At 40.3% G+C, this 72,089-nt stretch overlaps 1 protein-coding gene across 2 annotated transcripts; it reads left to right on the forward strand.

The window, feature by feature from the left end:
* The first annotated feature begins 2,725 nt into the window (after positions 1-2,725).
* On the forward strand, positions 2,726-27,006 carry LOC141758429 (signal transducer and activator of transcription 5B-like). Of its 2 annotated transcripts, XM_074619848.1 has the most exons (19): positions 2,726-2,883; positions 5,989-6,123; positions 8,878-9,034; positions 9,826-9,915; positions 10,108-10,285; positions 10,842-10,972; positions 11,298-11,449; positions 11,694-11,849; positions 14,537-14,716; positions 14,908-14,995; positions 15,633-15,755; positions 16,623-16,715; positions 17,189-17,395; positions 17,543-17,637; positions 19,023-19,165; positions 19,452-19,607; positions 20,424-20,475; positions 21,311-21,418; positions 22,072-27,006. In XM_074619848.1, exons 2-19 carry the CDS (start codon positions 5,996-5,998, stop codon positions 22,193-22,195), a joined length of 2,361 nt encoding a protein of 786 aa, XP_074475949.1. In that variant the 5' UTR covers positions 2,726-2,883; positions 5,989-5,995; the 3' UTR covers positions 22,196-27,006. The 2 variants fall into 2 exon arrangements, with proteins under 2 accessions (XP_074475949.1, XP_074475950.1); XM_074619849.1 differs by lacking the exon at positions 15,633-15,755.
* The last annotated feature ends 45,083 nt before the right edge of the window (positions 27,007-72,089 follow it).

Here is a 72,089-nt window from a genome sequence, read left to right on the forward strand (position 1 = left end):
ACCCTGTTGATTACAAAACCTGTTCACAGTTGCCCTGTATGATTTATGCCAGGGGTCAGCAGCCTGCGGCTCTATAGCTCCTCCCCAGTGGCTCCCTGTGGCTCCCTGTGGATTTTTAAAAATGGAAATGAATAACTGTTTTTTTGTTTACATTTTCATTTTTATTTATCATTGTTGTAGGTCTATGGTACGACGGTACGACGGAGTATTAGGGCCACATTGAGGGAAAAAAATAAATCTGAGATTACGAGAATAAAGTCATAATATTACGAAAAAACAAGTCGTAGTATTGAGAATAAAGTCATGAAATTATAAAGTAATACATTTACGTGTTATTTTTTTTCCCTCGTAAAGTTATGAATTTATTCTTGTAATATTATGACTTTTTTTCCCGTAAAGTTATGACTTTATTCTCGTAAAGTTACGACTTTTTTTCTCATAAAGTTATGACTTTATTCTCGTAAAGTTATGACTTTATTCTCGTAATATTAAGAATTTTTCACGTAAAGTTACGACTTTATTCTCGTAAAATTACGACTTTTTTTCTCGTGAAGTTATGACTTTATTCTCGTGATATTATGACTTTATTCTGGAAATCTCAGATGTTTTTTCCCTCAATGTGGCCCTAATACTCCGTAGTACATTTGCTCTCTAGTTTGGTCATTGTTCTATTCTAATGTTTTCTATTTGACCATAGTTGTCATTTGTCATGGGAAATTATAGTTGTAGCTCATGTTAAAGTCTAACAAGCTCATTGTCACCAGATGCACATAGAAACATTCTTACAATGTTGGAGAGGTGGAACGAAAAAAGGCAAAAAAATGTAGAATCCGCTCACTTTTCTTTGCTCCCACAGTAGTTTTTTTTTTTTATTGTCACTGTGAAATCACAGGTCTTTATTTCCACAAGGACCATATTATATACATATCTCATGATATCAATAAGCAACGGTGTCCAGTCTTAGAAGTAATTGTCTACAACCCAAGGCAACTGTGTATTCATCATATTCAAAGGACAATGGAATTATCATCAGCCACAGGTCTCAACAACTGAAAAGCAGAGCAATACATCATTTCATATATCCAGAGGTGGCTGGTGATTCAAAAAGTTGTGGAGGACAGGAGGAAAACCAACCCACGACGTCATGTTATTTTACACTAGTTGGCTACTTATCGCTACTTTCTTTCTTTAGTAAACAAATGAACATTCAGTATAACAATAAGAAAAGAACCAGGGGTATATCACACTAAATAAATATATTAAAACCTACATATAGGCCTACTGAGGGTCTTAATAGCCTTTTCTTTCTAAGTCAAATTTGAAAGTGGTTTCACATATTGCTCAACTTCCTGCAAGAAAACAACAAAATAAGGTATTTATTGTTAAACTCCTATTAATGAATACAAGATTAAAAGAATACAAATTTATTATAAGAAAATATGTTTTGGGGTTTTTGAAGAAACCAAACACCACATTTTCCCATAATAATGTCTTTAAAGATATGATCAATGACAAATTTGTCTTTATAGGTCTATTATTTTTTTTCATTTCTGCATGTAGTGATTGACAAGGTAATATTTATTAATAATTCTGAAGGACACTTCCATAACCTTATTATTGGGTATTTATGAGGAAGAATCCAGACCTTCTTCCAATAGCCTATATAAAATGTACAAATCAATTTCAATATGCCATGATGACATATCAACATCTCTTTGAAAGATGGCAGGTATGACTCTCTTGTTATTATTTTGGGGATGTAGTGAGAAACTAGTATTGATAAACTAATATTCTTCCTACTGGGGAGTCAGCTGGGCTAGGGTTAGGTTTTTCTCTACATTCTTATTAAGCAGTAAAACAACGACTTACGAGATTTCTAATAAACAATCACTGCAGGTTCTGCACGGGGATGAACCTCGCGTTATAAAATAGAGGAGGGGCAACCCCCTCTGCCTCCATGGAACAGCCTCTACTGCATATATCCTATATTATATGTAGAGTCAGACAAAACCCAAAATTAATAAAAGAAAAAAGAAAAAAAGAAGAAGAAAAGGTAAAAGAAAACTATTTACAGATAGATATAAAATATACAATTATAACAATAATATGAATCATTCGAGATGGATGGATGGATGAATCATTCGAAAAAATAATTAAAAATATTGTATAATTATATACATTTATATATATATTATTTATTTATATTTATATATATATATAATTTATTTATATACATAATTTATTTATATTTATATATATATATATAATTTATTTATATTTATATATACATATATTGTTTATTTATATATACATATATATTATTTATTTATATTTATATATACATATATATATTATGTATTTATATTTTTATATATTATTTATTTATATATATATATATTTCACAACTCTTCATTTAACCTGTTGCCTTCTTTCAGTGTGATCCTCCCACCACCACAGAGGTTGGGCTGTTAGCGGAAATAGGACAGCTGACAGGACTGTAACAACAAGCTAAGCTAGCTAAAATTAGCATGAACACGACCGGAAACTGAAGAGTTTCTGTACGTTACCTAAATTAAAAACGTAAAAATAATTAATGTTACAATTTTTTGTTCGAAAACACCAGCTAATATGCACATTTTATTAATGTTTCATATTATATACAGAGTAAACAACTACACAAATATACGGTAATCATTTCTTTTATTCTGAAATGTTAAAGCGGAAGCTGTCCCTGGTCTTCCTTGTTGACTTGACGCTGGTCAACAACAGCTGCTCTGCCAGAGACGGTAGTTGGCGATGTGACATGAACGTCAGCCCACCTGTGTGAGCTTTAACAGTAGAGTCCATGGTGTCGCTGTGAGCTGAGCTGCAGTCTCTCAACAGGTGAGTTAAAGACGGGACTAGCTGCTAACTTGTGGTGACGCACGAAGGTGGTGTTTAGGTGGAGGACTGTAACGTTAACGAGACTTCATCACTGAGCTGTCTACACTACTGGATGCTAGCTAGTAGCTTAGCTTACCATGCTAGCATGCTAACGCTGTCCACCAAAGTAACACACGGAACGTAAACTCACCAGCTTCCCACTCAGCAGGTGAACATGTGTTCAGTAATGCTCACACATCGCTGTTAACAAGTTTGCTGCTTGTGATAATGGCTGCCAACGAGCCAACCTCAGAGTAGAGTCATGTTAGCAAGCTAAGCTAGCTCTTCAACTTGTTGAGAGAGAGCTTCCCTGCTCCTCTAGTGGAGCCTGATGAAAAGCTAGTTCAACTTTTAAATGCACTACTGTGTTACTCTTCACCTTTTAATAGAACTTTTCTCGGGTAAATGATGTGCTTTGTAAAAAAACAAGTTTTTTAATCATTTGTTGGCCAAATGTAGCAAATCATTTCACACATCACTTATACAGTCTATAGAAAATACTTCTACTTTTAGGTCTGACAGTTGCCAAAACATTGCTAGTGTTAAGGTGGACCAAGATGGTGCTCCTTTTGCACATTTAATTACTGCACTTGAGTTCATGGACAGATCATGTCTGAGTCTGGGTGAGTTTGTTTTTGTTTTAGTCTTCTTTAGGGGGGTCCAGGTGGTGTTTAGGGGAGATAGCAGGTCAGCAGTAGATGTCACATAGAAGTGGTGTACATCATCTGAAAGCTGGGAACCTGAAGATTAGCACTGTATGTCAAGTTTTTCTAGTCATAAATAAGAAATAAACATGAATTAATTAATTCATTATTTAAAATAAATTTGAAAAGTGTATAAGGGTTTAAAACATTATGATATAAGTATATGATGGTCATCCCCATGCTCATTTAGGTCTCACAAGTTGTTGCAGCAATTTTTTGGTTGATACCATTCGTTACACAGATTTGATGCTAAATTTAACAATTTTTTATCCATCAAGAATTGATAAAAATTACCAATATTCCCTCCAAAATACCACATTAAGACACCAAGACCGGAGGAACACCATAGAAAAGACCATGCTGTGATTTGGGATCAAAAACTTTTGAAATTTGGAGATTTCTGCAAGAATTGTATTTTTCGGCGATTGGATGACGAGCACTTCTTTTGTGTAAACTGCTCAGAAACCCCCTTAATGTCAATCTAGCTATTCTTAGTTAAATAGTTAAACTTTTAAATGCACTTCTAGCGTTACTGTTCTCCTTTTAATAGGACTGTTCTCGGGTAAATGAGGGGCTTTTTCAAAAAATAAGTTTTTTAATCATTTGTTGGCCAAATGTAGCAGATCATTTCACACATCACCAAGCAATTCTTTAATTAGTCTTATACAGTCTATAGAAAATACTTCTACTTTTAGGTCTGACAGTTGCCAAAACATTGCTAGTGCTAAGGTGGACCAAGGTGGTGCTCCTTTTGCACATTTAATTGCTGCACTCATGTGTTCATGGAGCGATAATGTCTGGGTAAGTTTGGTTTTGTTATTGTATCAAATGGAAGAGGAGGTTTCTAACAAATGATCTGAAGCTGAATTGTAGGAAGTGTACACTGTCTTTGCCATGGTGATTCAGGTGCAGTTTTTAACCTTCTGAGACCCACAATAGAACTGCTTTAGTCTTCTTTAGGGGGGTCCAGGGGGTCTTTTGGGGGGAGATAGCAGGTCAACAGTAGAGGTAACATAGAAGTGGTGTACATCATCTGAAAGCTGGAACCTGAAGATTAATTTGAGATGCAGCTCAGCACTGTATGTCAAGTTTTTTTTTTTAGTCATAAATCAGAAATAAACCTGAAGTAATTAATTCATTATTTAAAAACAATTTTAAAAGTGTATAAGGGTTTAGAACATTATGATTGAAGTATATGATTGCCATCCCCATGCTCATTTAGGTCTCAAGAGTTGTTGCAGCAATTTTTTGGTTGATACCATTTGTTACTCAGATTTGATGCTGTGATTTGAGATCAAAATCTTTTGAAATTTGGAGATTTCTGCAAGAATTTAATTTTTCTGCGATTGCATGGCGAGCACTTATGTTGTGTAAACTGCTCAGAAACCCCCTTATTGTCAGTCTAGCTAGGAAAGCCATCCATCCTCTGAATGCTCTAGGTCTCTAGTTTGGTCCATCCATCCTCTGAATGCTCTATGGTCTCTAGTTTGGTCCATCCATCCTCTGAATGCTCTAGGTCTCTAGTTTGGTCCATCCATCCTCTGAATGCTCTAGGTCTCTAGTTTGGTCCATCCATCCTCTGAATGCTCTAGGTCTCTAGTTTGGTCCATCCATCCTCTGAATGCTCTAGGTCTCTAGTTTGTGGCTGTAAAGTTTCATGAGGCTGTGATTATCCTAGAGGTCACCACAGGTCATTTTAAACAGTGAGGTTAAGTTTTTAAAAAATGGTCTCACTAACATCACAACATCGTCATACATGAATACAGTTGGGCTCACTGGATCCACAAGAATCTCAGCTTTACAGTGATACCCAATTTATGGAATTCAAGACTGTTCAGGGAGCCCAGTATGCAGAAATATTCAAACACACCATTTTAGAATAGGAGAAAATAACACATTTATACTGCATGCAAAAAACTGCATGTGACTATCATAAAGTGGGCATGTCTGTAAAGGGGAGACTCGTGGGTACCCATAGAACCCATTTTCATTCACATATCTTGAGGTCAGAGGTCAATGGAACCCCTTTGAAAATGGCCATGACAGTTTTTCCTGTCTAAAATTTGGCCCAACGTTGGAGCGTTATTTAGCCTCTTTCCTGACAAACTAGTATGACATGGTTGGTACCAATGGATTCCTTAGGTTTTCTAGTTTCATATGATAACATATGATATCTTTAAAACATTGTGATAACTCTTTCCTACGCTCCATCTCCTTCCCCTTCCCCATCCTCTTCTCTTTACTCTCCTTTACACTTCTGTGCTAAATCTCCCTCTGGTCATCTTCCTTATTACTACTCTTGCTTGCTGTTCCTTCCCGTCTCCCTCATCCTTTCCCTGGCTTCTTCTCCTGCTTCCAACAGGAGCACCATGGCAATGTGGATCCAGGCCCAACAGCTGCAGGGTGAGGCATTGCACCAGATGCAGGCGTTGTACGGCCAGCACTTCCCCATCGAGGTGCGACACTACCTGGCCCAGTGGATTGAATGCCAGCTCTGGTACGCAATAGACTTTGGTCTTTATTTTTATTCTGACTAGTGCAGTGGACGGGCTGAATGCTTGACCTGTGATGTTGCTGCTTCCAGCTTTCTCAAGAATTGCTCATACAAACAAGTTCACGCTCGACACTGCGCTTCCTTGGGTTCCTGAGAAATACCCTGCCATGACATAGTTGCATCACACACTCAAGTTGCAGCTACTCGCGGTCGGAAACACCGGTGAAATACACCGGTGAAATACACTCTGGTTCATAGGGGCAGACTTTACCGTCTTCACCTGTCTGGGGCCCCAACTAAAAGGGCCCCAAACAGCTATAGATTTATTATGATGTTTAGATAGATATGAAAAATGTTGAATCATGTTACTACTCTAACTCACTGTACCCCATAATAACTTACAAAGGCCCCAAAAGCACTTAAAAAATATGCAACTCAACTGTATACTACTTACTGTGTACTTCTACTTCAGAGGAAAACATGAAGTAGTACATTTATCTGACAGAGTAATGTTACTGTTAACGTTGCAGATTTAGATTTGACTCTCAAAATATAACCATTCAAATATGATGCATTATTATTCATTAAACTATCCAACATCGTATTGGAATTGAAAACTCCACCTTGAACAGACATTACAAGACAAGTACATTTAAGTACATGGTGTTGATAATGCCTCTCTTTCAATCTTCACTTTAAGTAAACATTTGAATGCAGGTGCTGGGTGCTGGTTTAATCACTGTTCTAAATCAGTGCTCAAGATACAGTACATTAAACTGCGGGCATAATAGCACACAGGGTCTGAAATTAACTTTTTTCACCTCCTGCCACTGTGGCGCGCAAGTCTTTTTTTTGTCTGCCACTCAGAAATTTGATCTGCCACTTTTGTCATTCAATGTTTGATATATTTTACATAAAAAACACAATATACACGATAAATTACAGTGTTCAAATTACACCGTAGCGTCCGGGAGAGCCCTGTTTTTCTGGGGAGGGAGGGTACTGTACACAGTACTGTACTGTACTGTACTTTGTTACTGTCATCTATAGTGGTTACACAATTCAAATGATTGATTATATATATATATATATTTGCTTTGATTAAAAAAAAAAGATTTTTTTTTCTATTGATGTGAAAACATCTCCTTCAAACAACTGGATTAGTTTGGATTAGTTCAAGTTTCTCGCCAAAAACTCAATTTTACGAGATTACATTTGAACACATCATGATAACGTTGTAATTTGCCTTCACCCAATAGTCCTTTTTCCTGAGCCGACAGTGAACGTCTCATAATAATAACTGAATGGCACCTCCGTTAACTTTAGTAGCTCCGGTATTTATCCAGTCAGGACTGTGCTGCTAACGGCTGCTAACAGCTAACGTTACTAACTCTCCTGCTGCTGATTTCAACACAGGTTTGTTGTTCACAGTGTCGCATTACCAGGGAAAAATAGGGTGCACCCCCTCAGGTTTAGCAGCGGCATAATTTCAAATGCTATTTTATCCTATCCACGTGTCTCCAGTCCAAAACAAACTGAAACATGATACAGCGTGCGTATGCGTCATTGTGCAGCGTAACTGCATCACATAATCGGAGCATCAATAAGAGGAATCGATAGTCACGAAGGCATGACATGCCGAGGAATCAGACAACTAGGAACCGGTTCTCTATTCCATCTCTAGCATTTTAACCGCCTGCCAAAGTGACAGATGTCCTGATGATTTCACCCACCACTGCCAACAATTTACCCGCATTTGGCGGGTGCTAATTTCAGACCCTGATAGCACATCAGCAGTACTTACATGACTGGGACTCACAAGAGAAACTAATGCATTAAACCGAACAAAATTAGAAAAAAAATAATAATGATTTGAATGTGGCCTAAGTTACGTCCACTGGTGCATGTAGAGCTAAGAATTACGTGCACAACTAAAATTTTATGTACGCTACCGTGCATATGCACGTGGTATTTTGAGCCCTGACGCGTCTATATAGATGCTTAACAAATACCAGGCGGTGAGCTTCAGTGTGCTCGTGCCTCCACCAGTCCAAACTCGCTGTGCAGCAAAGCGTTTAAGACATCCACCGTACATGTCTGACCACTGTTTCATTTTGGGAATTGTCAAGTTTGTTGAACCAACAGCTGCTGTAGCCATTCAGCCTCTCATACTTTTTCATTTGTTACAACACTATCCTTTTCCACAAGAAAATGTAAATGGATATCAATATTAATGTGTTTTTTTGTGGTTAATTGTGGGAGTGTAGTGCGCACATTTCGAAGTTGATTGTGATTTATAATGGAAATTTGTGTGTAGGTGTGCATGTTTTATAAATCTGATTATGTTTTTTTGCGTATGCCTTTTTGTCTTTTGTGCGCACATAAACTTTCAGAATGGATCCAAGGTACAGTTTTATAATTGAGGCTCCATCACATTTCACCTCCCTAGACTGGCTTCTAGAAATGATTTAAAAAATGTCATTGATATTTCTTGGAGCTGTTAACCCCTTATACCCCACTTCGGTACTTGCTTAACTTATCTTACTTTACATGATTATGAGTGCTACATACATAAGTAAAGTTTATTATCATAACATTGTTTCATTTCATGTTTGATAGTCAAAGTTGATGAGAGATTTATGTAAATGATTTAGTCCTGTGAGCCAAAGTGGCCATCAACAGCTGGTCTTAGTGAAGCAACATTGAGCTTGGTATTGGCTTTGGATTGGTTAAAAATGTAAAAATGTGATCTCACAGGGATTCAGTGGAGTTGGACAACCCATCGGAAGAAGCCAAAGCCAAGCGTCTGCTGGACAACCTGGTGGCCGAGCTGCAGAGGAAAGCCCAGCTACAGGGAGGAGAGGACGGCTTTCTGCTCAAGATCAAGCTGGGCCACTACGCCAGCCAACTCAAGGTACCAGTCAGCTACTGTAAGATGAGGGAAAACAAGCCTGCCCTGAAACCTTGTTTTTACCAGGCAGTCACTAGAACATTCTGAAACTTTGTTGCATTAAGCGTGAAGCAGGTCTTATTTCACAGCTGTAGTCATACTCTGTCAGCTCAAACAAACCTTTCTTGTGCTTTTATCCTGTGGGATTCCTCTGTTACCTTCACTCATGTATTTTCGGAGCATCACAAACATCCTGAAATGAGTCAGTGTAATATTATTATTATTCTTGCAAACAATTTAAAAAGGCACAAAGAGCTATACCGGTAAATAATTGAGTGGCATTCATGTGTGTGAGATGAATTAGTGTGAGGTGAAAGGTTAGTGTCCTCACATAGAGGCATGCCATGTACTGCTAAATGATGAAAGGTGCTGATGATGGCTGACTGGTTCCCTCACGTACTGGTGACTTAGTCTGATGACAGACTGGGACAATTTCAAGGTATTTAATAGCCTGTAATAGTAATATAAATAAATAGTAATATAAAGTTAAATGATTATTATCCAGCTTTTACTGTCAAATATTGGCTCTTCTATACTGGTCCACGGCTCGGGCTTTGGGAACCTCTGCTTTAGGTCATTTATGGGTACTAAGGAGTTACCACTATGAAAGTTATTTTCACTCTGTCTCGCTTTAAAAAAAGAGTAGAGCCATGAAAGTCAGCTGGACAGAAAGAGCTCTGACTATACTACTATACCAAATTGGTATAGTAATGGACTAATCAATCTTATTAATCATTGGTGTGATGTATCTGCAGAGCACTTATGACCGCTGTCCTTTGGAGCTGGTGCGCTGCATTAAACACATCCTGCACTCGGAGCAGAGACTGGTTCAAGAAGCAACAAATGTAAGTGTACATTCCCCAGGTTGTGGCTGAGTTGAGATGTTGCATGTCTGGAAGAGGATTGAAAAATGCTGTTGGTCATTACCACAAACATTAAATTACATAAAGAGTCATGATATTAGTAGAATCAAACTGAAGGGATAAAAACTGAAATTAAAATATGGACCTTTTTAAATGCTCTGTGTGTGTGTGTAGGCCAGCTGCGGGAGTGGAGGGCAGGCCATGGACAGCCTGTCACAGCGCCACCAGCAGATCAACCAGGCCTTTGAGGAGCTCCGCCTGGCCACACAGGAGACTGAGAATGAACTGAGAAAGCTGCAGCACAGCCAGGAGTACTTCATCATCCAGTACCAGGAGAACCTGCGCATCCAGGGTGAGGACGAGGGACGTGCTAAGATGTAGAAAGTCACGTACAGATCTGATTTTGCTGACAAATACACACACACAGTTGCACTCATAATCTTTCTGTTTAGGATTTTTTTTCCACTGCTCCTGGTGATTTAAACAAGCAGTCCCGATCCAAAAATGAGTTTCTGCCCATCATAATACTCAAGATACACAGCAGTCGGTAACTTTGAGCAAATGTGCTAAGTTATTTTATAAAACCGTCACTATATTTTAGTGCATGAGACAGGTAATATGAAAAAAAAAAAGAAAAGTTTCCTCTGCCTCCTATTAGAGCTCCTGACGGCATTTGCAAGATTCTACTGTAACCGTGTTTTGTTTCTCTGCCCTGCACGCAAGCAGGATGGATTTTAAACATCACCAACCGGTGTGACTCCCTATCTTTTGTAGAAAAAAATGACCTGCAGCCAGCGGCTGGGTAAAGAAGGTAACTTTGGTAACTTCTTTACCCAGAGGTGGACAGTGTTTTTGTGGTAGCTGGTGTTTGTAATGTCCTGCCTGTCTCCTGCTTCCTGCTTTGTTAGCCCAGTTGAGCAGCCTGTCTTCAGTGCCTCAAGCTGAGCGCACCCAGCGGGAGACCACCCTACAGAGCAAGAGGGCCACTGTGGAGGCCTGGCTCACCAGAGAGGCCACCACACTACAGAAATACAGGCTTGTATGAAGACACGACACACATTTCTCTCTCTCTCACACACTCACACACTCTCACACACACACACACACACACACACACACACACACTTTGCAAAACCACAGGTTGGCGTCTTGAAGTCTTTGAACAATCTTAATGTATTATTAAGATTTTTGTGGAGAGATTAATTTATATATAAACCACAATATACATCTGTGAATCCTTCAGTGTGCGTTCATTAATACTGAGACTGATCTGACTCCATAGCAATCCATTGTTTTTGTGAATTTGCCCTTAAGAGTCACACATGCAAATGTTTCTCAGCATGCGGCTGGTGGTGTGTTTGCAGGACCTGTCAGAACAACACCAGAAGACCCTGGCCCTGCTGAGGAAGCAGCAGACTCTGATCCTGGATGAGGAGCTCATCCAGTGGAAGAGGAGGCAGCAGCTGGCTGGCAACGGGGGTCCTCATGAGGGGGGACTGGATGTCCTCCAGTCTTGGTATATAACTGGATTGTTCCAATTATTTGAATCATTATTATAGGTTTAATGAAATGGTTTTACCTACCTCAAGCACATGCACGAGTTCTTTTGTGATGTAGAGGGAAGTTTGAATTTGAAGTTGATAAAACTTTATATATCACATAAATCTAAACAGGATGTACATGCACTCACATAGAGGAACCCAGCCTCATTCTCTCCTCTTCCCCTTTTACTTCTCCACCTCCTCCTTCCTTTCCACCAGGTGTGAGAAGCTGGCCGACCTGATCTGGCAGAACCGGCAGCAGATCAGACGCTGTGAACATCTAACCCAGCAGCTTCCTCTGCCGGGCCCCATGGAAGAGCTGCTGAGCAAACTCAACGCCGACATCACCGATATCATCTCCGCCCTGGTTACCAGGTGAGAACTAGACGTCCCCCGTCTTCGGTGTTGCGCGGAGGTCGTGGGCCATCCCTCGTATACCTGGAGTGATAACTGTGTTCTCAGTAGGTGGAGGGCTCCTCCTGGCTTGTGCCTGTTCACCGATTCTGATATTTATGGACACTGGTCATAGCCAAACTGAGGTGAGTGTCTGATATGGTGACCCTCTGGATAGCATCTTTACTTTTTGTAGATGATGTAGTTTGGCTGGCTTTTGTCAGATTGTGACCTCCGGTGCACACCGGAGTGGTTTTGCAGCGAAGGATATCAAAGTGTGCCACTCCTATTACTCCTATTAGATCGTGTGATCCATCACTTACTTCTCAAGCACCCAACATGGTCAGATGTTGTTTCACTGGTCCATTTATTTGACCTTTTTTTTACCCCACACGGTTAGAGCTGAAGAGTTTGTGTTCAACCTCCCTAATCTCTTGTTGTCACCTTATCAGACACTCAGTCTGCATTGTAGTTCCATATTTACACTGCTGCTCAACCACACAATTACATTTCAAAATTACTGAATAAAGTTTCAGTTTCACTTCTCTCTTTTATGTTCATTCTGTCTCTGTCTTGCTCGCCCAAAACATGCTCACTTTATTCCCTGGTCCACAAATAAGTCCTATTCAACCTCAACCTTTCACCATCAGCTGGCAGCACACCACAAAAGGCCTGCCTTCATTTTTCTTGTTATTAAATGTATTTGATAGGGACCATGTTCCATAACCGTTATCTCAAGCAAGGAGACGTTTTGTTGTTATTCCATATATAAATTTAGCTTCTAGCTGCTTTCCATCTGCAATCCCTCGTCTCTGCATACCAGAGGTGTAACAGTGTCACTGTGCTGTTTTGTTGTTGCCGTTGTTCTATCGGCTGTTATACCGGTGGTACCACATTGCTCAACCTCCATGAGAATGTTTTTGCAAAGGGTGCCGGAAAGGAAACTGACCAAATGTTGAGCCTCAGATTAAAGAAGAGAAATGCAGATTCTGTCCTTCCCATTGAGCAATGGGGCAGTCTTTTTACTCTTGCAAGGACGCTGTAGAGGTAACGGGTGTTTCCCATCTAGTCTACATTTGCTTTGTCAACATTTAGTCCGTTTTAATTGAACCGTGGTGCGGTTCATTTGGGCGGTTGTGAATGCAGTAATCAAACTCTGGTGCAGCCCAAAACAAACGGTGCGAGACCGCTTACAAGAGGTGGTCTCGGACCGTTTCCAAGTGAACCAAAATGCAGGCCGCCACTGTGCGCTGGGACCACTACGGTGAGCATAAACCTGGCTTAAGCGGGTTGTGGTGACGTCTCGCAGTCTGCAACAAGTGTGTGTTGCGAGTAGGGATGTCACGGTACAAGAAATCTAGCAGTCAATACCAATACCAGTGAATTTCCACGATTCTCGATACCAAATTTGATACCATGGTAAAAACAAAAGAAATCAACAATAAATCCCATGTAATTCAACACATACTCTTTTATTAAAAACATTTGAACATTACAAAAAGCGCTCTGCACATGTTGACCGTCATCTGACTGGTGTTGTCAAAAGTTTATTAACCGGTGGGAACATTTTCCTCACTGTCACATCCCTACCAATGACCGTTACAGGCATCGTATGGTACCTTCACTTTTTAAACATTTTGGCATCGACTTGGTACGGAAGTGTCGGTTCTCGTAACATCCCTAGTTGCGAGCGAGACTTAACTCGTGTTTGTGCAGGAGACCAGAGAGAAAGATGTTTTTAAAAGTCTCTGTCTGTTCAGCTCTGGCTGTGGTTTGAAGTTTAGTTTCTCTCCTGCGTCCCCGTTTGTACTTTCAGATATCTGCTTTATTTTACGGTTTCACATTCGCTTTCAGCTGTTTAAGATTCGTATTAAGCATGATAAAAGCTTTTAAATAACAAAAGAACAGGGGACTTTTATTGTGAAGAATTTATAGGAAATTAAATTAGTTCATCACCGAATTAGCGGAGCTTTGTTAGCGGCTATACTTCAATAAGTATAGCTGCTAACACCCCTCAGCGGTGGCCCCATCCCAAAGCAGTCAACCTAGGGCAGGGGTCGGCAACCTTTACTATCAAAAGAGCCATTTTAGGCAACAAAAAAAAATCTGTCTGGAGCCGCAAAACATTTGAGCATTGTGATGAAGGTAACACAGTTTATAGTCTAATTAAATAGTATATAAGTCTAATGCAGGGAGGGACAAAGTGCAAATATACTACAGAGTATTAAGGCCACATTGAGGGAAAAAAAATCTGAGATTTCCACAATAGTCATAACTTTATGAGAATAAAGTCATAACTTTACGAGAAAAAAGAAAATAACACGTAAAATTACTACTTCATAATATTATGACTTTATTCTCGAAATCTCAGATTTATTTTTTTTCCTCAATGTGGCCTTTATACTCCGTCGTACCATAGACCTACAACAATGATAAATAAAAATGAAAATGTAAACAAAAAACAGTTATTCATTTCCATTTTTAAAGATCCATAGGGAGCCACTGGAGAGGAGCTAAAGAGCCGCATATGGTTCTGGAGCTGCAGGTTGCTGACCCCTGACCTAGGGGAAACACTGATTCTAAACGTCACTGCATCAACATCACTTCCTTTTGATGACTCAGATCATTTTGACCAACCCATCATGTCTTTGTCCCCCGCTTCTCTTCAGCACCTTCATCATTGAAAAGCAGCCGCCCCAAGTGTTAAAGACCCAGACCAAGTTTGCAGCCACAGTGCGCCTTCTGGTGGGCGGGAAGCTCAACGTCCACATGAATCCACCTCAGGTCAAGGCCGTCATTGTTAGCGAGCAGCAGGCCAAAGCTCTGCTGAAGAACGAGAGCACACACAGGTGAGGGACACATGCCGGCACGCAGTAAAATAACGGCTGATTTCAGCAGGTACTTGTTAGATATTAAAAGACAATGAATTGTCAGTTACCAAACAAATAGAAATGGTTTCATGGTGAGATTAACATGTTTCCAGCTACAGTCACTAAGAATGTATTAATCCTTTCTAACTGCTTTTCTTTTGCCTTGGTAGTGAAAGCAGCGGAGAAATCCTCAACAACAACTGTGTAATGGAGTATCACCAGGCCACTGGCACCCTCAGTGCACACTTCAGAAACATGGTAAGTTCTGCTGGTGAAGTGTAACAGTGATACATTACTGTTATTTTTTAAAAAACTCACAACCATCATAACATCATTGTATATAGTAAATGTAGAATTGTTTCAAATACAACAGTATTTATTGATTATAAAAAGCAGACTCAAGAAGTTTTTCAATTCTGGGTCCCATTTTATTTTCCTTAGATGTATATATTTTTTTTTAATCTTATTTCTAATCTAATCTAATTAATCTAATTTAATTTTTATGATATTTTTAATATTTGAATCACGCATGTATGCATCTGTATATGCATCATGCATGCAGATTATAATTTTTTTCCAATATGAATGCAGTACATACTCAAAAACACAAAATAAGAGAATGAAGGAAGAAGCTGGTGTTCTTGTGTGTTTTTATTACCAACAATGACCTGATCCCTCTAACAAGTATTGTGTGTGTGTGTATCTAAAGCCTGATATTCCACTCAGCTTGTCAAATAAGCAAATTGGAGCATCTTCAGCTGTGAATCAGGCGTCTGCCTGATTCACAGCTACTCCTCAGAGATTGAGAACACAGTTGTTTCAGAATGCACTACATTGGCTGTGTTTATTGTAATGAAGGAATGTGTCTCTAATCTCCTCTCGTGTCTTCATACAGTCACTGAAGCGGATCAAGCGTTCGGACCGTCGCGGTGCTGAGTCGGTGACGGAGGAAAAGTTCACAGTTCTGTTTGAATCGCAGTTCAGCGTCGGGGGCAACGAGCTGGTCTTCCATGTCAAAGTAATCAGATAGGAAATTTGACCTTTTCATACTAGTGAATAGAAGCTGAGCAGCACTGGGTGTCTTGCTCGGTTATCGAATGGTTAGCTCTACTTTTCGGCAATCTGCTACTGATTTCTTCACCGTCTTGGTTTCGTTTGTAAGGTTTAAACATGCGGCTCTTTAGCCCCTCTCTAGTGGCTCCCTGTGGATTTTTAAAAATGGAAATGAATAACTGTTTTTTGTTTACATTTTCATTTTTATTTATCATTGTTGTAGGTCTACGGTACGACGGGGTATTAGGGCCACATTGAGGAAAAAAAAATAATTGGAGATTTCAAGAATAAAGTCATATTACGCGAATAAAGTCATAGGTTTACGAGAAAAAAAGTCGTAATATTATGAGACAAGTCAGAATATTATAAAGTAGTAGTTTTACGTGTTACTTTCTTTTTTTCTCGTAAAGGTATGACTTTATTCTCGTAATATTAAAAAAAAAAAAAAATTCTTGAGGGTATGACTTTATTCTCGTAATATTTCGACTTTTTTTCTCGTAAAGTTATGACTTTATTCTGGAAATCTCAGATTTTATTTCCCTCAATGTGGCCCTAATACTCCATAATACATTTGCACTTTGGCCCTCACTGCATTAGACTTATATACTTAGACTATAAACTGTGTGTAAGCTGTATAATGTTTTGGCTCCAAACAGATTTATTTTTTTTATTTTTTTTGCCTAAAATGTCTCTTTTGATAGTAAAGGTTGCTGACCCCTGGTCTAAGACTTCCCCATGCCTGATGCCTACATGTTAAACATGTAGTAATAATTGATAAATTTGAATGAATCTTTCTTTAATCTGTTACTCTTGTTGTGTCTGTAACCTGCAGACCTTATCGCTGCCTGTGGTTGTGATCGTCCACGGCAGCCAGGACAACAACGCCACAGCCACGGTCCTCTGGGACAACGCCTTTGCTGAGCCGGTGAGTTGGCTGCTCATGGATGGTCTCTGTTTTTATACTTCACCCTGTCAGGTGGAGATTGTACCAAGTAATAGTTCCCCATAACCTCATACACAGTGTCAAGTCTTGTTATATTCTATATTTTCAACAGATCCCACATACAGACCCAAACTAACAATGAATGCATCTACTAACAAGTATTGTGTGTGTATCAAAAGCCGGATTTCCACCTAGAATTGTCTGTCTCCTCTGCAGGGGAATCGATTCACCTATGTATCGCATATTAGAATCAATATATTTACTTCATTTGAGTCTATGCAGAGGTAAAAGGAAGTTACCGCTTTTATTGTCGTAGTCAGAGTAACGTGACGTCAACAATGGTGAATATGGTGAGAGACGACTGAACAGATGAACTCACAGAGTCCAGATCTGAACTCATCCACTGCCCTGCTTTTTTCCCCTCCATGTTTTCCCACCTTTCCCCGTCTCCTCAGGGCAGGGTGCCGTTCATCGTACCAGACAAGGTCCTGTGGCCCCAGCTGTGCGACGCCCTCGATATGAAGTACAAGGCAGAGATGCACAGCGGGCGTGGCCTGTCGGAGGATAACATGGTCTTCCTGGCACAGAAAGCTTTTACAAGCAGCAGCAACAACCCCGAGGACTCCTGCAACATGACCATATCGTGGGCTCAGTTCAACCGGGTGAGGCCAGCTCCTTTCCACAGCTCAACAGCTCACATCAGTCACACACACATAAACACAGAAAAAGCCCAAGTTATCAACCAGAGTAACCTGGCTCCTTGTCTGCCTGTAAACCTACTGATGATGGAGTATGTTTCATTTGTACAGGAAAGCTTACCTGGACGTAACTTCACCTTCTGGCAGTGGTTTGATGGGGTAGTGGAGCTCATGAAGAAACATCTCAAGCCTCACTGGAATGATGGGTAATGACTTTTTGTTTTGCAAGAAACTGTTTTATGTTGACAGCTAAGACCTCAAGATAGACCGATAGTTTAGGCTCATGGATCGTACCGGATTATACGTTTTTCTTTCCCTTCAGATATCCAATCCAGTGATTTTGGCACGTCCCTAATAAATACATACTGTAAGCTATTTTGTTGAGTTGCCTCTTTGCTAAATGCTCTGAGTAAATTTAAGTTCCCCCCTGGTAAGCAGCGATGCAGCGTATATGTTTACGGATTTTATTGTGAAAGGTAAGAACGGAAGCGGTGATTCGCTGCCGTCTGCCGTTGTGGCAATAATAAGGCTGTGTGTCAGCAAGAATCCGGCGATACGATCCGTATCACGATACGGTTTAGAATGAGTCGTTTATATCTACGTAGGGAGCGGGTCGTCTTCACGTAGTCCGTCATGTTGCACCGCCATGTTTCTACAGTAGTCCAGAACGGTCAAACCAATCCTGTTAACTTTTCCTGCTTGGACTGGAGTCGATAACGTTACTCTCTCCCGCCGCTCTCTCTCTCTCACGCGTCACCACTTACTTCCCATGTACACACACACACACACACACACACACACACACACACACTCTACATACTGGCTCTGCTCCAGATGACCTACGCTACTCTTTCAACAACCGGCTCCAGAGAGGAACATTTTGACGTCGGCCACCGTAGCTCTCCAACACGCTTGTCCCACTGGAGAGGCTTCAGTTGGTTGCAATCTCCTCACCTCCCCTCTAGATACCGCCACATCCCACACACTGGACCTTTTAATAGCCCTTTATACATGTGTGAAATAAATATACTACCAGTATTTAAATGATATGCTTTTCTGAACAATTCTATCAAACCTGACCGTGGCTCTGTTATCTTTTTCACCATTTTGATCCTTTTCCTAATCTTTAGACCACAGCCAACGCTGACTCAAGTGACATCACTTGAGGACATTTCTCACACTTCACACAGCTCCCTCTGGAGACACTAAAGACTTTTTCATATATGCAGTAGTACTCCCAAAGACCTGTAAACACAACTCTGATGGGTGAAATTGGTGCAGTCCCCTTTTAGATCAAATAATTCAAATCAAATAAACAATAAATGCTGAAAGGAAGTAAATGTTACTATAAAGTAATAGTTGGAACTATTCTCAGCTCTTTAATGTGTCTGATTAAAACAAACAGTTCTGAGGCGTATTAGTGAAGTTGTATTTGATTCATTTATTGAACAGGAAGTCTCATGGTTTTATCAGCTGTGAAGAGTGGGTTCTTAACATAAAGAAGCATACCTTGACCTGTCTCCACCTGCTACAACAGTAGAAGGTGTACCGGCTTTTGTTTGCAAGTGTGTACGTATGTGTGTGTTTCTAGGGCCATCCTGGGCTTTGTGAACAAGCAGCAGGCGCAGGACATGCTGATGTCCAAACCCAACGGCACCTTCCTGCTGCGATTCAGCGACTCCGAGATCGGAGGCATCACCATCGCCTGGGTGGCTGAGAACCCCAACAAACAAGGTAACAAACTGGAGTGTGATTCATTCTAATTAATTCATTCATTAAAATAACATAAGTGAATGAAAAGGCTTACAAACTATTGTTGCTCTGCTGAAATACAGCGTTCATTTTGTTCGCTTCAAGTTTGATTTTTATTTTTTATTTTTTTCCTGTCAATAATAATTCCACTCGTGTGCTTATGTATTCATACATGCGTGGCAAAGATTTTATATCTTAATCTCTGCAACAGTATTATGTTACGCCTCGGTAAATACAGTGATTCATGGTTGTTTCTGTTTTTGGCTAGGTGAGAGGCTGGTCTGGAATCTGTTGCCTTATACAACCAAGGACTTCTCTATTCGTTCCCTGGCTGACCGCATCAGTGACCTGAACCACCTGCTGTTTCTCTACCCCGACCGGCCCAAAGACGAGGTCTTCGCCAAATACTACACCCCTCCACTCTGTATGTATCAGCACAATGCTTGTTTGTTTTCACATCAACACATCACTGCTATGAGCCGAATACACATACGACAAATATTGTAAAGAAGCCCATATTTAGCATAATAAAATATTCTCAAATCATAACATGGCAAAACTGCAGCCCAACAGGCAACATCATTGGAAATCAATTAACAACACAAAACAATGACAGATATTGTCCAGAAACCCTCACAGGTACTGCATTTAGCATAAAACAATATGCTCAAATCATAACATGGCAAACTGCAGCCCAACAGGCAACAACAGCTGTCAGTGTGTCAGTGTGCTGACTGGACTATGACCGGCCTCCAAACTGCATGTGATTATCATAAAGTGGGCATATCTGTAAAGGGGAGACTCGTGGGTACCCATAGAACCCATTTTCCAGGTCAAGGAAGCCCTTTGAAAATGGCCATGACAGTTTTACCTCGCCAAAATTAGTTTTAGAGCATTATTTAACCTCCTTCACGACAAGCTAGTATGATATGGTTGCTACCAATGGATTCACATGACACCAGTATCTTCACTCTAGCTTTAAAACTGAGCCTACTACAACCCAAAAATCACAAGTTGAGTTAATGTGTTAAAGAAATTAGTGGCGTTAAAACAAATTTGCGTTAAAGCGTTATTATTGCGTTGACTTTGACAGCCCTACAAATAACATAAACTGAAACGAAGAATGCCTTCTTGACATAAACTTATTTACATATAACTCTGTGGTGTCATAGCAGGCTTTAAAAACCTAAGCTGGTGGAATAAGCAGTGTATTAACTAAGACAGTGTGTCTCTCTTGCAGCAAAAGCAGTGGATGGATATGTAAAACCACAGATCAAACAAGTCGTGCCAGAGTAAGTTGTTTTTCTTCTCTTTCTTTCTCTCTTTTTGTCGCAGCGGATCACCCTCCGAGTTTGCCTTTTAATGGCCATTTCATTTCATTATAAATATCATTTCTATTTATTTTAGACCGAGAAAGGTTAAGAAATGTTAAGAAATGTTAACAAAAGAAAGAATTCTGTCCACAGAAAAAACGTTTGAGGGCTTTTATTTTGAAATGAAAGCAGGAAGTGTTGATTTAAAAATAAGTCTTTACTTTTTTTTTCATCTCCGTGACATATTCTACAGATAGACATGGAAACTGTAGTAATCTTGCTGGTATGATGTCAATATACAGTCAATAGATCACTTTCACTGTCTGTTGCTGCTGTGAGACGCGCGCGGCACACCTCAAAAATAGTTGAGACCTCTATTCTCTAGAAGAGACGCAGCTGAGACGCGCATGTGAAGCACGTGAGACGTGCGTCTCACGCGGGCAGTGTGGCTGCTCTAACCCGTTAACACGCTAGCAGCCGGCTGCTAGGCTGTATGGGTTGTAGCTGCTGCGGTAGTGGGCCAATCACACTTTGCATTAAATCAAAAAACACTTGCAGTGATTGGCGGCAAGCAAAACCATACAAATAGTTTTGTTTTTTTCTAAATTTGGGCACAAAAAAAGATGCGTTGACTGGAGAAGTTTCGATACTACGGGGTTGGTTTTTGACCAACACCTGCCTGCCAATCAGAAATGAGTATTTTTTCTTAGGATAATATGTCATTGTTATAAGATGTGGTCAGTCAGTAGGGCTAGACATGTGATCATAGACATATTCATTGCTGAAATAAAGTGTGTGCACATGTCTCTGGTAGATTCACCACCCCGAACCCTGAACCCAGTGGAGGAACTCCTACGTTCATGGACCAAACAGCTTCTCCCTCTGTGAGCCACCCCAACAGCTTCGGTGTCTACCCTTCTATGTAAGCACACTCCTTTTATATTCATTAAAATAAGACCCTGTGAACACGACACTGAAAGGGGGAAATGTTTCCTTCATAAAGAGTACTTTTGATACTCACTGTAAAGTACATTTTGATGATAATACTTGCTTTTGCTGAAGTCAAATTCTCAGGGCGTTTACTTGTAGGGAGTTTGTTTTGTATTGTATTGCTGCTGCTACTTAAAGTGGCTATAATCTATATTTTTAGATATAGATATCATGTTTTCTCATAATATCTTGGGAAAACTTTGAGCGAATTTCTTGAAATTGGGAACAAACGTCGTCTTGTTATCAAGTACGAACTGATTAGATTTTGATGGTCAAAAACAAGTAAATGTTGGTTGCACCAGTGCAACCAATGTGATAATGATAATGTTGGATGTGTAACTAAGCAACTAATGTACATTCACCATATCAAATTAAAAGCTGATGATATGTCATGATGTTTCATGGGCAGCTTACATATCTTAGTTTCAAGTGTTATTTTGAATGTACTTTGACCAACTACATACGATATGTCCTAGCTGATATTAGTGAAGTCAGTTATAGCACATCCAATAAAAAAACAAAACCTGTAATTTTCCAATGAACCTCCTTCATGAAAGGCCTCTGTCTCCGCTGTCGTCCTGTCAGGAGTGACACCATGTTGGATGCAGATGGAGACTTCGACCTGGAGGACACGATGGACGTGGCCCGCCATGTGGAGGAGCTACTCCGCAGGCCTATGGCCAACCAGTGGAGCAGTCAGCAGTCCTGAATATGAAACCTGCTGAACCCGCTGCACACCTTCAGGTCTTCTCCATCTTATCTAACAGAAACGCCCACAACTGCAACCTAAATGCTGAAAAAACATGTAATCTCTTCTCTATCACAGGGAGTATTTGTCACTCGTTTTTATTTGTAAATCCATAAAATTCTTTACAAGACTTAAAGCAAGACTATGTAACTTTTGCTCTCAGCCTCTGTGAACACATGTAGCATTTACAGGATGATGGCAATGTCGAATTTTCCTTAATTTTCCAAGATTCTCTCAAGTCAGCTGCTTCAGAGACATCCTCATTGGAGGACTGAGAGTGAGTGGAATGGGACAACAAATGTGTCTCCCAGTGAGGTCCATCGGAGCTGTTGCTCTGTCATTAGTTTAGCTGTGGCTTAAACCTGTTGTGGAGTTCAACCCATCAGCTGTATCCTATAGAAACCACCCAACCACCACTAGATCTCAGAACCTGGGGCTTAACTTAATCCTGCTGCACACCTGGTTTAACTGAAGTTTCACTTAAAGAACCAATATGTATTAGATTTACTGTAATACATCATAAAATCACCAATGTTAGATTCTACCCGACCTGAAAAGCCTCGGCACATCTCTCTGTGGTCCGTGTGCTGCTGGGTTATCAAGGCAGTGAGTATTTGAGACACACAGCCGGTGAAGTGATTCAGACTGCTGCTGCTGGTCAGAGGCTAACGCCGTGATGCTAACACACGCTAACTGCTATCAGTCAGACCGGAGGAGCGGACGGGCCACGACTCCAATGTTTTGAATTTGGACCACAGTACCCATTTTAATACGCTAGCTGTCAGGGCTACATACATATTGTAGGGATGTCCATAATTAACTGTTTAACCGTTAACCGACATTAATCATTTTAACTGATAACGCTATCGGTTAAAACGGTTAAAAGAAATGTTAATAATTAACTCAAAAGCTGAGCGGCTCAGAGGAGCGGCTCGTCTCTTTAAGGAGAAAAGCTGGTCCACCTTAACAGCCCACCTTAAGAGGCGGAGCCGGAGTTGCAGGATACAGGAAGTCTTCCGGTCTCTGGCTCTCCTGAGTGGAGTGGAGGAGTTGTAGTTTCATAGCATTTATTCACCGACAAACTGTACACACACTGCTACACCTACGTTCACAGCTAGAACACCACCAACAACCTCACACTCACCACCAACACACACACACACACACACACACACAGTCTGTTGGAAACTCACTAAAGTTATGCAGACTACGTGCGGCGGCGGCGAACACGAAGCCTCCGGCAATGCTAGAGCTGCTAACGTAGCACAAATACACACACTGTTTGTTGACCACAAGCTAAAGTTAATCCGGGCAGACACACAGCTGACAACCTGCTAAACTACACTAGATGTGCGGTGGAGACTTTGTCCGCGACACTACACGCAGCATCGTAGCTGCTAAGTTAACGCTCCCGGACGGTGAACTGGAGACTCCCGTCAACCAATATCTGTTGTGCTCCTGCAGCTTGTGCACCGCTGCACGCGAGGCACAAATCTTGTCGGTTAACGGTTAATAATCGGTTAACGAGGGTCGGTTATCGGTTAAGAAAGTTTTTTCAAAATGAGCATCCCTAATCTTGAGGACACACTGTGTTTTGGTGAGTAACAGTGAATATAAAGAGAAACTTTGTTTACATTTCTATTAAGTACACCGTGGTACATTATTTTGTGACAATCAAAACTGCGAGTAGACTGATAAAATACCGCGTACCGTTTCATTGGTACTTCTCTACAACTTCTCCTCAGCAGTTAGAGAGACAAACTGCACAATCACAAATCTAAAATCTTTAATCACCATTCCCCTTAGAATAATAAAGGTCCAGCGGTGGTATGCTGAGTTTCTCTTAATCATCATCATTTTGACACAGCAGTCGGGTTTAACTGAGCACACAGCTGTGTTTTAAAACCCATTCTAAACCACAGCTAAGCTAGTCAGATGCTAAGCGACACAGCAGCAGCAGCATTGGTGTATTAACTTTGAGTTTTACTTTTGCGGTAAAACCAACAAAATGTTTTCTGTGTAAGACATAGTGCAACGAGAAGAGTCGACTGTTAACCTCCTGAATCGATAACGTCAGGTACACATCAGTATTTTTCTAAACATTAGCCACCCTAAGCTAAAAACCATTGACTAAACAAGGTTGAGTTTATTACTTCCTGTAAGAGAATGAGTTGTTTTATTCTTCACAAAGGTTACATAGTCTGGTTTCAAATACTGAAATGGAATTTGAATTCTGTCACCGCTATTGTTTGGTGCTTTTTTTTTTTTTTTTTAATATTTTATATTACAGCCATTTTCCTGACGTTCTTGTACTACTCTGCCTTAAAGCACCATGTTCAAATGGTCATACGCCATCATTTGGTCTCATGGAGTCAATAACTGCTTATTGATTTTAACACTTCTACAAGTCAGATTTATGTTTTGTCAGATTGAGTTTTAAATATAAATGTTGGTATAATATAATCATCTTAAGTGACGTATTGTCATTGTTTTTACCTTACATAATAATATCCATGAGAACATGAAAAGCATCCTTAGGGTTTACCAACCAACTGTACATCATAAGTTATAAATCATGATGTAACCGAATGAGTGACCGTCCTGATCACTCCTCTAATGCACTGTATTAGCTGCCTGGCACATTTCATTCTGCCCTAAAGCTGGACGTACACTGCACCACTTTAGTCCGTTCCTGGCCCCAATTTTGAGCCGCACGACTCATTTTAGAATCGGACCGAATTTCAGCTTTGACGGCCGTCGTTTGCCGTGTAAAGGAGGGTCCGATTAACTCCGTCCGCACGTTCTCGCGCAGTTAAATCCGACAGGCCGTGTTTATTTGTATTTTACGCATACAGTGTGATCGCTCAGGTTACAGCTGACGATCGGACCACACAGTGTTATTGCTCAGGTCATGGCTGACGATCGGATCGTACAGTGTGATCGCTCAGGTCGCGGCTGATGATTGGACCGTACAGTGTGATCGCTCAGGTCGCGGCTGACGATCAGACCCTACAGTGTGATCGCTCAGGTCGCACAATGTGAGCACTGAAATCGTAAGCTTTGGCTTTACGTCGCAAACGATCTACTCGTACAGTAGGAGTAGGAAGTACACAACAACACTTTTAATAACGTACAGTGTACCACCAGCTTTAGTGAGCTTGACATTTAACCTTCGTAAGCTTAAACTTGATCAAAAACCTAAAACGGTTAATCATTTTCAACAATAGACTAATAGGATATTGGAACCCAAACCCAGTGGATACACTGAGGTGCTAACAGGCCTCACCAGAAATGACAAACTGCCATTCATGTTGACGTCTTTCCAAGAATCAACTCCAACATCTAATATTGCTTCGTGGAAGTCGGACTGTTGACAGTTACAGTGAGTGACTATGATGTGTTCATAGAGAATCTTAAACATATTCCATGTATGAATATATGTTGTCAAAATGGAACCTTCAGTCCTTTGGCTTCGTCCGAAATCTCATACTATGCACTACATACCCAATATGTGTACTATCGATCAACATGCTTAGTTTGTATCTTTTCGGAGCAGTAGTTTACGTCGTCACTCAGAGCCTCCTTGCCGGTTGGAGACGTGTAACCATGGTAACCCGTGCCAACCTCATGTGATCAAAACAACCGTTTATGAGAATCAAATTCTGAATTAATTTAAAATATATATTACGCCTAACAAAGTGAAATGTTATACTGTACTTACAGTTAAATTGAAGCGTTATTGATGTTACAGAGTTGTCCATCAACGTCCGCTATGAACGTTGTCGTCACTGTTGTTCATGCCGCCGTAGTGTCCAGCGTTGCATACTGTAATATTTTCACCGGAAATAGCATGTAATTGGCATACTATTGGTTTCATACTAAGGTTTTGGACATACTGAAATATCTCACATACTGTTTTAGCGTACTAAATAGCATGTTAGTGTGGAATTCGGACGCAACCAATGTGTACTTCACTTTAGGTTATCTGTCAGTGGATTTCTTTGGGAGAATGCTCAGACCTCATACTTTATAATACTTCTTTCAGACAGAAGTGTTTGTTGAGTGTGTGTTGAGTTGTGTTCGATCATTGCCTGAATCCTGCTCTGCGTATAAAGCTTTTTCTATAGATCTCAGTAATGATCTTCAGTAAATGTTTCTTCTCTGTGGAGCCTTTGTGTGGAGAGACGAGGGCTCTGTAGATCTGTCTGTGCCTTGTGGATTGTTAAGGGACATTTTAAAGCCATTGCCATTAACGCTGCACTATTACCAGCCTCAACCAAGGAATGTCTAATTCCTTTTTTTAGAAAACAACTCACCCCAGAATGAAAGTTAACGCAGTAAACCTCAAGAAAACTCACTGTGAAAATAAATGTAGACGAGTCAAAACCAAATAATACCCGACAACTCGAGTTGAGGCGGGATACCTTTCTTAACTCTCATGCTGCTTTTGCCTCTTAGATTGTTAAATAAAAGCTGAAACTTTGATAGTGTACTAACTCAGCAAACGCGAACAAGCACTTTGATGCTCACACCAGCAGTTTTTTTGGATGTTTACGCTAATGCAGTACTCCTCCTCGTCTTTGAATCAACTTAATGTACGTTTGTCTTCGGTGTAATTCACTTCTCTAGCTCACTGCCGCCGCGTGTTTGCTGGCTTCTGTGCAGCCTGTGGCCGCTTTGGGAACTTTGTATTTACTTCCACGTTGTGCCACATTTTGCTGGAAGTTTTATGTTGGGATTGGGGACTTGGAAATAAAAGTTTTTGTAATGAATCATAGCCCACTGTGGTTTATTTCATATGTATTTGTTCTCCTCTTCCAAGCTACATAACAGCTGACCACCACTTTGCAGGTATATTTTGCACCTGCGTGAGAAGAAGTCATCTGCAGTGGTGGAACTAAGATTAAGTCATTACATAAATATGTTTTAATTTATTTGTAGTTTATTTGGTATGTATCATAATGTTTATAGCGAGTGCTAATATTTTATAATTATAATTTCAAGCTAAATTTACTTAAAATAGCTTCATTTTCCTGCTTTCACCTTATTGTCCATCTTATTTTTACTTGAAATGATGAGATGAATGAATGTTAAGCTGAGTTCACTCACCTCATTAAATGAAATGAAATCAAACATGATTTGCATATTCACAGACGTCTCAGCATGCTTTCTTTGAGAGTTAAAACTCTTTTTAGGAAGATTCAAGATTAAAGCCCTTTATTGTCATTGTGATATATCTGTCGTGATATATCTGTGAATATCAGGAAAAAAAGTCATAGTCAATAATGACTCGATATGATAGATTGTCCATAATAATACTATACTATGACTTTTTTTCATGAGCTTTTTCGACATCCTATACTATGACTTTTTTTCTTTTCTCTCGATATAGTATACTTAACTTTTTTCGACATAATATACTTTGGCTTTTTTTGACATACTATAGTATGGCTTTTTTATTTTTTCGACACCATACTATGACCTTTTTTCGTTATACTATACAATAACCTTTTTTGACATACTATTCTACGACTTATTTTATTTTTTCGACATACTATACTTTGGCATTTTTACAACATACTATACTATTACTTTTTTTGACATACTTTGACTTTTTGATTTTTTTCTACATATACCATGACCTTTTTTTGACATACTATACTATGACTTTATTTTTTCGACATAATATATTATGACTTTTTTGCGACACACTATACTATAACCTTTTCTGACATACTATTCTGACTTTTTTATTTTTGCAACATACTATACTATGACTTTTTTTGACATACTATAGCACGACTTTTTTTTCTTTTTTTGACATACTATACTTTGGCATTTTTACAACATACTATACCATGACCTTTTTTCGACCTACTATACTATGACTTTATTTTTTCAACATAATACACTATGACTTTTTTGACATAATATAGCATGACTTTGTTATTTCTTCGACATACTATACTATGACTTTTTTTTTTTTCGACATAGTATACTTAACTTTTTTTGACATAATATACTTTGGCTTTTTTTGACATACTATAGCATAGCTTTTTTATTTTATCAACATACTATATACTGAGTTTTTTTCAACATACTATACTATGACTTTTTTTTTCATTTTTAATTGCATACCATACTATGATTTTTCATGAGTAACTATATTACTTTTTTTATGGCATACTATACTCTTGACCTTTTTTATGGAATATTTTATGACATATTTTTTTATAGCATACTATACTATGACTTCTTATGACATACAATATTATATTTTTTAATGACATGCCATACTATGACATTTTTTATCTACTTTTTTGAATGGCATACTATACTATGTCCTTTTTATGGCATACTATGTCAATTTGTATGACTTTTTATAGCATATCATGTTGACATTTTCTTAACACTTGTAGATGGCATACTATAGTATGACACTGCTTATGATTTTATGATATTTTTACTATACTATGACATTTTTATGGTGTTTTTATGGCATTCTCATTTCTTTGAGAAAAAATATCCTACCTCAGAGCTCCAGCTCATAGAAGATGTTCTGATGTTCAGTTGGTCTGTATAACGTTCCTCTTCTTCCCAGATTGAGGCTGCAAATCTACAGTGTGTGAAAAATAAAAGCATCTGTCTTAACATGCAACACAACTGAGAGTTTAAGTAAAAATCATATAACAATAATACACTTTTATAGAATGTATAGTTATGTATTATACCTAGCATTAATACTGGAAAGTGTATTACAGACAAATGTAAACTAGATCCTGTTCTACATACGGTACGGTAGGTGGCGGTTTACGCTGAAAAGTTGTCACTGCAATCCGTCATGAAAGACTGTGTGAAAATTACCCTTTGACAACTTTGTATTTAATAACTTAACTCTATGTGATCTTACCTTCAACCTCATTCTAATATGCTATTTCTACAGAAGTTATCTCTCAACAAGAAACTAAACCCTGCAATTGGGTCTGTCAGGATGCCCCAGACTCCACAAATAAGAACAAGAAGGCAGAAATAACAAGAGTGAATGAAATCTCTCTAGCTTCCAGGGATCATAATGACCAACTGACGCAGTAAACCGTCAGCTCCACTAGAGGGGAGCACAGCCTCACGTAATGTGTCTCACATCCATCGTGACACAGGACTGAGTGCTTTGCAACATCCTCTCACTTCACATCACTATCTGTTAATGTATTTTCTCATAAAGTCATGAAGCGTTTAAACTACTTCAGAGCCCAATGGTCCGTTATCAGAACCTTATTACCCGCAATGCAGGAACACGTTCAGGAAAAGTAGTTCTGGTGCCCGCTCGAGTTTTACTATCCTCTGGTGGAAAAGTGCTGTTATGTAAGGACCAGATAATTGACCATGTAATGAAGACACTAAAGGGAGCCATTGAAATGGACTGCAGGCTTCTGTCTCCCTTCCAGCTGCTAGATTATGCTTTTTACAACCTCACACTGTAAACCAGTTACTGAGCCCGCGGTCACGTCCGTTCCACTGCTGCTTATGTAATAAAACGGCTGGGACAACATATAACCGCACACTCAGCGAGGTTCACCGCTCAGAGCAAAACAGTGAGTGACTGGTGGAGAACAAGGGGAGAAGGTGCATCCTGTCTTCATGTCATGCGGTGTCGAGATAACCGAGTGACACTTTCAGAAGTAGTTTACTGGCCTTGATTGACTGCTCCTGAATATGTCATCGGTGCCATTAGTTATTTCCATGCATAATGAGATCCCATGCTGACTGTGTGGTATGGAAATAATTACTGGAGGTGTAAGGAGATTTGTGTGGGGGGGCGGTGTATGTGTTACACAGGTGATGTAAACAGAGAAAGACGTGTATGTGTAGAGATGTCTGTGGTCAAGGTATAAGTAGTATATTAGTGCTTCATCACAGGGTAGACCAGGGAGCAGCAACCTTTACAATCTAAAGAGACATTTTAGGCAAAAAAATAAAATGAAAAATCTGTCTGGAGCTGCAAAACATTTGAGCATTGTGATGAAGGTAACACAGTTTATAGTCTAAGTATATAAGTCTAATGCAGTGAGGGCCAAAGAGACAATGTACTACGGAGTATCAGGGCCACATTGAGGGGAAAAAAATCTGAGATTTCCAGATTAAAGTCATATTATTACGAGAAAGAGAGTCATAATATACGAGAATAAAGTCATAATATTACGAGAAAAAAGTCATATTCCGGAGAGTGTCTTTTCATTCAGTATTGGAGCTGGAGTCAGGTTGTGTTTTGCCTAGCTTACTAATAAAGACTGCAAGGATGAGGAAACGAGCTTAACTCTGTCCAAAGTGTAGAAATATGACTACCAGCCCCCTGTTGGCTGGCTACAGTATAGGTCATAAATCCCGCCCCCTCCATGTCAGAAGATGGGACATGGGCCAAACTAAAATACAATCATTTTTTCCCAAAGATGGTTTCTGACATTTTAGGTAGTTCTATACCTACGCTATAATAACACGTTAACGTAAATTTGTTTTAACGCCACTAATTTCTTTAATGCATTAACGCAACTTGTGATTTTTATGTTGTAGCGGGCTCAGTTTTAAAGCTAGAGTGAAAATACTGATATCATATGAAACTAGAAAAACCTAAAGAATCCATCAGTACCAACCATGTCATACTAACTTGTCGGAGGTTAAATAACGCTCCAGATTTAGCAAAATTTTGGTGAGGAAAAACTGTCATGGTCATTTTCAAAGGGGTCCCTTGACCTCTGACCTCCAGATCAGTGAATGTAAATGGGTTCTATGGGTACCCACGAGTCTCCCCTTTACAGACATGACCACTTTATGATAATCACATGACGTGTGGGGCAAGTCATAGTCAAGTCAGCACACTGACACTCTGACAGCTGTTGTTGCCTGTTGGGCTGCAGTTTGACATGTTATGATTTGAACATATTTGTTATGGTAAATGCAGTACCTGTGAGGGTTTCTGGACAATTGAACATATTTTGTGTTGTTAATTGATTTCCAATAATAAATATATATAAATACATTTGCATAAAGCAGCATATCTGCCCAATCCCATGTATTAAATACTTGACAAATCTCCCTTTAAGGTACATTTTGATTAATTTGCAATTAATTATGGAAAATCACGCGATAAATCGTGATTGAATATTTTAATTGATTGACAGCCCAAATATGAATATATAAGACTATATATAATATATAAGACTCCAAAATCTCTTTACAGCTGGACCAGGTCTTGTGCATCATTTTATAAACATTTCCTCATAGGGACGCACCGATCCGACTTTTTCAGTTCCGATACCGATATCGATATCTGGGCTTTGGTTATCATCCGATACCGAGTACCGATCTGATACCAGTGTTTAATTAATAAGCTGTATGCCTCACTGTGTGGAAGTGACTGGAATCATTCTGTTATGTGAAAGGACATATCAGGCATGAATTAAACATTGCTCTCCTAACTTTGTAAAACAAACTGTAACTAATAAATACACAGATTTAAATTTACTGAATTGATATTTGTTAATATCGTACACCGGCAACTTGGTAAAAAATCTTTAAAATTAACAGGAATTACGATTCAAGTGTAAACCTTTTTAATGCAGCAACAAATTGTCAAAACTTAAATAGGAATTAAAATGCCAGTATATAATGCATATAGTATACTGTATAAAAATAGAATAGCATTGAATAGATAACCGATCCAGCTGTTTGAGTCGGTTATCGGCTATTTGCCCGATTAGCTGATCTGGTATTGGTATCGGTGCATCCCTATTTCCTCCAAATTCTGTCTAATTTTACATTCGTATCTTTGAACAATCTCAACAACAATTCAGAATACATTTTTGGTGGGCTTTTTGGTCTAATTGCACAAGTTTGTAATGACTCACCGTCCGTTGAATCGGTGAAATTGAAAAACAATATCAGTGTTGCTGGACGGTACATACTGTAGGAGAATATACTTCAACTACAAGTCCATTGTTTGAATTTCAATATATAAAACATCCAACATAAAACCAAAGCAATCTAAAAGAGACAATTCATAAACAGCAAAAGGTGAGCCAATTTAACCATCACTATCATTATACCAACAACTCCACAAGAATACAAGTAGAATATGTGAAAAGTGACACAAATGTGGGGAAACTGAACCTCTGAGGAGAAACCTGAAGTTGTTGTGCCTGCAGAAACTATTTTTAATGAGCTCTTTTTGCACTTTTTCCTAACAAATATCTCTTAGATGAACATTTGTTAGTTTCTTTGTTATTATTTTCTATCTTAACACCTGAGAAATGGCTACCTGAGTGACACAATTAATACAAGACGCCGTTTGCTCGTTCTGATGTGAGTAGTGAGCGTGCATATGTGTGCATTTAAAGGGGAGGAGGGGGGAGCTGCGAGCGTGTGCGAGCGCTCGCCCACTCCTTCATGGTGTTTTATTTTTGGAACAGCACACAGGCTGGTCAGGAATAGAACAGCAGTCAAGTGGAATGGGTTGACAGCCTGGGAGGCCGGTCTCTGTCTGTCTCTCCTTCACTTCGCCTGCGTTCCTCCTCTCCAGACACGGAGCGAGCTGCAGTTGCCTGAGTGTGTCTGGTCTAATCACTCACACTGGCTCCCAGAGCCACCATGACCTGAATCCATCCCCCTCTCCTTCCTTATGCAATCCCTTCATCAGAGGGAGGGGGAGAGAGAGAGAGAGAGAGAGAGAGAGAGAGAGAGAGAGAGAGAGAGAGAGAGAGAGAGAGAGAGAGAGAGAGAGAGAGAGAGAGAGAGAGAGAGAGAGAGAGAGAGAGAGAGAGAGAGAGAGAGAGGGGGAGGGGCTGCTGTTCTAAATCTCCACTGCCCCGCTTCTGTTGCATGTATTATGCAATCTGCTTTAGATGTTTAATCAGGGTGCTGGCAGACCAGAAAGGCACATTGTGTGTGTGTGTGAGAGAGAGAGAGATCGATACATGATCTATCAGTGACGTTACACCCTCCTCGTTACCAGCAGACTTGATCATCATAACTTGATAAGTGAGCCTGATTCAGCCTCCGATTAGAGCCGTATGGACGACACACTCCACTAAACTCTAACAAACCATCTATTCTCGGCACAGCGGAGTTGATCCACCTTGATCGAAATCCGTGTGACATAATTTCTGATGTAAGTTGGTGTTAATTGCATAAAATAAAGGTTGCATCAGGACAGCAAGATCCTAATTAAGACTCATTTAAAGCTAAAAAAGGGTTGTTTATACTGGTTGTCAGTGGTGGGAAGTACATTTAACTACTTGTACTGTAGAATTTTGAGGCACTTGTACTTAACTTAAAGTATTTCCATTTTACGCAGAATTAGATTTCTAGTGTATTCCTCTACATTTCACATTTCAGAGGAATATATTGCTCTTTTTCTACATTTCTGTTTTTAAATATAATATTTTTGTACCAGTACATTTATTTAACGCTGTACAGATACAACACACGCCAGCTCGTAAAATAGTCACGAAATGTAATCTATTTGATTCGTGTTCGTAGACACAAATTTACCATTTGTTTCGTGGCGCTCGGCACGACTTTGAACGGCGTATTTTTAGTAGGGCTGTCAAAGTTTAACGCGATAACAACACGTGAACGCAAATTCACTTTTAACGCCACTAATTTTCTTAACCCAGTTTAAATTACACAGTCATTTGATGCATCGTTGATATAAAAGTATGGATGAGTGCAGCTTTAATGCACGACTTTAACTTTCGACTTTTAAAGGGGTCCCCTTGACCTCTGACCTCCAGATATGTGAATGTAAATGGGTTCTATGGGTACCCACGAGTCTCCCCTTTACAGACATGCCCACTTTATGATAATCACATGCAGTTTGGGGCAAGTCATAGTCAAGTCAGCACACTGACACACTGACAGCTGTTGTTGCTTGAGTTTGCCATGTTTTGATTTTGAGCATATTGTTTTATGCTAAATGCAGTACCTGTGAGGGTTTCTGGACAATATCTGTCATTGTTTTGTGTTGTTAATTAATTTCCAATAATAAATATATACATACATTTGCATAAAGCAGCATATTTGTCAACTGCCATGTTGATAAGAGGATTAAATACTTGACAAATCTCCCTTTAAGGTACATTTTGAACAGATAATAAAAATAAAATAAAAACAAATGTCGTTGCATAAAAATGAGAAACCTCCAGCACACTGTCTCGCTTACTGCTGGAATATTTATGAAGAACGTTTCTGTCTGTTCGACGTTCATCAGGTACAGTGTTCATTGCAAAATCTAATAGTCATTCAGTACATGTTGGTGTAAATGAGGGTCTCTGCAAACAAAAGTGTTTACTCAACTTTTGTTAATTGTATGACAAATCGCCAAAACAGACAAACATCCTCCTGTCTTAATCAGTGCAGCAGTTATAATTGGAAAATGAAGTATGAGACATTTGTGTTTTATCAAAACACAATGTGGAGAGTGTCTCCAGCCTCCAGGCTGTAAAATCCCTCTGCTGTGTGTCGGCGCTAGAACTTCATTAATTCCAGCGTGGTGTTGATCTCAGCTGAGTCCTCTTCCTCTCTTGGCTCCATTGTTTGCAGGCTCTGAATAATTTGCTCGTGTTAACGCGTAGCAAAGCTCTTAAACCCAGATTTCCCTTGCTCATCCCGTCGTTTCCCTCATTCCCTCCTTCATCTCCCTCTCTCGCTCGATCCACCCATCCCTCTTTCTGTATCGCTGTTTCTCTATCTTGTCGGACCCGCCTCCCTCCTCCCCTGATCAGGGAGAGTGTTATCCCGCAGATCCTCCACTGCGAAAAATCCATCTTAACAAGGAATTTAATCTTGTATTGATGCTTCAAATCTCCTGCCAGTTTAACTTGAAACCATTGAACTTCTTTTGTCTCCAACACAATCCCTCTTTCTTGATGCTAGAATTTTCTTTCATCAACTTTCTTGATACATGATCTGCCTTAATCTGACATAGACCCCTTCTACAGCCGACGTCATCAAAAATGTGCCGGCGCATGTTGGCAACGGAAGTGCTGTTTTGCCCCGAGCCATCTAGACGAGTTTGCAAGCTTTAAAGGGACTGTTTGTAAGAATCAGAAATGTCTTGTTAACAGCGACACCTGTGGCTGTTAAGTCAACGAAAGTCAGCGTCCTGTTGCTCGCGCTTGTGCTCGCTCTACATAGACATGAACGAGCATCACTCAAAACAGTGAGGCGACACACGTCAGCTAAAAGCACAATATCACTCTATATTTCAGCTGCTTGGCAGTAATGTTAGCTGACCAGACGAAGGTCTCTCCATGAATCAATGCTGATCCTAGTGTTGGCTTTTCCTGTCTCGGCCTCCCGACCGCGGCCGGAGGGAACGGGGGAGACACCGGAGTTTTGGTCGGAGACGATAACGTTTCTCTCTGCAGAGCCCCGTCACTTCACAAGACACGGGAAACCTCTGTTGGTCTGGAGGAGCTGCAGCAGTTGTTTCTGCACAAACCTCCACTGTACATTCACTAGATATTCTCAGAGCTAAACTAACTCTTCTGCAGTGTGGAGTGTGCGCGCATGCACGTGAGAGTGGAGCGAAAGAGTGAGAACTAGCGCGGTGTGTGAGTGAAGGCAGGCAGAGGAGCAGAGTACAGCAGAGACTCCGGTCCTGGAGACCAAAGCTACGGTCTCCCCCGTGTCCTTCAACCACGGCCAACACTGTTTAACAGACGGGCTTCACTAGATACAACCAAGAGGTTTTGGTGCTTCAGTGTAGTTTGTGTTGAAGTCTGAGTCTGAACAGCGTAGCCACACGCGAGCTCGCATGGGACACCGACCCGCAATGATTTATACCGGGAGCAGGGAGCCCCGTCATGGTGTAGCGAGGTCCGGGCGGGGAGGGCTGTAAAGCTGCGGCCGCGAGCCACCTTCGCCCCGCTATTAATACTACGTCATTTGCTCCGACAGTTGAATAACGGTGGCAGTTTAATATTGGAGTTAGTCGAAGGCCCGGTTCGTCACATACTGTTGCTAAAGGGTGCCTCAGTGCGTCGGTTTCCGATGCCGAAGGACACTTACCAAAAGGCGGTATTTGACGGGTTGGGAGTGAGAATGGGTTGGGATATCCGCAGGCTACACCGGAACCCCAGACATATAGCCCCTCGCCCCCCAGAGGCTTATCCGTCCTCAGACCGATAGCCGAAGGATTCTGAGATTGCCCTTTGAGGGTTTGGTGGATTTTTTGTTGTGGCACCTTATTTCAACACTGGGACAAATTGATAACAAGGCTGACACTGCCACAACATCCCCACTGGTCCTTCCTGGTGAGGAATACTCTGGGGCAAAGAAGAGTGTTTTTTTTGTTTTGAATGAGTAGAAGAAGAACTGTAGCTAGAAACAGAAAGGTCCGGGTCAGAGAGCCTAAACACCACCGTGATGACCGCTTAGCTCCAGACGTGTTGCCAAAATACAAACAAGAGGATCTCAAGGATTACCACTTTAAATTCTCAGTGCACGTGTTAGTGTAGCGCTTAAGAGTGTGTGTGCATGTGTGTCGGTGTGTATTTTAGGGGCTCTGTGCTGTCTTTATGCCGCTGGCGCCAGCCTGCAGGGCTTGGCACAGGAGACGGTGTTCACCTCACATGACAAAATCCTCTACTCCACTAAGCTTCCAAAGGACAAGTGAAAGGTAGGGAGGGACGAAAGATGAGGAGAGAGAGATAGAGGAGCCTGTATGGGTGGAGGAGAGGTGGGGGGTGGGGGGGGGGGGGGGGGGGGTTGCAGAAACCATTAAGCTGAAAACCATGAAAGGACCCAGGTCAGGTTTAGAGTACACGAGGGCTGGAGGAGGAGAGGGAAGAAGAAGCAAGCAGATAGAAGTCAAGGGCGTCGGAGGGGTATCAGTGGCAGTATGTGTTGGGGGGGTTTGTGGGGGGGGGGGTAAAGAAAGGTCGCAGGGGTAGATCAGGTTAGGTCGAGGCCAGAGAATAGGGGAGGGGACGAGATGGGAGGTGTCCACAAAGTACATCGCTGCAAGCAGACTCTGACACTTGGACACGGCCCAGGAAAACTGTGCCTGGGTACATCGTGTTCACTCTCCCATTACTCTCTCACTGCCACACACACACACACACACACACACACACACACACACACACACACGGGCACACACACACGGGCACACACACACACACACGGGCACACACACACACACACACACACACGGGCACACACACACACGGGCACACACACACACACGGGCACACACACACACACACACGGGCACACACACACACACACACACACACACACACGGGCACACACACACACACACGGGCACACCAACACTCCCACGCTCAAATTTGTTCGGAATTGCTGAGACATATTGACACAAATAACAGCCTAAACACAGAAAACAATAGACAGTGTGACTGTTTGCCTCCTGTAAACTGTAATCAGGAACTAAATCCAGAGGCAGATTCTAAATTGATTTGACGGTGATGCAGCGGATTACAGTTTTAGCACTGTGGGAACTGTTCCTTTAATCGTGCCTGTTAAAGGAGCCACCTGCAGTGTGTGTGTGGCATACGGAATATTGTTCCCTTAATTTAGCCTACCTTCATTGATATACATTTGCATAAAGCAGCATATTTGCCCACTCCCATGTTGATAAGAGAATTAAATACTTGACAAATCTCCCTTTAAGGTACATTTTGAAAGGATAAAAAAATGTGCAATTAATTTGTGATTATTAGTAGATCTGAGGTCTGCTGTCCAGCTGCCGTCTATGAGAGTCGGCTGTCAATCACTCGCGAACTCCGACCAAACGGTCAAACTAGGCAGCACTGATCAAATATGAATCAATATTCTGTTCCTGTAATGTCTATTTCTCTCCTCAGATGTTTTCAGAATCATCTTGTAGTGTACTGTTTAGCTGTCAAATTAGAAAGTCTGTGACGCTGCCGCCATTGTCAAATCTGGTGAAGGAATGCCGGTCACATGACCACAGCACAGCCAATAGGAACGCTCTCTCTCTGAAATGACCTGTGATTGGTCAAAGTCTCCCGTCACGTCTAGATGTTTTAAAGTCTGAAATCAGAGTCATGAAGAGGAGCAGAAGTCTAGTTTTCTCTCAGAACACTTGAATTACAATATGCTGAAAGGTTATTATGGAATTTTTCCCCAATGATGCCAAAAATGAAAGTTTTTTTTTTTAACGGTTTGGTTTTTCCCTAGTGCATATTAATCACAAGAGAAAAGAAAATGCTCCCGGGGTGTAAAAGCCTTTAGACTGCATTAGGTTTAGCTAAGTGTACCTAACAAACTGGCAAACGAGTGTATAGAAAGGGTGGGGGGGGCTGATTAGGGGTCCACTGGTCCCCTTTTGCTCCGGGCCCAACAAGGAGGTTCGTCCAACCATGCCATGTGACTGAGTAAGGAGAACACACCACTAACAACACTCTCTACACTGGTTCTAATGTGATGAAGGGTAGAGCAGAAGGACACTAGATGAAGAGAGGCTTCACTCTGTTAGATTTGGTCGTCAGCCACGGCCTGAGCCGATGCCACGGCAGCCTCTCTCCTCCCCCCCCCGGCGCCTGGATTCGACCCCCTCCCCCGGCCCCTCAGAAGCAGCCTGATGAAACTTAAATGAGTCCGTCTTTAAAAAAACACTCCGCTCCATTAGAGATTTGCGGTGACAAAGCACATCCACCTGACCGGGAAAGCCTCGGAGTCGGAGTCGGCGGCGGCGACGGCTCTGTGTGAACTCACCGAGGAGTGGCATTGTGGATCCACTCATTCCAGGACGGCGGCTACTCTGCTCGAATACAGATGGAGACGGTGTTAAAACAAGATGAGATGAGTCACTGCCTTTTCATGTTTCTCAAGGTTTAAGGTTCGTCTCCAGGGGGAAGCTGCCAATATGAATCTCTTCTTTTTTTTCTATCAAGCTAACCTCAGGCCAAACTCTTGTTCGCAAGTCCTCTGACTGTGTGCAATTCTCCCGTGCATTCATTCCAGCTGCACTACAGCTGATGCTAACGGCTCAGTGATCATACAGGCTTTGGTACATTATGTTCTCCTGTGAGTGTGTCCGTGCGTGTTTGGAGGTTGAATAATGTTATTGCTGATGACTATCGCTATGATCTCCTTAAAGGGGTCGCTTTGCCCAAATTACAGAAAACAGATTTTCTCACTTACCTTCACTGGTATGAAGCCATGCAGATGGTTTGGGTTATATTTAACCACATTTTGAGATATCTGCCTCCAATTTAATACGCTAGAGGTGAATGGAATTTTGGTTGTGGTGACATTTTTTTTAAATTCAACAGTAGAGAAACAGGAACAATGTCCTGGTTACTTGATATATCATAGTGTATGGTATTAGAGGGGTTGGGAGCAAAGAAACACAGCCATTCCACAGCAGAACAGGATAACAACACCACGTTCCTTGGAGTGTCCATCGCCAATCTCTCCTGGTTGCAACCACAGACCGTATATAAAGATGGACGATGTGTCTCGACTTCCTCCCCCAGTACAAAAGGGAAGCCAAAATATCCTGGATACGGGAGCTGCCATCTTGAGATTTTGACGTCATTTGGAGCCAGAGTCTGCGCGGTAGTGATCGTGTGGTGGGGCCGCGGTATTAACGGTACATACATGCACGAGCCAATCACGAGATGAGCACGGCCGCAGCTTGTCAGCGAGAGAGACCCGTGACGTCTCATCTCCTTCCTATAGTATAAAATGTTTTGGGGGAAAAATGTATTTGACGTGATCTTGGACTTTTTAGTTTGGCCCATGTCCCATCCGCTAACATGGAGGAGGCGGGACTTATGACCTATACTGCAGCCAGCCACCAGGGGGCGATCCAGATGTTTTGCCTTCACTTTTGGGGAGCTGTCATGTCGTCCATCTTTACAGTCTACGGTTGCAACTAGGGCTGTCAATCAATTAAAATATTTAATCATGATTACTCGCATGACTGTCCGGTCCAGTTAATCGCTATTAATCACAAATTAATCACACGTTTTTTTATCTGTTCAAAATGTACCTTAAATGGAGATTTGTCAAGTATTTAATACTCTTATCAACATGGCAGTGAACAAATATGCTGCTTTATGCAAATGTATGTTTATATATACAAGTTGCATTAATGCGTTAAATTAAAAAAATTGCGTTAAAGGGACTATTTGTAACTTTCAGAAATGCTTCTTAACAGCGACACCTGTGGCCGTGAAATCAACGAAAGTCAGCGTCGAGCTCGCGCTTGCTCGCTCTAAATATACCTGAACGAGCATCGCTCAAAACAGTGAGGCGACACACGTCAGCTAAAACCACAATATCACTCTATATTTCAGCTGCTTGGCAGTAATGTTAGCTGACCAGACAAAGGTCTCTCCATGAACATGATTTAGATCTGATCTTAGTGTTGGCTTTTCCTGCCTCTGCGCAGGCTGATGCAGCGGAGCTCTGCAGCGTGTCTCCCTGCTCTCTCCGCCCGGAGCCGGAGAGAGCAGGGAGACACAGGCACCCGGTCGGTAACGAGACGGTAACGTTACTCGCTGAGGAGCTCCGTCACTTCACAAGACACGGGAAACCTCTGTTGGTCTGGAGGAGCTGCAGCAGTTATTTCTGCACAAACGTCCACTGTGCATTCACTAGATATTCTCAGAGCTAAACTAACTCTTCTGCAGTGTGGAGTGAGCGCGCGTTCACGTCTAGAGGTGGAGCGAGCTGAGAACGCGCGCTCTGTCTGAGTGAAGGCAAGCAGGCAGAGGAGGAGAGGCATCGGCCACACGCGAACACGCATAAGCGAGCGCGCATGTGTGGCGACCCGCTACATTTATACGCTTAAAAAGTTACAAATAGTCCCTTTAAAGCTGAAGTAGGCGAGATTGGAGCAAACATAATTAAAAAAAGTTATTTTTATAAAACGTTATTTTATAATATCGTGACAGTAGTACATGAGACAGGTAAACTGAAAAAAATCATGTGCCTCTGTGTCCTCCGGTGCTCCTAACAGCATCTGCAAGATTTCACAGAACGGAGGAAAACAAGCAGTAAGAGCTGATCTGAGGTCTGCTGTCCATCTGCTGTCTATGAGAGCTGGATGTAAATCATTCGCGAACTCCAACCAAACGGTCAAACTAGGCAGCGCTGAATCAATATTCTGTTACTGTAATCCCTATTTCTCTCCTCAAATGTTTTCAGAATCATCTTGTAGTGTACTGTTTAGCTGTTACACAACAAAACCACTTGGTTAGGTTTAGGAAAGGATCTTGGTTCGGGTTAAAGTAAGTATATTTGTAATTATGTTATGTAAAAAAAGTAGGTTTGTTACATAACTTGCGTAACAAAACTACTGTAAAATAAGTCACGGTTGACTTTGTTTCACGCGGTACACCAACAGCGGTCTCTGGGTTTACATTGGAGTTCGCTGGAAGCCCGGAGCTTCTCATACAGACCGAGGGGTACTGACCAACCGTCGATATTTAATGAGTTGGGAGCGAGAACAGGTTGTTTTGTCCCTGAAACATCACAAATCTGGCCAAAAAGGCTCAACGGATGCTACAAAGCAAAAGTACCCGTTCCAGATGGTTAAACTCAGAAGCAGGCTGCTCTCATAGTCTCGTCCCGGCTGCACCAGACTGCCTTGCCAATCTCTCTCCAAAATGTCAGTGTTTTTTTCCGTGTCTTTGTAATCTCGACATGATGACACTTTAGGGGGATAAAAGCACACACTTTCAGAAAGTCTCTCCTGAAAGGCATTCATGGTGTTGCACTCAAATTGGACACATGAAAATGACAGAAGTAGCTGTGTAAAGACTGAAAAACCGGAGCTTAAGAAAGAAGCACAAACTCTGTCTGCTTTCACATCTTCTGTCCACCATCAGGGTTGTTTTTGGCTCTGTTAGACGATCAGGTAAACACTTTGATTTATGCATCCTGCGACACATACTGTACTGTTCAATACTGTGAGTATCACAAACGAAATTCCATTTCGCTTCATAGTACTGGGGTGGAGGCAGAAGTCTCAGAGATGGATATCTCCAAATCCAGATAAATAACCAAAAACATCTGCATGGATAAATACTACTGGAAGCAGTGGTGGGAAATAAAGTACATTTCCATTGTACTTTCACTCCACAACATTTATTTTACTACTGGTTACTTTTCAGAGTAAGATTTGATAAAGTTATAAAATACAATGCATTATTAAAGATTAAACCAGTTCCCAACATTTTTGACTTGAGACCCTTTACAAGGAAGCAGTGTCTGAGTTCAGACAGTGTTCTAACAAACTGTATATATGGTTGTTAAATATAACTTCAACTCAACCAGCAATCAGTAAAATATGCTCATTGATGCTTTAGTATTACAAATCCAATAATATATTAGCTTTCATATCAATTGCAGGTGCAATTTTTCTGATGACCAAGTGTTTTTACTTTTTATACGTTATGTACATTTTGCTGATAATATGTCTGTATTTTTAAGAGTGTATTTTTTAAGTAAGTAAGTATTCACTAGCAAGGACCACGCCACAACAATACGTCATATAAAGGTTAAAAGACGTTTCACACCGAGTCCGTAATTTCATCTGAAAAATTTGCATGGAAATTTATAAAAACTGATTTGTGGGTTCTTATGAATGTCCATTCATGCGAGGGAAAAATATTCCTCGATTTCAGCTGATTTCCACATGCGGAAATATATGTTTGCCCAATGACATCCTTTGTTCCAACTGATCACCGTCATTCTGCATAATAATTAGCCCTGTGCTTCTGTTTGTTTCATGGAGGGTGTGTATTTTCGGTGGCCTTGGAACAATGGGCGTTTGTTTTTGAGGTAACGGACTGTCGGAAAAAATAGGCTTTTTTTTCGGACTATTGGTGTTTCAGAATAACAATGGGCCGTCCTCTTCTGAACACCCAATAATGTACGACAAACACGACTACCTCGACAACCAAAGAAAGGACAGTATATGGCTTAAAATCGCGCAGCAGCTGGGATATGGTGAAGATGGTAATGTAGCGGATATGCACGTTATAATGTTGGTCACGGAACGGGGCTAGCCACAACAGCTAGCGTTAGCATCACATTTGGGATCCGATTGGTTCATGTATTTAGCCCCTTAGACGTTCTCTGTCTGGATATGTTTTTATTGTGTGGAGTGGACACGGCACTATTTAGGAGGAAACTCACTGGGCCTCATAGACAAAAAGTGCAACTCAGATAATTCGCTCCAGACCGGTTTGCATAGTTGTCAATGTGTAAAATTAGAATGAGGATTTTCCGCATTCCCACACCAAATTTTTTGCATCGCACTGATAAGAAATGGCTATTAATGGATGTTTAGGACTGATGAATGTATGTAAGGGGGTGAAGGTGGAAGAAGGAAGTTGTCTATTAGGCTGGTTTGGGAGGACGTACTGAAGTACGGGCAGAGGGAGACTCAGTGTGGGTGGGTTTCCCGATATTACAGGCCCCCAGACGGTACCTAGAATGAGACATTAGAAAGGTATTTACCAGACTGAATAGGAAGGGATGAGGGGAGAAGGGAAGAGAGGATGAAGGGTGTGGATAAGGAAGAGGTAGGAAGGAGAACGGATTGAGGCAAGGGAAAGGGAGAGTGGGTCAAGAAATCTGAGAGGGCATTATGGGTTGATCGGGTATACAGTAAGTAGGCTTTACAGGTGATTGGAGGTGTGGTTGAGGCGTGGTCCTGCACCTGTTAACTGAGTTAACTAATTCATTTCATAAACTTTAACATTTTACTTAGGCAAAGAATCTAAGTACTTCCCCCGCCACACTCATTTCTTTCCACCTTAACATCCACGATAACACATGTAATTTTACACCATGGGTCCTGGCGATGGAGATGGAGATGGAGATGGAGATGGGACTGTAGTGGGACGCTATTGGGGGCAGATATGGGCCTGATGTCTGGCTTGATTGGAAGCAATTAAGAAGGATTACACTGATTGCACCATAAAGGGGGATTATAGTATATAACACCAAAATAAATCACGGCCTAATTTTTATTTTATGCAGTCTGTCACAATATGAAAAAGAAAAAGGGATCTGAAGGTGGAGGCACATTGGCAGAAAATACATTCCAACGTCAAGACATTTGACACACCTTCCCCAGCTTATTAGACTGTTGGTTAACTCAGACTCTACACGGCTCTGAACAATAGAGGCCTCTGCATCTACTTCCCCCTCCTGCTGGGTTCCAGCGCTTACACTCATTATTTCTCCGATCCTACACGGTAATTAGATGGCTATTCCTCCAAATCAGCACGCTTGCTCCTTTTTAAATGTGACCAAAATACATTGATGTTGCCACCCTTGATCTCTCACGCAGCGCGATGATTGTATGAGGATTTAGAGGAACCGCGGGGGGGGGATACATTATGTGTATGCGTGTGGGGTTTTTTTTTGCTTGGAGACCTGTTTATCAGTCTGTTTTTCAGCTTTAAACCTGTTGACCGAGGAATTGAGGTTGCCTTGAGAGGCAGTTACTGTATCAACACATCGTGATCTGTGCTGCCTTGTGACTTTTGCTGCACTGTGATTTCATTACTGCTGCACTTATCACTCTATCAAGTGAAATGCTAACGCAGAGAGATGAAGTTACGCTGCAGCACTTACTGTAGGTGGGTATGTGGATTCATTTAATGGAACAGGGGTCTTAATATTCTCAGGTCAAGACTATAATTGCCTTTGAAATACTGCTTTTGTCACACATAGATCTGCGCCTCTGTTCAGACATGTTTTTTGTTTGTAACAAATTTTTAATTTATTTCCAAGGATCAGACCAAACAGTAGTTTTCTCCTTAAAGCTGCAGTTGGTAGAAATGGAGCAAATGGGATTAAAAACAGTCACTATATCCTGACAGCAGTGCATGAGACAGGTAATCTGAAAAAAATATCATGTTCCTCTGGTGTCCTCGGGTGCTCCTGATGGCATCTGCAAGATTTCACAGACCGGAGGAAAACCACCAGTAAGAGCTGATCTGGAGCATTGCCGTTCCTATTGGCTGTCAATCACTCACAAACTCCGAACAAAACGGTCAAACTAGGCAGCGCTGATCAAATATGAATCAATATTATGTTTTAGTAATGTCTATTTCTCTCCTCAAATGTTCTCAGAAACATCTCGTAGTGTACTGTTTAGCTGTAAAATGAGAAAGTTTGTGACCCGGCAGCCATGTTGAGATCAAGTTGAGGAAATACCAAGCACCGCCCACCAGCCGGAGCACACTTTCTCATTTTACAGCTAAACAGTAAACTACAAGATGCTTCTGAAAACATTTGAGGAGAGAAATAGGCATTACAGTAACAAAATAATAATTCATATTTGAACTCTGTTTATTAAAACAGAGCCAAGAGGAGGTGCAGAAGTCTTTCAGAACATTTAAATTACAATATCCCGAAAGGTTTTTATGGAATTTCTGCCCAATGATGCCAAAAATATTCTGCCTACCAATGAGTTAATGGCTTGTGGATAACAGAGAAGCTGTGCGTCTTTGGGAGAAATTCCTCTGCCAACAGGGAGGTTCAGTCTAATTGGTAACTCTAATCAACCAGTGAGAGCTGGGGGCTCAAACGTCCTCCTACTGCTACTCTCAAGACACAGCTAACATGTCACATAACGACATGATTGGCTCCATAAAATAACAGCAAAAAGAAATAAAAAAATTAATCACGGAGAGACTAATATACCAGCTCTGTTTCGCTACAACTGTCCAGTGAATCTCTTTGACATGCTGAAAAAAAAATTTAAAAAAAAATCAGCTGAGCTGAAGGCAATAATAGGCTTCCTGAAGGCACTTCCATTAGAAAATGGAACGAATCCTAAAGGGATTGATTAGCAACAGACCAGATGTTATTGTTCTTTCTGTCAAAATAATGTTGGCAATATTTCATACTGTCAATGGAACAAAGCCATGTTTTCATGCATCAACTGTGGGCTGTACAGTCATGATGAGGCATGAGGTTTAAACAGCAGGTGTGACATCAGTTGGAGGTGGACTGATTGGAAAAAACGGCCAAAAAGAAAAATCCAGTGTCATGCGTTATCTGCGTATATGTACTTTCCAAAAGTTCCCAAAAATATCCATTTTCTTTTATATTCACTTCCAATGTCTTTCTCTCTTAAATGTGTCATTCTTCTGTTGTGCATGTATCTGTCTTAGTGTATGGATTGTTCTATATAAATCATTTTGCCGTCTACAGAATCAGACTGAGCCTTTTTGTTAAACTGGTCACACAAGCATATGCCATTATTTGTTAACTAAATACAATGACTTTTTAAAATTCTATTATTATTCTGTTCATTGTGCATTTGTCTAGACAAAACATTATCTGCTTTTTATGATTATAACAGTGTTTTTGCTATTTTTCACGATATTCTGTTGAGGTTTTCTGAAGCGGAAAAATTGTAATTAAAGCTGCACTAATCAATGTTTTTATATTAACATAGTATCAAATAACTAATGTCTTGGCTGATGCCAAACTGCTAACTGAAGGTAGAGAAGAAATCCTTTTAACTACAATTTGACTAATTTTTTGTTCATGTAAAAGGTCTGAAAAGTTACAAAGCCCAAAGTCCACGCCAAATGGAGTTACTCTCCCTTCAGAAACACTGCTCCTGAACTGCCTGAAACGCCTTGATTGAAGTCCTGCCTTTTTTTTCCTCAGTAACGTGGTGATGTCACCAAGTAACACATTTGCAAAACGGCTAGTTTGTAGTTTGGCATGCCCTCAAACAAAGCTAGAACGGAGCTGGAGCAGAGTCCAACGAGTTTGGTTTGGTTGACCAATCACAACACAGTGGACCAGATGACCAATCAGAGCAGACTGGGCTTTTTTTTGGGGGGGGGGGGGGTGTTACATGTTGTAGCTGAAGCTGAAGAGCTAAGCATTTTTCTCTGATGTTGCTGGAGACAACAAAGCTAAAAGGGTGCCATGCCCTTGTGCAGACGGCCCATTATTCCGAAAACCCAATAGTCCATAAATGTCCCATTGGAACGAAAGACCATTTGTCATAATCAGAAAGGTTCGATAAAGTCATTCTGCATAATAATTAATCATGTGCTTTTGTTTGTTGCAGGGAGAGAGTTTATTTCCGGAGTAATCGGCCTTCAGAACAGTGGGCGTTTGTTTTCGAGATAATGGGCTGTCAAACAGGCTTTCAGTCCAATGGGACAATTTCGGACAATCGGGTTGTCAGAATAATGGTCCGTCGGAACAATGGCATGGCACCCTTTTAGCTTTGTTGTCTCCAATACTAACGAAAAATGCATAGCCCCTTAGCTGCTAAATTCTACACTGTGTCCACCAGCTAGTTGCTAACTTAATCATTTATTTCTTGTTGAAAACAGCTGCCAGCTGTGGCTGGAATGGTAGTTGATGAAAGCAGAATTTGTGGGACAAACCAAAACAAAAAACTAAGAGGCTACGAAAGTTCCAAAAAGCTAAGGGGGATTGCAAAATTGGATGAGAACTCTTTGTGGATTAGTTGTGGATTATAAGCGACACATTTCACAATACAGGTAGTTGTTTGATCAATTTTTAAAAGCAAAAATATTAGGTTGTGCACCTTTAAGGATTATCGGGATTCCGGAAAAAATGGGTCGCTGGAACAATGGGTAGTCCCCACTAAAAAGGAGATTCAATATTGTACATTATCTGGACAGACATGCTACTCTAAATGAATGCTGATTAATGTGAAAATAGGCAACTGTTTGCTAACATGTTGGTCTTTAACAGCTTTGCTATTGCCCCTTTAAAGTACCAAAAAGAATATTAATGCAGCTTTAAAAAAAAGTGTATAGATTAATAAAAAAAAACCTGGTTGTAGATTCAGGTCTGTCTACACGATTTAACGTAGTTGCTTCTATAAAAACAAAATCCTAAATCAATGAGTAATTACATTACCTGACAGCTAATAACAAGGTCCCTTCGGCGAAAAATCTATAACTATCTTGTGACCTTCATCGACGGCACACGCTTCTTTCTTGTGCACTCAACTGACTCAGATCCTCAGCAGGATCAGAATTGTGCGCTTGTGACACGACAGCGACAGGAAGAGTGACATTTAGCTTTAAAGGTCCCATAACGTGCTCATTTTCAGGTTCATACTTGTATTTTGTGTTTCTACTAGAACATGTTTACATGCTGTAGTGTTAAAAAAACAACTTTATTTTCCTCATACTGTCTGCCTGAATATACCTGTATTCACCCTCTGTCTGAAACGCTCCGTTTTAGTGCATCTTGCATTTTGGAATTGCGTTGCTAGGCAACAGTTTAGGTCCATGTTTACTTCCTGTCAGCTGATGTTAGTTACATACACTGCAACAGGAAATAAACTGGGACACATTTAGAATGTTTATGTTTAAAACCGTGTAATGGTTTAAATATCGTATATTTGTGACATCACAAATGGACAGAAATCCTGACGGGTTGTTTCAAACGCACAATTTCTGAATACGGGCTATGTGTATGTCTGTATATTGAGCGTTTTGATACTTTCACAGTATTTAAATAACACTTAAACCTGCTTTTTAATATAAAAGACATGAAAATCTCACTTTTTACAATATGGGACCTTTAAAACAACAAGAAGACAACCCCACTGGTCATCATCAGACAAGCACACCATTTAGCAATATTAAAGCATGTCTGTGCTTCTTTGTAGGGCTCACATGCACAAGTAGTGTAACAGGGAAATAGGCCAGGGGGACATGTGTTTATGATCTGCGGCGGTAAAGAGCCACGCAAGTGAGATTAATGAAGATAAGCTCAGCTAACAGCGGACACCGAAGCACCACGACCGCAAAATTAATCTGGCAAAGCAGAAAATCAACACCATCATTCAGCTGTGAAAGTGGTACAGCCCACCATGTTCACTGTTATAAAAACATCCACCTCTTCACTCTTGTCTTGATTTAAAGCTGAACTACTGGTGACTTTCTATGCAGGAGGCTTCAAATGGCAGCACACTACAAACCTGCAACGTGACATCAGCACTTCAGTGCTTGAGCTATTTTTCTGTATATTACAATCATGACAGCTATATAAAAGGGACTGTTTGTAAGAATCAGAAATGTCTTGTTAACAGCGACACCTGTGGCCGTTAAGTCAACTAAAGTCAGCGTCCTGTTGCTCGCGCTTGTACTCGCTCTACATAGATATGAACGAGCATCACTCAAAACAGTGAGGCGACACACGTCAGCTAAAACCACAATATCACTCTATATTTCAGCTGCTTGGCAGTAATGTTAGCTGACCAGACGAAGGTCTCTCCATGAATCAATGCTGATCCTAGTGTTGGCTTTTCCTGCCTCGGCCTCCCGACCTCGGTCGGAGACGATAACGTTTCTCTCTGCGGAGCCCCGTCACTTCACAAGACACAGGAAACCTCTGTTGGTCTGGAGGAGCTGCAGCAGTTATTTCTGCACAAACGTCCACTAGATATTCTCAGAGATAAACTAACTCTTCTGCAGTGTGGAGTGTGCGCGCATGCACGTGAGTGGAGCGAAAGACCGAGAACGAGCGCGGTGTGTGAGTGAAGGCAGGCAGAGCAGCAGAGGAGCAGAGTACAGCAGAGACTCCGGTCCTGGAGACCAAAGCTACGGTCTCCCCCGCGTCCTCCGACCGCGGCCAACACTGTTTAACAGACGGGCTTCACTAGATACAACCAAGAGGTTTTGGTGCTTCCGTGTAGTTTGTGTTGGAGTCTGAGTCTGAACAGCGTAGCCACAAGGGAGCGCGCATGGGACACCGACCTGCAATGATTTATACGTGCAAGAAGTTACAATCAGTCCCTTTAACGATGACTTCCACTTTCACAAATTGATGGCTGTTATATGTCGTAGTTAATTCTTTAAGATAGTTTCTATACCCAACAGCAGAATGTTCCCAGTCTGTGTTAATGGGATGCTCCTTTCTGTTGCAGTGTCACTTTGTAATTTAAGCTGATGTTGTGACATAAAAATCTTACTGCAGTTTTGACTTTCTCTCCTTTATGTTCTTGCCGCTCTCTGCTTTTTCCTCTTGTCTACATCTCCCTCGACCGCCCCGCCGCTCGATCCTCGCCTCCGCTGCCCGTCAGCGTCGCCACGTTACCGTGGGAAGAACAACGCTGACATCACACTCATCATTATGCAATTCCATCAACTCGGAGCTGTTTTTTTAGTAACCGCTCAGAAGCGACGGGTCATTCAAGCCTGCACATCTGCCCTGAGTGGGTGTCCGTGTGACTACAGTGGCACGTGCATATGCTAGTAAGCACGTCTGCATGTTTATGTCTGATACAATTAACCCGGAAGATTGTGAGAGAGAGAGTAATAAAGGGCCGTTGAGAGGGAGAGAGAAATACTGCAGTAACCCAAGGGCAGCTTGCTGCTCAAGTGGAGGAATGATGTATCTCCTCCTAACACACACACACACACACACACACACACACACACACACACACACACACACACACACACACACAGAGAGAAGATAGCCCAAAACAAACAGCTCCACTGACTAGCCAAGGTTAGCTGTGGCGCATTGAAACATATGTTTCTCATAAGGGAGTTTGACTCCCCCCTGTGCTATAATGCTACAGGCTCTCAGATGCCGTGTCACTTTGAAATATTGCACCAGCATGCACTTTCACTAAAAGCACCACCAAAGCTAATTTAAATTCTCAAATATCAGGCTGTTTGGAATGTGCACATGCAGAAGAGAAGCTTTCCATGCGATGGAGAAACTGTTGGCAACTTGTGTCTGCCTGCCATGCAGTGCAGCCCCTGGAGTGCTGATACAGAGAACAGTCTATCTCTCCTGCTCTCCCTGCTTCACACAGACAGAATAGAAAACAGAGGACGAGGACTGGAGCTGAATCCCAATATTCCTCCTGAACCAGCTCCTTCCTGTGTCGAGGTACAGGCCCTCAGCGCTCCAGACACAAAACAAAGAATTTCTTTCTTCGGTCCTGACCGAAATATCTAAAAAAAATGATTCAACAGATTGCCATGAAATTTGGTTCAGACATTCATGAAGTGGATGCACCGATACCACTTCTTTCAGACCGAGTACAAGTACTTACATTTGGGTTTTCGCCGATACCGAGTAGGACATCAAATAGATCCACTCTCTCATATTTAGGGAAGACAACACACACACACACACATGTCCTTGGGGTGAAATGATTTGTAGAGGAGACTGCTCTGTTTTGCAGCCTCTCGTTAATGAAAGCTATAATTATCACGCAGCAAAATCAATACTCTCAGTTCCTTTTAGGGGAAAGTGGTGGGGGGGTTGTCTTGTTTGAGGTAAGACTGGAATGAGCCGTGGGACTCTGCATAGCACAGAATAAGATTTATGGAAAGGCTGTGTTCATAGCTGATTGGCTCTAATTGTCTCCCAGCTAAGCAAGAATCCCATTCTGCTAAATGAGCCGGCGATCAAATTCAAATTAATTTATTGGTTGGCAAGCACGCGGAATATCTTCACTGTTCAGCGGAGATAGTTTCTAGCATATTTGTATGTGTTTTCGGGGGAATAAATAAAAACAGTCATTATAACAGCTGTGTGGCTGAAGATTAAGGAAGAGCAATTAACAAGTGTCAGGACTTCTAATGCCAGGAAACACTCTTCCAACATACACAGGGGGACTGGAACCGTTGAGGGATAACATCAACTTATCTGGAAGTTGGTCCATTGGTCACCACACACAGTATGTGATGAGGGGATTGGCAACAATGTCATCCATATGTCTCCAGATGATTTCTAATACAATGTATTCGAGAACTTACTGTATGTGAGTCACCCTTTATAAAGGGTTTATAAACTGCACCTTAACTATTTAGTCGGTAAATCATTTAGATAAGGCTTTACAGAACAGTTAAAAAGCATTAAAGGTCCCATATTGTAAAAAGTGAGATTTTTATGTGTTTTATATTATAAAGCAGGTTTAAGTGTTATATAAATACTGTGAAAGTATCAAAACGCTCAATATATGGAGAAATACACACAGCCCGTATTCAGAAATTGTGAGTTTGAAACAAGCCGTTAGGATTTCTGTCCATTTGTGATGTCACAAATATACGATATTTAGACAATTACACGGTTTTAAACGTAAACATTCTAAATGTGTCCCAGTTTATTTCCTGTTTCAGTGTATGTAAATAACATCAGCTGACAGGAAGTAAACATGGACCCAAACTGTTGCCTAGCAACGCAATTCCGTTGAAATGCACTAAAACGGAGCGTTTCAGACAGAGGGTAAATACAGGTATATTCAGACAAACAATATGAGGAAAATAAAGTTTTTTTTTAACATTACAGCATGTAAACATGTTCTAGTAGAAACACAAAATACAAGTATGAACCTGAAAATGAGCACGATATGGGACCTTTAATAAGAACAACTTTTGGGTTGTCAGGTTGTGACAAATTCTTTTGACTGGTTGGACTGTTGGACCAGAATCCATTCATTAGTACAGTAACTAACTGGTATTAAAAGAAAATGTTTCCAACTGGTGTATTTCCCACAAATGTGACCATTGTGGCTCTATTGGTCACGCCCCCAGTGTTAGATCCCTGTACAGTTAGCCATAGTGGCTGGCTCCCAAAAGCGAGTCAAAACCCATAAACCCCCCCATGTTAAAATGCACAACTCTACAGCAGAAATAAACATGTTTACAGCCTGGTACAAAAAAAGTTCTGGTCTCTATAGCTAATTTCCCCATTCATGACAACTGTATGGGGGCTGTCAAAGTTAACGCGATAATAACGCGTTAATGCAAATTCGTTATAACGCTACTAATTTCTTTAATGCATTAAATCTTTCATAGGTTGTAGCGAGCTCAGTTTTAAAGCTACAATGGCATCATATGAGACTAGAAAACTTCAGAAAAAACAGCCTCACAGAAAACGTAACACATCTTTCAAAAACGGTCACTCGATGTACTACATCACTTGCTCTGACCAAATGCAAAATGTATCAGTGGTTTGCAAATGTACAATGCCAACATCTTCTCGCGGTAAATGGGCTGATTATACTGTAGTTTTAAAAGTTTTAATATTATTCATTGCACTATGAAGCCATTTGTAAAAGAAAATGATATCATGATATTTCAAATGGATGAATCTGAAAACTTTTCACGGACCCACCAGCAGAGTGCCACGGACCCTTGGGGGTCCCCCAACCCCACTTTGAGAATCACTGCCCTACATAACATTACATGGCATTCTCAGGCCTGTGTGTGTGTGTGTGTGTGTGTATTTGTTTGTTTGGTGGTGTGTTATGTATGTGTGAGTGTCCTCTGCCAGTGTGAGAGAGCACTCAGGATTGATGACCTTTCCACTTGCTGCGTGTGGAGATAAAGCCAACGAAAGGGTAGAAGGAAGAGGCGAACGGAGGTCGGGGTTTCATATTGGATACTAAGAGTATGGTGGCTGGTGCGTGAAGTCCTCCACTTTCTCGTCCAGCCTGGTGATAAGCTCCACAACACAACACAGAACTGTGGAACTATACTACTTCTCCTTGTTAGAGCGGAAAGCTGAATTGCTGTGCAGGGAAATTCACTTTTATTTGTCCACATCTGAGATTAGAGGGTTATCCTTATAAACAAAGTTTAATTAAAATGGGACTGGATTTGTTTTTTTATGGGACATTTGAGCATTAGGAACCTCCATGCATGAATGCTGAATAGGCCTAAATTTGCTGATACAACCGTACACCTATAGAAGGCAGCGTAGGCGCCAATAGAAGTGCAGAATATGGGTGAATATGAGCATGAGGACACATACATTTAGATGTTGGTGTGCAGACTAACCGAGGTTATGTTCTTGTCATCGACGCCCACTCGAGGAAGACAAAATTAGCTCCCGAGTCTGTGACATGCATCGGTGGCGTCATACTCTTGCGTGCCACCCACATGCAGCGTGTACGTGCATATTTGTGGCCTGTAGCCCAGCATGCAGGTGTGATTCTTTATGTGTATGTTTTGTATTTGTTGCTATGCATGTACCTTAATAAAATATTACAGCTTATATTTCTGAGATGTTATTGCTGTAAACAAATACGACTATTACATTTGCACCTTGTAGCTGCTGCAGTATTATGTTTAGAGCACAAGCTGCTCAGTAGGGTGTTTACTCAGCTTCACATTACTTAAAGGAAGAGTTCGACATTTTGGGGAAAAATGCGTATCGGTAACACTTTATAATAACCATAACTTACAAATGAAAAATTTGTGGGTAATTAAACTATTTATTTTACTGTTAACAAACAATGAAATGTTAATTAATAATGTTTACAAAATTATTTGCAAACCTTTAATAAATTGTCTGTAAAACATCTATAAACATGACATAGATAGATATTTGTAACGCTTTGTTAATGGTTAATAATTTGTAAATCGTCTACATATATTATTTGGATGGCTATTATAAAGTTGCAATTGATGATTATAATACTTTGTTAGTTAATAAGTTGTTAATAAATACTTTGTAAATCATCTCTAAACATTATTTAGATAGATGGTTAATACTTTGTCAATGGTTAATATTTTCCTTTTGGTCCATCTATCTATGTAATATTTATAGATGTTTTACAAACTTTTTCTTACAGGTTCACAAATAAGTTGGTTATCATTAACAAATACTTAATATGGTATATAAAATGTTAAAATGCGAGCAACAATAAACTGTTAATAAATACTTTACTAATGTAATCATAATGTGTTTTTTATTGTCTCTTACCAGCTATGATACAATATAGAATTTATGAACTCATTATTTCATATTACACAAACTAATGATAAAATAACAGAACAGCCCTACATAATACCCATGCCAAAAATGCTTTCACCACTTTCCTTTATAGAACCCCCCCACTGCTTCAATGTTTTGACAGGTTGAAAATAAAAATCTTGTGTCCAGGAAAAAGGAAGAGAAAGTTCAAATCAACAAATCTCAAAAGAAAAGTTCCAGACTTCCCTCTAATAGAGTTAATTTGGTCAGGAGACCACCGTCTTCTCAGAATTTTGGTTAGTATAATATTAACAATGTCACAGATGATGTCAGTAATTACCATAAATCACTGGACATATAGGGCATATTTCGCCAGTGTAAATATGGCCTATGAGCTTGTTGTCATTCCACACACTTATAATTCTTAAAGGTCCCATATCGTGCTCATTTTCAGGATCATACTTGTATTTTGTGTTTCTACTAGAACATGTTTACATGCTGTAATGTTAAAAAAAAACGTTATTTTCCTCATACTGTCGGCCTGAGTATACCTGTATTTACCCTCTATCTGAAACGCTCCGTTTTAGCGCATTTCGACGGAATTGTGACGAAATTGCAAAAGAATTGCGTTGCTAGGCAACAGCTCGTGTCCAAGGTTCTTTCCTGTCAGCTGATGACATTCACATACACTGCAACCAGGAATAAACTGGGACACATTTAGAATGTTTATGTTTAAAACTGTGTAAAGGGTCTAAATATTGTATATTTGTGACATCACAAATGGACAGAAATCCTGACAGCTTGTTTCAAATGCAGAGTTTCTGAATACGGGCTGTGTGTATTTCCCTGTGGATTGAGCGTTTCAATACTTTCACGGTATTAATATTAAGCCTGCTTTATAACAAAAAAACATGAAAATCTCACTTTTTTATAATATGGGACCTTTAATGCCGCTGTGTACTTCCTAATCTCACCATTGCCCCCATAGTCTCAACCCCAACTTGTGCCAGAACATCTCCTTTCCAGGCTGATGGCGTATTCATCCTATACGTGAGTCCTGGTTATTTTTTTCCAGTGGGGGTCAGATGATGGGGCAGCTGGATTGCTGGCTATTTCCCCCTCATCATGCGATGGTTAGTGGTGGCATGGGAGCTGTTTCCAAGGCGCAGACTTACTAACAAGTGGAGTGACATTAGAGAGGCAGTGGAACTCGCCGATCTATTAATAGGTGAGTGCTAAAAGTGAATGAGTGTGTGTGTGTGTGCGTGTGTGTGTGTGTGTGTGTGTGTGTGTGTGTGCGTAGGAGAGAGTTTGCCCATTTGTGAAGTGTGTCTGGAGTGAGAACGTTAGCCTTTTAAAAGCTAAGTTGAGATAAGAGAACAACTGAAGGAAAGAATAGAAATGTCTTTGTATAGCGAAGTTTGAGTGACAGATGCATGTGGGCTGAAACATACGGCAAGGGGAAGAAAATATAATTATATTCATTTTCAGTAGCAGTTTTTAGCTGCTTCAGAGTTGCAAGAGGAGAGTTCACCTTTAACAAACAAGGAGTTGAGGCTGATCAGCAGCTCCAGTAACCAGCAGAGTCTATTTTTCAGCAACCTTTATGTGCTCCTCTCCACTCTGTTCTTACACATGCTTGAGTGCACACCCTGGACAGAGCAGACGCTCACCTCTTCCCCACTTCAGACTCTATTCAGGACTCCAATGTGAGGCTCCTCCAGAGGGGAGCTGCTGTGTGTTTGTGTCTACGAAAAAGTAAAACGGAGGAGGCGAAGGAGAGGCTCGACAACTTATACTCACTAAATAACTTCAACTGAGCCACCGCCTTTCCAGAAGACTGCATCTGATGTCCCATCTGCCAAAATCAAGCTGAAAGTTACACTAAAAATAAGGGCTGTCAATCAATTGAAATATTTAATCACGATTAATCGCAAATTAATTGCACTTTTTTTTTTCAAAATGTACCTTAAAGGGAGATTCGTCAAGTCGCAAATGTATGTATATATTTATTACTGGAAATCAATTAACAACATTAAAAACTGACAAATATTGTCCAGAAACCCTCACAGGTACTGCATTTAGCATAAAAAATATACTCAAATCATAACAAACTGCAGCCCAACAGGCAACAACAGCTGTCAGTGTGTCAGTGTGCTGACTTGACTATGACTTGTCCCAAACTGCATGTGATTATCATAAAGTGGGCATGTCTGTAAAGGGGAGACTTGTGGGTACCCAGAGAACCCATTTTCAGTCACATATCTGGAGGTCAGAGGTCAAGGGACCCCTTTGAAAATGGCCATGCCATTTTTTTCTCGCCAAAATTTAGCGCAAGTTTGGATCGTTATTTAGCTTCCTTCTTGACAAGCTAGTATGACATGGTTGGTACCGATGAAAATCTCACTTTTTACAATATGGGACCTTTAAGGTATCGCAAACTCTCCGGTTCAGGCAAGATCGCAAAATAATTATTAGACGTGTGTATAAAACAAACGTTTGTATAATAAGAGATGAAAGCATATGAACTTTTCAGAATTACAATCCAAAAACACGTCAAATTGCATTGAAGTTTATGGGATCTTCGGTTTTCTTTCCCCCCAAAAGGGGGCGCGGCTTTGACTTTTTGCGAAGTTAGTACGGGTAGTATGTGCCGGTCTGATGTATAGGCAAGCTTATACCCCCAGTCTACATCCAGTGAGTCACACTATAGGACAGTAGGACTTCATCTGCTGTGTATTGATGTGACCTGCCCTTTTCGAAATGGGATGACGAAATTGTAGTGAACATTTAGTATTATGACTCAGGAGGAGCGACATCTTGGGTTGCTACATATGTGGTCACAGTATGGCAAAAATACATCCATGTGCTCACAACTCTGTGTTTTCAACTTACAGTCACACGCTTGCCAGTCTGTCACGAGAGGAAACACGGACGACTGTATTAGTGTGCGATTCGTGTTATAACCCTGGGCTTCCTAGCACCTGCTGTGTTTCATATTCAGCAAGTATTCTAATCAGCTGCGTGGTCTCCTAACCGGGCAAAACAACCGTGAGAATAGAACATCTATTTACAACCTGAGCCCCGCCGTCCAATTAATCACCAGGCAGCCAACAGGCCTACTAAAATTAAAAAAGAGCAACAGCTGCCACTGCAAATTGAGAGAGAGAGAGAGAGAGAGAGAGAGAGAGAGAGAGAGAGAGAGAGAGAGAGAGAGAGAGAGAGAGAGAAAGGAGGAGGACGAGAGGAAATGCAAAGAGGGAGTGTGTTAAAGTTAATGTAAACTGAAGAGGAAGAGCTAAGGAGAAGGAGGAGGAGGAGGAGGAGGAGCACAAGCAGATAAACGTGATACACACTGCTGACACATTGGTGACCTTAAATCTCAGATGATTTCATCAACAAGGGGTCAACACAAGCGCCCATTTATTTTTGGACACTGGCAGAGATGCACAGGGACATGTGCGATGTCCTCCACCTCCAGTAAACTCACAAGTTCTCTTTTACATGCATTGCCCTGCACTAAGACACACACACACACACACACACACACACAGAAAGAGAGAGAGAGAGCCCCTGAGGCTGGCATCGACTTAGCCCTCAGGGTCCAAACTAATTTGCTCACAATCTAACACAGTAACTCCTCGCAAACTCCTCCGAACAACTGTCTAAATACTCACCCTGCCGCAGGGCACAACTGAGATATAATGAGATACTATTTGTTTCTGTGGATGGGAGTGTGAGTGTGTGCGCATGCATGTGTATTTGCTTATGCTCTCTGTTGCAATCTGCCTGTTTGCCTGTGAGCTCAGAATGAGTAAATTAAGTCTTAACTGCCTCTCATGCAGTTCCCATACATGTGATGTGTTTATGAGTAAACACAGCTAAGGTGAGGATTTAATTCCTTATTGTTTAGGGTCCCACACACCATATTATGTGTAGAAATAATACAAGTTGAAAAATAAAATGAATTATTTTATCATAACACAATTTGTAGAGAGGTAAAGATGGGGTAACCCTTTTATTTTTTTCAGTAAATAAATAAATGATAAAATAATAAATTCGAGGAAAATAACAAAATGTGTTTTTTTTCAATTAATAAATAAATTCTAGAATAAATACATATTCCAATTAATAAATACTAGGATAATAACTAAATAACAAAATAAACAGCTGAAATTATACATACATAAATAATGAAATACATAGTTAAACAATTAAAAAAGGAATGCTGATAATTTATCACAAAATAAATAAATGTCTTTATTTTATTTCTTAATTTCTACAAATCTAAGTTGGGATTTACTTCGTTATGGTTTAGGGGTCCCACAGACTATATATGTGTAGAAATAATGATAATTGAAAAGTAAAATATATATATTTTTTATCATAACACAATTTGTAGAGCGGTATTGATGTGGTAACCCTTCCGTTTATGGAGGACAAAAAATATTTTTTCAATAAATAAATAAATGCTAAAATAAATACATATTCTAATGAATAAATACAAGTATAATAACTAAATAATAAAATAAAAAGCTTAAATTATACATACATAAATAATGAAATGCATAATTAAACAATTAATAATTTAATTAAAAAATATATATATGCAAAAATAAATTAATGTCTTTATTTTATTAATTCAATTTGTACTTAATTTCTACAAAGCTACATTTCTTTATTCATATATGCATTCCTACTTATATTTATTTCTGTATTTGTCAATTATTTAGTTTTGTATTTCCGTGTCTGTATGTTAATTAGGTGGAAGGATCTTGCAGCTAGCTAACATCACTAGCAGGTAGCTGTCAGCTTAGTTTTATACAGCATTAATGAGGCAAATGTAATGGAGTTGAATTTATCTTGTGACCAATCATGCTTTACAGTGAGATTAGTATTACAGATGTAGGAATACAGAAATAAATAAAAGTAGAAATGTAAAAAGAAATTAAACTCATTTATTATTTTATTTGATTAATTACCAATATTCATTTATTTACTTATTCATTAATGGTTTAATAATGTATTCATTTAAGCTTTTATTTCTTTGTTAATTGTGTTGAATAATTGAACATTTATTTATTTCAGAATTATTTATTTACTTATTTATTCATTGACGATTAAGTCAGTTTTAGTCCTCCATATTTTTTCCACAAACTGGGTTTGCACATTTAATGATGGTGACAAAATATTTAAATTATCATAAAGCATTTTTATTAAACCAAATAAGAAAATAATCTGTGTTTTATTTGTTTTATGGGCTTTGCATGAACAAATATATTATATGTCCCTTTGTTTGTAAAAAGTCAGGTAGAAAAAGAAAATATGTGAATCTAATTGGATGTGCTTTGTACAAAAATAAAACACTAGATACATAATGATTATCTTTACTGTTCACTGTGGATAATCCTTTTCTCTTATCCTGTGACAAGTTTGTGCTATAATCACAACAGTTTTCTTTTTATTTGTCCATTTTTCATTTTGGCAACACAAACGTCTTTGCTGGTCATTCCAATGAAGCTAATTCAAATAGACTTTCTCATGAATCCGCACATGCACCTGTGCGGGGATTTGCAACACACACATACTGTATGGGTTCATGTTTGTGTATATGTATACACACAGGAGTAGGGCTGCGTAAAAAGCTCTATAAACACCAATCACAAGTATAGAACGTCACCTTCCTGAACCATGTTTCTCCAACATGTTTTTTGCAGTGGCGAAATCCAACAGAACTAATGCATCATTTTCAGAAGAAAACTTCTCGACTTAACATCAGTTTAAAGGTCCCATATGGTAAAAGGGAAGATTTTCATGTCTTTTATATTATAAAGCAGGTTTAAATGCGATATAAATACTGTGAAAGTATCAAAACGGGCATCAGCTGACAGGAAGTAAACATGGACCCAAACTGTTGCCTAGCAACGCAATTCTGTTGCAATTCCGTTGAAATGCACAAAAACGGAGCGTGTCAGACAGAGGGTGAATACAGGTATATTCAGACAGACAGTATGAGGAAAATATATATTTTTTTAACATTATAGCATGTAAACATGTTCTAGTAGAAACACATAATACAAGTATGAACCTGAAAATGAGCACGATATGGGACCTTTAAAATCATTTTCATCAACAATTCTCATAAAATGTGTTAAAGTGATTAGGTATCAAACTTAGAAAAATCCTTTTAAGTATGTATTTTGTACAATGAGTAGGACTTATACGCTGCGGTTTGTAAACACAACACAAATCCTCATTCAACGGTTCGTATGAAATCTTTACAAAAAGTTATTCCTCATTTGTTGTACGTTCTCCTAAGAATGTCCAGCAACATGTGTCAATTTCCACCCGTTATATGCATACAGTGTTTCCAAAATAAAATTGGGTCTTCGCAGGAAACATGTTGGTTAGGTTTACGAAACAAAACTACTCTGTTAGGTTTAGGAAAAGATGGGTTAAAATAATAGATGGAAGTGGCGTTACTTGAGTATGGAAGTTACGTAACAAACAAATCAAGGTTGACTTTCACACGGGATATGAACAGCAGTCTCCTAGTCCATTGTTTTTTGTCACTCTTTATACTTCCTGGTTCACGATTACGTAGATTAAATACGCAGTGATTTTGTGGGATATATATGAACTACAGTGCATTACTTTCCGTAGCTATAGCTACGAACAGTGTATGAGAACAGCCTGAAACACAACATTTCATGTTGGCCCCTCCTCCCCCCCCGGGTCAACGAGGGTTAGGGTGCTCGCCAGCGGGTGAAAGCCAACCCCAGATTCACTCTCGCTTTGAAAAAAGTTTTGTCCACTTGGCGTTTTGCCTCACTGTATTTGAAGATTTTTCGGCGTTGCGTCTGCCATTTTCGTAGCTTCCTCTTGGATGCGAGCTTAGAATCTGGTCGCTACGCTTTTATAGAGGTTGACGCCCAGAAACGTCCAGAATACAGAGAAAATTCAGACAGAGGGCAGGATTTCTGCAGGTAAAGACACCGCCGACACATTTCTACTGGGTCATAAGTGATGATTGAGAGGGATTATTTCTGTATCAGTCTATAGATTTGTTTTTTTTAAGGAACATCCCACTTATTGTGCCTTTAAAGAGGGCCCAGGGTCTCCAAGACTGCAAACAGAACATTAGGGTCATGTATGGGAAAAGGTAGGAAGAAGTAGAAAACAGTAAAGAAGAGAAGAGAAGGAAAACAGAGCAGTAAGTGACAGATCGGACCTGTGGGTGTCTCTCAGTGTGTCTAACCGTCACGTCTCAGTTTGTTTACTGCTGCCCTGGGCTTCTCGTCCCAGCTAAAGTAACTTCCTCCCCAGGATCCTGTATCCTCATCCTCAGCTGCTGAGCAAGAAGACATTAGCATAATCCTTGTGAATGCATCCCTGTAAAGATCCCTCGTAATCATCGCAGCCGTGTAGGTATCAGCTTCTATACGAATTCTCTCCCTAAGCCAGGCATCATGGGATAATGGCACAAAGAGGTAAACAAACCGCTGCCATTGCACCGTACGAAACATCTACATTATGCCATGTAGGTGTATTTCACTTACGTATATGAAATTAAGATGTAATCTGAAGCAATTGTTGGAACAAGCTGAGCAGCAGCTTTGTTCTCTGCTCGATTAAAACAGTGGTTCCCAAACTATTTTTCCTTGAAGCGCCTACAACGCTCTTGAGGTATTGGAAATGTTTGGATCACACAAGTCGGAAACAATCCTACGCCATGGATGTATAAACAGAACTGGATACAGCGTTGGAGGCGGGGCCCCGGTCATTCCTGTGAGAGTTGCTCATTGGCACATGAAGCCTAAATGGTTCCACTTCTGTCTGGAAAAGTACCTGGATCTTGGCGGAGTAGCGTCCGCTCGGTCACATGACTTGGTCACGGGGGCCCAACGTCACGCCGTCGTCACGGCTTGCGCTCCAGCCTCAGTCTGGGTCTCACTCACATGAACGGAGGAAGGGATATAACTCTGGATTCAGCTATTAGAGCGTTTTACAACTTTAAAAACTTAATTTTTTAAATAAGGGCTATAAGAGTGTTCGTACTGGGGAGTTGATTCACCTCGAAAATAATTATCCTCTGAGTTACAGACGTCTCTTTCCCAATGTAAGTCTATGGGAAAAGTATTTTTGGGCCCAATGGCGTCATGTCAATGGTGGACACGGAAGTTGCAGTAACGCCGTTTGGCCACTACGAAAGTCGGGATCGTCGACCGGCGCACTTCCTGGGGGCTTGTTCTTCGCAGCCAACACTGGAATCTAAAACTATTAGTGTAGCCTGATCTTTCTCTGCAACTGTGCACAAATACCAGGTTGAAACAGAATGAGGCCTACTAAGTAGCTGTCAACTGGCAAATTAGTTTTTAACGCCACTAATATGTCATAGTCAAGTCAGCACACTGACACACTGACAGCTGTTGTTGCCTGTTGGGCTGCAGTTTGACATGTTATGATTAGAGCATTTTTTTATGCTAAATGCAGTACCTGTGAGGGTTTCTGGACAATATCTGTCATTGTTTTGTGTTGTTAATTGATTTCCAGTAATAAATATATACATACATTTGCATAAAGCAGCATATTTGCCCACTCCCATGTAGATAAGAGTATTAAATACTTGACAAATCTCCCTTTACAGGTACATCTACAGGTACAGGTACATCTAAATGTACCTTACTAAGGTACATATTGAAAAGATAAATAATGTGCAATTAACTTGTGATTAACCACGATTAACTATGGACAATCATGCGATTAAATGTTTGAATTGATTGACAGCCCTGACACAGATGTTTGTATAAACTATCCAGTAAGTGTGTTATTATGATTTTAGGTGCCCCTTAAGAGGGGCCCGGACCCCAGGTTGGGAACCACTGTATTTAAATGACTTGCTCAAATGGGTGGTTTTTTTTAGGGGGTCGTTTTTGCAGCGCAGTCTGTCGAGAGACGGTGAGGTTTGAGCGGTGTGAGTGGAAACACTGACCCAATCAACCTGAGACAGTGAGCCCAGTGTCTGTTGACCTCCTCGTCTCTGGTTTCCCTCCTGTTCACTTGAAACCCGCCGGCAGTCACCGCACAACGAGAACACACACACACACACGCTATGATCCACATATGTCCCGCTGGTGACGGAGGCCGCTCTCATTCATTCCACTTGGACTGTAACCTCTATACCTCTGTCACATCCTCCTTCCTCCAAAAACAAGAGATCAGCTTACGTTTTGTTTTTCTGGCCCATATTATTCTTCATCGCGTCCATATGCGCCCTGCTCAGGCTAGGATAAGCAGGGGGAGAAATTGAAATATGAGCTCATGGAAGTGGTGAAAAAAAAAAAAACTGTCCGATATTTACATCTCAGGCTTTTAGCTGGCAATGTTCCTGAGAGCAGCTCACAATACGTGAGCTGATAGAGAGCCAGTAGTGCTTTTAGTTCAAGGTCACTTTTACAAGATACATGACTGTTGATGGACACATTGGTTATTACTGCAAGTAGTGAACCTCTGACCTGAGTAGTCTCCCTGACAACGAGCCCAGCATGCAGTCCATTTCATTCACTGTTCATGTGTTCAATTGATGCTCCTATTCGAAAAGTACCATTTTATATAAATTGTGTCTAACATAATTATTTAGACATAACAACACGGACTCATGGTTTGACAAAAAACAAACAAAAGTTTACAAACTAGCTTTTACTAGAGCTTTCAACAGCATCTCATAATCAAAGAATGCATGGGTTTGAATATTTCACTCATATACATCTTCAACAAGATGATACAAAATATATACGATACTGTGAGATAAAGCAATAAGAGGATTTTAATAACCTAAAAGGTACTTAAGGTAAAACAAAAGGGAAAAAACTGGATGTTAAGGGTTTAAAATGATTAGAATAACCATTACTAAAAGGAGACCACTGCTGAGGAAGCTTGCACACTTTCTACCGGTCTCTGCATTTTACATAGTGTGCCGTATCAGGATGTTCTCATACACTGTTCATCGCTCTTCCTATGAAAAGTAATACACTATAATTCGTATATATAACCCACGTAATCAATTCGTATGTGATCCACGACAAAAACTGCAAACATGTTCATTGTCTTCTACATTACATAAGGTACATTATATAAGACTGGCATGCTGATGAGGTGGATACCAACCACAAAACAATCAGGTCACACATGGTTATAATTAAAAGTCTAAATATAATTTAAAACCTCCATCAGACCATCAATCAACGTAATTATCTTGTAATTGGTTCAGTACCATCCGCATTTCAAACTTACATAATGTACCTTGAAGACAAAGAGAAACAAACTCACCTGGAGTTCTCATAGGAAAGAGACCATTGCCACTGCTGAGGAAGTTTCTACCGGTCTCTACATTTTACATAGTGTGCCAGAGGCTGCTCTTATACACTGTTCATAGCTATACCTTCCGAAAAGTAATGCACTATAATTCTTATATAACCAACGTAATCAATTCATATGTAATCCACGTAATCGTGAGCCAGGACAGGTGACGTAGTATAAGTAAGGGATAATGTACAGCAAGCCGGTCATTGTTGTCAAATAAACCCTGATGGACATGCATCGCCCTGAAGTGGTTTATTTCACAACAATGACCTGCTAGCTGTACATTATCCCGTTAATAACACGGCTACTTACTTAAAGGGGACATATCATGCTCATTTTCAGGTTCATGTTTGTATTTTGGGTTTCTACTAGAACATGTTTACATGCTTTAATGTTCAAAAAACACTTTATTTTTCTCATACTGTCTGTCAGAATATACCTGGATTCATGCTCTGTCTGAAACGCTCCGTTTTAGTGCATTTCAACGGAATGGCAACGGAATTGTGCTGCTAGGAAACAGCTTGGGTCCATGTTTACTTCCTGTCAGCTGATGACATTCACATTCACTGCAACAGGAAATAAACTGGGACACATTTAGTATGTTTATGTTTAAAACTGTGAAATGGTCTAAATATTGTAGATTTGTGACATCACAAATGGGTAGAAATCCTAACGGCTTGTTTCAAACGCACAATTTCTGAATACCGCCTGTGTGTATTTCTCCATGGATTGAGTGTTTTGATACTTTCACAGTATTTATATATCACTTAAACCTGCTTTATAATATGAAAGACATTAAAATCTCACTTTTTACAATATGGGACCTTTAAGAAATCAATAATTTGACACAAAAACGGTCCTCCAGAGTCCGACATTAGAACTGCGTCCATAGCAACTGTGTTATACATAACAACGGTCTGTTATAACTTGCATACTAATAGTTACTGTGAGTAACATTTAACTGGTTATGAAACCGTCTCAATGTAATACTGATGCCTCTGTATGACCTACATAAGTAAACAAAAACATCAGCAGGAAAATTGTCTTTCCAGTTATTCTTAATGCTGTCATCGGTAGGACAGGGTGGGTTCCACACAAAATTAGGTCGGGAAGCTTTTCAAGAGTAACATTACTGTTGGGAGGTGTGATAGGTCGCAAACATGTTCATTGTCTTCTACATTACATAAGGTACATTATATAAGACTAGCATGCAGATGATGTTGCAACCAACCACAAAACAATCAGGTCAAATATGGTTATAATTAAAAGTCTAAATTTAATTTAAAACCTCCATCAGACAATCAATCAACATAATTATCTTGTAATTGGTTCAGTACCATTCGCATTTCAATCTTACATAATGTACCTTGAAGACAAAGAGAAACTCACCTGGAGTCATGATAGGGAGGAGGAGGAAGGAGGAAGCAGTGAAGTTTATGAGAATCTGCTTTGTTACTTGGACGGTAAAATGTTGGCATTTTGTGTGTACACACCTCCTTGTAGCGTGTTAGCAGTTAAGTAGTGAAGTGTGTGAATAGTTTACTCCAGGCTGAGCTCAGCAGAAGGATTGAATTAGGAGCAGTGAGAGTATGAGTGGGGCTAATTGGGAGCGACAGGGCCTGGTCAGTGTATTAGGGTCCAGCTGACTGGAGTAGCTCAGCTCAGTTCACCTTACTCACAGTAGAGCACATTTCACTGCAGCAGGGGTTCTAGTTAGTAGTGCGCCCACCTTCACTTTTTTCTGCCCTTCCGCTACTTCTGCATGCTTTCACATAGACACACCATTTCAACTTTAAAGGTCCCATATTGTAAAAAGCGAGATTTTCATGTCTTTTAAATTATAAAGCAGGTTTAAGTGATGATAGGAAGTAAACATGGACCCAAGCTGTTGCCTAGCAACGCAATTCCGTTGCCATTCCGTTGAAATGCACTAAAACAGAGCGTTTCAGACAGAGCGTGAATACAGGTATATTCAGACAGACAGTATGAGGAAAATAATGTGTTTTTTGAACATTAAAGCATGTAAACATGTTCTAGTAGAAACACAAAATACAAGTATGAACCTGAAAATGAGCACAATATGTCCCCATTAAAACACTCAGCTCATCTAGGATGTCTGTGTATTTGATATGTTTCATACTTTTTTTTCTGCATGTCTCAAATTCCTAATGTAGGAACACATTGGTTAAACAAGTTGAAGAGATTTTGAAGTTTTGTTCTACGACATCAAATACGTCAGTAAATACCCCACTTGTGAATTTTGAAGCTTTTATGTGTCATTAAAAAGGCGGTTACTAACAAGTGGCGAAATGAGACCTCTAAACGTCATCACGCCGACTTGTCTGACTTTACAGTCTTGTTGTTTAAACTTGTGCTTTTGTGACCATCGTGTAGTTTGTAGCCTCACGCTAGTTTTTTACTTCTGCCAATTGCATTTACACTTCATAAAAGCGGTGTCAATTTGTGGAGATTATCTTGCTGAACAAAACGTGTATCATAAACGTGTGTTTGCCACAGAGTTTATTTTCTGCAATAATCCAAAACAATGGAAAAATCCCATTGGCTTTTTGTGGAGGGAACCAGGGCGATGCTAACTTCCTGGTTGAACTACAAAAATACGTCATCTCTGGAGCAAGCCCGACAGACAATAACAGCTGTCAGTGTGTCAGTGTGCTGACTTGACTATGACTTGCCCCCAAACTGCATGTGATTATCATAAAGTGGGCATGTCTGTAAAGAAGAGACTCTCCTCGCCAAAATTTTGAGTAAGTTTGGAGCGTTATTTAATCTCCTTCGCGACAAGCTAGTACGACATCGTTGGTACCGATGGATTCATTAGGTTTTCTAGCTTCATATGGTCAATTTAAGCTTTAAAATTGAGCCCGCTACAACCTCAAAATCACAAGTTGTGTTACAGAAATTAGTGGTGATAAAAACAAATTTGTGTTAACGTGAAATTTCACCTGTTGCGCAGGGTGTGGGGACTGGCTCTTAAATGATAGTTGAGAGCAGCTTGGTGCATTCCCCTCTTGGCCAATCAGGGTGTAACGACGCCCTTTCTGTAGGGCTTAAAAGAGGAGGGAAATTGCACACCCAGTGTCATTCTGATCTCTCCTTCACTCAATGCAACATGTGTTATCAGCTTTACCAGAAACTCTGGTCTGTTTTGGGCCCTTTTGGGATTCTGTGATCTTTGTGTTTTGTTTGTTGAGAGTGTTGACTCCTAGTTGGGGAAACAAGTTAAGTGCCAACCAATTAGGTTACCTGCACTGGGACGATTAGGTGCTATTTGTGCAACAGCTGGCTTGCCTTACGATAGCCTAACGCCTGCAGGCTGTATTTTTGTATTCTATTCATTTGTTGATTTTCAATGAAACCCTTATACCCATTTCTTTTAGCGTATTTTATTTGGGAAAACTTTAAAGGAGGGTAAAAGGAAAAACACAAACCAATATTTCAGTTTCCTTAATTGTTTGTTAATATAGAGGCATTTGTTCATTAGCGAAGAGGCATTTATTCATTATTATTATTAAGAAGGCATTTTATTTTATATTATTATGTGGATGGGAACTGTTTTTCAGTCTTCTGACTGAACAACTAAAGTCTGGGGAACTCAGTACCGCCACATAATTTATCCTTTCAATGCTTGCACTTTGATACTTCAAACCGTTTCAGGTCTCAGGTCAACAACAACAAAAATAACTTCTTCAGCTCCTATAACTCATATAACTTCCACTGTTCATACAAAATATACTGCTTTTGGTATTTGAATTACGCCTGCCACTTCAACTACAATACTTCAACTGTTTCCAACCATTAAAAACATGACAAAAGACAGTCCATAATGTACAATATAAGGGATGATCAGCATGACATTGAGCTAAAACACAAAGAAGAAGGCTATTGATCGATACTCAAAATGCTTTTTGGCTGCAGGCAATTATGAAGTAGATTTTGGTATTCTGTGTTTTCACACAGGGCCATTTTGTCCATTAAGTGAGTCATACATACATTTAAGATCAGGCTGCTGAACTGGCCGAACAGGACCTACGCAGACCTTGTTAGCTCACTCTATTAAACTCCATCTGTTCATTTGGCTAAGAATAACCACAGCAACAGAGAGCTTCTTAATACTTACAACCTAACAACATAATGGTTTGTTTCACATCTCTTATATTTAGGATTGCTTCCTTTTTCCTACATTTGACCACTACCTGTACTACACTACCTCTGCTCCACTGGCTACATGTCGGGGCAGAATGCTAATGTGCTGCTATGCTGTGTTCAGTGTGAGAAAAGCGGAAGTGGAGCTGAATGTGATCATTAATTGCAAGCCACAATGGCGTCCATATGGAGGGGGGCATGGCTGTGCATAAAGAACCTCGGTGCACAATGGGCTAAACGTCTCTCACAATCAAAGCCTGTCGGAGAGGGGGGAGGTGGGGCATTCTCTACCGTAATGTGCAACATGACAGATTGGGCAACAAATCACACATTAACAAAATAGTATTGTGTGGAAAAAGAAGGAGAGGAAGAGGAGGAGGGGGAGGGGAGACTTTGACCTGGAGTAGTCCAGTTGAGTGTGTAAATCATCCAGGTTGAATGGCTGCCAGGAGGGCAGCTTCTCACACACTGAAACACACCAGGACAGAGACAGAAGGAGCTTAAAATCTTAAAGCGACAAGGGGAAAGTGATGCAAACAGTCCTCTTTCTTACCACAAACGGGATTGCACTGACCCCGACCACTTTTTTTGTGATCTAGAGGAGCTCTCGTCGGTGAGAAGCAGCCCTCCGAGGATCAGAGTTTGGAGTCAGCATGGAAACAAATCATTCCCTGGCTAACGGGTAGAGGTTCAATTAGATGCAGCGCCTCGAACGGACTAGAATTCAATTATGTAAAGAACGAGTTACGGTTGAAGGATGGAAATAAACAAGGTGCTCTGATGTTTTATTCATCCCACACCCCCCAAAATACCTCCTGCATTAAACAACAGCAGCACAGCACAGAGTCTGGAGCCGTTTTTTTCTCCCAGTGCTGTTTGCCTTTAAGGCCTCTAATTAGAGGGGTAGCAATTTTCATATTTGCAAAAGATTGTTATGATTTTAATTATTTTACTGCAAGAAGCTAATAGAGCTACACAGTGACTGCAATGTTCTGATAAAGTGAACACGCTCTTTAGAAAGATTAACCTGGACAATTATTCAACACAGTGACAGCTTGGAGTAAAAGGATTCTCTCTGAAGTATTCATCAAACCCTAACGACCGAGGTAGATGTCGCAAATGGTACTCATGTCAGGTGTGTAGTGCAACAATTTATTTTAACCCCACTTATTTATTTAGCATTTAAAAACAGTAAATAAACAATTAAAGGGGACATATCGTGCTCATTTTCAGGTTCATACTTGTATTTTGTGTTTCTACTAGAACATGTTTACATGCTGTAATGTTCAAAAAATACTTTATTTTCCTCATACTGTCTGCCTGAATATACCTGTATTTACCCTCCATCTGAAACGCTCCGTTTTAGTGCATTTCAACGGAATTGCAACGGAATTGCGTTTCTAGGCAACAGTTTGGGTCCATGTTTACTTCCTGTCAGCTGATGTTATTTACATACACTGCAACTGGAAATAAACTGGGACACATTTAGAATGTTTACGTTTCAAACCGTGTAATTTTTCTAAATATTGTATATTTGTGACATCACAAAAGGACAGAAATCCTAACGGCTTGTTTCAAACACACAATTTCTGAATACGGGCTGTGTGTGTTTCTCCGTGTATTGAGCGTTTTGATAGTTTAACAGTATTTATATATCACTTAAACCTGCTTTATAATATATAATAAAAGACATGAAAATCTCACTTTTTACAATATGGGACCTTTAAAGGTGCTCAATACGGAATTCGGAGCATATCTATTGCCTCTACACGGCTCTCAACATGGCTGAGTCGGCAGCTAGCAGCTAGTGGTGCTAACAATGCAAACGACAGCAACAGTGTTGACAGAGCTAACAATGTTATAACCTGGGGGGAATCGACGGGTGGACGCTATGTTTCCGTGACGACGCTGTAGGTCGAGACGGCGTTATCGGCTGTGACCACCATATGAGCGCAGTGCAGACCAGCGGCTATTAGCTAGCCAGCACGTAGTGCGGCTACGTAAACAAAGCACAGAGAAGCTCAGATTACAACACACACACAGAGGGAAAGCAACTTCACACTCAGGTAGACATAACTCCTCTATATCTTTACATAGACAATAGTTGTTTGATGCTATTTCAATCATCGGATGATTTATCACATGGTACATGATAGAACAATAGAGCAAAGTCTTTGGCGATTAGACTTCATCTTGACGTATATCTAAAAGGGGGTAGTGATTCCGTGATGAGATTAGGATATATTCAGTGTTTTTGATCACGGGTAAGATAATTATTTTAATGTAAGAGAAAGAGTAAACAATATGCAACTAGTGTACAAACAAATAATGAATGATTGTCAATATTATATTATAGGTATCACATATAAAATTAGATATTTAAATGAGATAGGTATATATATATATTTATTGTTTATTCTTTGTGTTTCTTATATTTTTATTTAATGTATGCATTTATTGTATTTATATTTTATATTATATTTATTTATTATAAATACCTTATTCTCCACAACAATGGAGCTATCTCCGTCCGCTGGACAGTGAGTTAACAATTTCTCCTGAGCTTTATGTGTAATCA

This window comes from Sebastes fasciatus, chromosome 20 (assembly GCF_043250625.1).
Source record: "Sebastes fasciatus isolate fSebFas1 chromosome 20, fSebFas1.pri, whole genome shotgun sequence".
Classification (NCBI taxonomy): Eukaryota; Metazoa; Chordata; class Actinopteri; order Perciformes; family Sebastidae; genus Sebastes; species Sebastes fasciatus.

Excerpts from the sequence above, each read along its gene's own strand:
- LOC141758429 (XM_074619848.1), top strand. The coding sequence starts at position 5,996 with ATGGCAATGTGGATCCAGGCCCAACAGCTGCAGGGTGAGGCATTGCAC. Across the intron at positions 16,716-17,188 it reads ACAACGCCTTTGCTGAGCCG|GGCAGGGTGCCGTTCATCGT; the intron begins GTGAGTTGGCTG and ends CCGTCTCCTCAG. Across the intron at positions 21,419-22,071 it reads TTCGGTGTCTACCCTTCTAT|GAGTGACACCATGTTGGATG; the intron begins GTAAGCACACTC and ends TCGTCCTGTCAG.